We start from the raw sequence: 60,948 nt of genomic DNA, 5'->3' as shown, positions 1-60,948 counted from the left end.
ACCCAAAATTCCTAATCTCTTCATCAAAACGGTGATTCCAACTTCTCGATGCTTGTTTCAATCCATAGATTGATTTCTTTAACTTGCATACTTTGTTAGGATGTTTTGGATTGACAAAACCTTCAGGCTGAACCATATAGACATCTTCATCAAGATATCCATTGAGGAAAGCCGTTTTGACATCCATTTGCCAAATCTCATAGTCATAATATGCAGCTATGGCAAATAATATCCTAATCGACTTTAGCATCGCCACTGGCGAGAAGGTCTCATCATAATCAACCCCTTGAGTTTGAGTGAAACCTTTTGCTACAAGTCTCGCTTTATAAGTATCCAAGTTACCATGCATATCTGTTTTCTTCTTGAAAACCCACTTACTTCCAACTACTTTGGAGTTAAGAGGTGGCACAACCAATTCCCAAACTTGGTTGTCATACATGGATTGCATCTCTACGTTCATGGCTTCAAGCCATTTGTCGCAATCAGATTTTGACATTGCATCATGGTATGTGGTTGGTTCATCTGAATCTACCACATAGCATCCATCCATGAAAAATCCATATCTTTCAGGTGGATTACTAATTCTACCATATCTGCGAACGTTTTGTGTATGTTGATCAACCATTTGATCATTTTCAACAACCTCTTGTTGAGTGCTAGTATCAACCAAACGTGTATCGGGTTGTGGTTCTTGATCCTCATCAAGTTCCACTGTTCTATTAGTTCCTTCCATAAGGAACTTATCCTCCAAGAACTTACCCTTTCGAGCAACAAATACCTTTTGCTCTGTTGGATCGTAGAAATAATATCCTATATCATCTTTAGGATATCCTACGAAGATACACTTAATGGATCGTACTTCTAACTTGTTTGGGGTGTATTGCTTCACATAAGCATCACAACCCCATACCTTCAAATATGATAATGATGGAACCGTTCCATGCCATATTTCAAAAGGTGTCTTATCCACTTTCTTGGTTGGGGCCATATTTAATATACGAGCCGCGGAGAGCAAAGCGTAACCCCAAAATGATAGAGGCAATGTGCTTCTAGCCATCATAGATCGAACCATATCCAATAAAGTTCGATTTCTCCTCTCAGACACACCATTATGTTGTGGTGTTCCAGGTGGAGTAAGTTGTGAGATGATCCCACAACTCCTAAGATGATCTTGAAAGGCATCGCTAAGGTATTCACCTCCTCTATCGGAACGAAGAACTTTGATTGTCTTGGTGAGTTGATTCTCTACTTCGTTTTGGAAGACTTTGAACGTTTCAAACACTTCATCTTTGTGTCTTAGCAAGTACACATAACCATAACGACTAAAGTCGTCGGTAAAAGTTACGAAGTATTTTTCACCATTCCTTGTCATTGGCTTAAAAGGACCACATACATCTGAAAGTATGATGCCTAATAAATCTTTTGCCCTTTGGTTTGTACCATTAAAGGGTTTCTTGGTCATTTTTCCTTGTAAACAAGATTCGCATGTATCAAATGAACCAATTTCATTTGTTTCCAAAAGACCATTCTTTTGAAGTGTTTGCATGCGTTTTCTGTTTATATGACCAAGACGACAATGCCAAAGATAGGTCTCACTCAAATCCATTTTGAGTTTCTTGGTGTTTGCTTGGTACATCGAATTATCAAATGATGTATTATCATGAACCAATTCATAAATACCATTTGAAGGCGTAGCTTTAAAGTAGAACATGTCATTCATCAAAGCATAAATTTCATTGTTCACAAACTTCAAATCAAATCCATATTGTCTTAAAAGGGAAACTGAAATAATGTTCCTAGTCAAACTAGGAGCATACAAAACATTTTTTAAACATATTTCCAAACCACTTGGAAGTTTTAAAACATAGTCTCCTTGGGATTCAACTTGAACCTTCGCTCCATTGCCCATGAAGAGACTAGTGTCTCCCTTCTTGTAATGCTTATTTCTTTTGAACCCCTGCAACGAATTGCAAATATGAGTTCCACATCCGGTATCTAATACCCATGTGTTAGAAGAAATAACATTTAGATCAATATGTATCATAAAGATTGTACCTGAGGTTTGCCCTGCATCCCTCTTGTTTTTCAACTCTTTGAGATAGGTTGGACAATTCCTTTTCCAATGTCCTATCTCTCCACACTCAAAGCATGGATCGCTTGTGGCAACTTTTGCCTTCTTCTCTTTTGGTTTTGGTGGTTCTGCTTTTGCCTTTCTTTTTCCCTTCCCTTTGACGTGTCCCTTTCCCTTGGCAACATTTGCTTTGGTATCGAGGTGATGCCCTTTCTTGCCTCCCTCATTGATCGTTAGAACGGGTAAAGCCTTTTTACCCATTCCCGCTTCGGCCGTTTTGAGCATTGCATGAAGCTCACCAATGCTCTTGTCCCATCCATTCATGTTATAGTTCATAACAAAACTCTCAAATTTCTTTGTTAAAGAGTTGATGATCAAATCCGTAGCCAACTCTTTAGAGACGGGACAATTGAGCCTCTCGAGGCGATCAATGTGGCTTTTCATCTTAAGGACGTAAGATGAGACTGATTGGGTTTCCTCCATTCGACATGCATGAAGCGCTCGAATCGTTTCGAAGCGTTCTACCCTTGCTTGTTGTAGGAACATTTACTTCAATTGGGTAATCATGTCATATGCCCCATGATGTTCAAAGTCCTTTTGAATCTCGGGAATCATAGTTCCCAACATGAGGCAAGAGGCTTGCATGGAGTCCTCGGTATACTTAACCCAATCATTGTAGGCTTCTACATCTTCCTCGTCAGGTTGATCGGGAATGGGATCGTCCAACACATAGGATATCTTCTCTTGCTTGAGAACAATTCTCAAGTTTCGAAACCAATCCATGAAGTTGTTATGGTTGAGACGATCCTTTTCAAGGATGGTTCTTAGTGATAGGTTACGGACGGTTTGGGTAATCGGGTTTGCATTGTTAGCGGCCATCTACAAAATTTGACAAAGTTCAATTTTAGTATTACCGATATTATTGAAATTTTAATCATTAATACCCTTTTAGTGTCTCATAGACAATTAATAATTAAAATCTAGAATCCAACGTTACATTTAAATGTTGGTTAGGTGACCTTTATCCCATTATTTAAATTAACAAGGTAGTCAACGTTTGACGATTGCAACCCTTTGCAACTTCTAGTTATATGGGATCGGTTAAACATCTTTATGTTTAGTTGGCATGTTTAATCCCATCAACACCTTTGTTCCTCATGCTTCGGTGACCCTAAGTTCATGGTTTCCAAATCAAGTCGTCCAACTTACACACACATGTGAGTTTACACACATAAGTGGTTAGGTGACCTTTATCCCACAAACATGGTGAACCCACCTCAAATATACAAGTTTCTTCAAATGTGGTTAGGTGACCTTTATCCCACAAAGAGTTCCCAAGTAATTCGAGTGTTGTATAAAAGGATGGTGTTTGACTTGTTTTATAAAAGGGATTTTTATTTTTCAAAATTCTAGTTTAGAAAAATTTTATGTACCATATATTTGCATGCATTCAAATCAATGGTACTTTTGGTGAAAACCAATTTTTAAAGGTTCTTTTAATGAAACCCATTTTATTATAAAATCATTAATTTTTAATAAAACCTTTTATTAATCGTTTTAATGATTTTGTAAGAACCAATTTTAAGCTTGTTGTTGATTTTTAGTTTGTTAAGCATGCATATCCAAATATCATCCAAACAACATAAATAAACAACCACACAAGCACAACACACATATCAATAGGTGCATAACCATAGCCAACTATTTTGACCACACTTGTTAGCCGAAACAAGTGTGCCAAAAGGTCCTTCCTAAAGGGTGAATATTGACACAAAATGTGTCGTTGAACTCCCACTTGATCCCGCATCCAAATGCTTCAAGTCTTCATCTTGTGTTGTGATTTCTTCATATTCTTTGAGCTTCCAAATGTCTTTAATATTCAGCTCCAAACTCCTTTGGACTTCAAAAATGTGTTTTGGTTATCGGGCTAAAATCCCGTTAAGAACTATGAAGTCCTTTATGCCCGAAAATGGCAAAACCCAAAACCGCATTTTTGTGTGCATCTTCTTTTACATAAAAGTATCCTAATACATTTTCTAGTAAAATAAAATGCATCTAATCTATTTACTTACATACCAAATGAAAATAAATAAATTACATATTTTTACAAATGGAAGACAAAAAAATAATAATTATTACAACCCATTGAATAATTAACTAAAATCACAAACACAAACATATTCATACAAGGTCATGGCTAGGTTATGAACACCAAAATATATATCCGAATATATATAAATTTCAAGAGCAAAATAGTTTCCTTTTACAACCTATATTTTTCGGCCAAGAATGAAAAACCGAAAAATGTGGGTTTTGTCCAAACAAAACAAATCATCCATATGACATAATTTTTTCAAGATTCCTTTATACATGTAGGAAATAAATCTTGAAAAAACAAAAGGAAAACCATGGATAAAATTTCGGCCATAGGGTTTCTACAAACCCGAAAACCCGAAATTTTAAATCCGATGAAGCAAGCACTCACATAAGCGGCTCTGGATGCCATTGTTGGGTTTTTCACATGTTTATCAAAGTAATTTTATCCAAATAAAATTAAAACGCAGCGGAATAAGGATTTAAAACATGTTACTTTGTAAGATTTAAAACTATTTTTAAATGCAAAACCCAAAATCGGATCCATATATGAAATGCATGCTATCAAAATACAACCATAGGGTGTTTTAGAATACTACCTTTCCAAGAGCAAGGTGATATGAAGAAGATGATATTCTTGAATGGAAATCTTCAAAGGAGAAGACCTCAAGCTTGCATACCCCAAGCTTCCAACGAACACCTTATGTTGCTAGGATTTCTACACTTGAAACTCAAAATGAAACACCCTCTTGATCAACCCACCTTGGCCGAAATTTTGAGGAGTTTTTATTTGAGTTCTTACAACTTGAAAATTAGTAGTGACTATGAGAGAAGATGTTGCAAACATTTAAAAGGAAAATCAAGTGCCTTGTTCTTTGAAAAGATTGCATGCAATTTTATTGGTGGAAGATCACCTTGGGAAGACCCAAAGTGGGCGGCCAAAGCCACCTCCCACTTCATCCAATCAAAATTTTTCTTATTTATTTTTATGTCTCTTGTTTAGTTTTATAACTTTTATAAAACATTACATGACATCTTTATAAGATTTTATGCAACAAATTATAGCTTTTGTAATGTTATTTAACCCATTAAATAACAAAATAAATATTCTCTCAAAAATAAATTATCCATATAATTTATTGCTTTCTCAAGTGCAATTATTTAGAAAACCGATTTCTAAATATTGTAAGTGTTAATATTCATTTGTTCGATCATATCATAAACAAATATTATAGGTGTTTGTCTAGCTTGTTATTGGGTATGACCCGACTTGGATCATAACGTACTAGCCACATCAATTTAATATGTGTCTTGGGCATACAGAGTCCAACAATTAAGACACCCAAGTAATTCTGCACTAACCCTAAAATTTTCGAAACAATCGGAATCAGGATCAAGGCCCCTAAAACTCAGGGGGGGTAAAACCTAGTTGACGATTATCTTTATAACTCGTTGTCTGAATTAAAATTTCCTGCGAAACCAACTCAGCTAAGCTACTTAGACACGAAGCAACCTAGGCTAGAAAATAGACCCGTCGCGCCACGCGACGGGTACACATGTCTCTTTCGCGTGGCGCGAAGGAGTACATTTTCCAGCTATAAATAGTCGGGTCTGGGACTTGATTTCTGGCACAAAATCGACGTTAAGAGTCGAATTACCTACGAAGTTATACTCTATATACTATTAAAACACACACCGATCTCGAATTGCTGCCGCAATCAGGGTAATAACTCGATCGCTATTACGATTCAACGTCCGATCGATTATAACTATCCAACGATTGTCTGAGTGCTGCTCAAATTGAGCTTGTACTTTGATTATTCGTCGTGATTTCAACTTGAATATTTGAGTGCTGTTCGAATTCGGACTATGCTCTGTTATTCGTTGTGAATCCGATTAAATTATTAAGTATTGCACTTGGTAATAGTTGTGAGGGTTTGATCTCGTGAATTGACGTAAATGCTGTATTAAGTTACTAATCTAGTTTGTGTGCATGTTATTTAAATTAGGTTAAAAGATTAATCAGTAGTCTAAACTCTGCCCGTATAAATCTAAAATATTAGCACAAGGTAGCTTCACTTTGGAATTATTAAGGTACGGATCCTTACCCCACTCTTTATTGCTTCATATTCAAATTGTTATAAACCACTAAGTTACTATATCTTTTAAAAACTCCTCACGTCTTTGATTATCGATTCATTTGACAGTCCGTTCGATTCCTATCATTTGATTTAACTTTCATGTCATGCGATAGTATTATGTTGTTATACTCATTATCGCATGTTCCAATATATGTTCCGTTTTGTTATGAAAATAAGTTTTATAAGTTATGTGAATAAGACCATTTGTACTCTGATACCCTGAGTATCGCTTCTCGTGGAGTGTCCCACGAGCATGTTGTTGTGGCATCGACATCATGTGCTCCATCCGTGACGGAGAGATCAGTTCACGGCGTCTCTTAAGTACAAGTGTGGTACATAAGGCTATTAGGAGGCGTATGGATCGATCCTAGGATTTAAGTATAAGGAGGTGGATAACGGGTATGCCAATTCGCCATCTCATATGATAATTATGCAGGAGTAGCTACCTGTGTATTGTCACGTTTTAAGTTTGCTCATGGGTACATCCGTAAGATATGATTATGAAATTATGTTCTTGCATCGTATCATTTTCGCATAAGGTTCCATCCGGATAAGATTTCATATAAAGCATTATTTGTTATTTGAGCCTAAAATTCCGTACTGAGCATTCGGCTCATTCCGTAAACTTTTTGTATATACAGGTCCACAGGTTACTTTGGGAGGGGAAAAAAAGAGAAGAATAAAGCCTAGGAATAAATCTGAAGATGTTAGTTAATTAAGATGAATGTCTCCGCTTGTATATTAATCTTAGAGTTAATTACTGTTTTCGTCCCTGTGGTTTGTCAAAAATCACTATTTCAGTCCATTAGTTTAAAAATTGCGATTTCAGTCCCTGTGGTTTCACTTCCATAACCATTTCAGTCCACCTTGTAACCATTTCAGTCCCTGTACTAACAGAATAAATGGATTGAAATGGTTACGAAAGTGAAACCACCAGGACTGAAATGGTTACGAAAGTGAAACCAGAGGGACTGAAATCGCAATTTTTAAACTAATGGACTAAAATAGTGATTTTTGACAAACCACAGGGACGAAAACAGTAATTAACTCTTAATCTTAATTTTAATAGTCGTGTGGTTGTATCCTTATCAAATAAATAAATGGAATTATGAATTTTGTTTATGTTACCGTTATTGTGACACGTCAGCCCTTCCGGGTTGGGGTGTTACAGATTACATAGAAGCCCATTAAGGATTTAAGGTAGTACCTTTGGATATCCTTCTATAAATCCCTCATATGAAGATATGGAAGATTCTATGAGGATTTGGATAACGAGCATTTAGATCACACATAAACACATAATCACATAATTGTTCAACTTGGTCATCAATTTTTTTTGGGTAATGGGTTACCCCGGTGATTTTATATATTCACAAATAAATACAAGTAGTGAAGAAAGGACTCCACTAGTTCAAACATGAGACATGCCCCATGAACGTACACCAAAATCCAAGCACAAAACAAAAAACACCACTAGACTAACATCCAGACAAAATAATAAACTTATACTTCAATTAACTCCCATCGTCAATATCTCCAGTTCCACCAATATCCCAATCACCAAGCATCCTCCTAACCTTCGCACAATCTTTGAATTTAACTCCCATAAGCTTGTACCGAATAGTCTTGACAATTAGCTCACAAATGGTGTCCGGAGGTCTCGTTTGGTTCTTGAACAATCTAGCATTCCGCTCCTGCCATATGAAATAAGCGACCGTAGCAACGAGTAATCTGCTAACATAACTCGTCGCAGATTTTGACCGAGCACGATCCAACAGCCAATTCATAATAGCGCTCCACTTGGACTCAACACTATTCATACAAACCTTGTGTCTAACCTTATTCCAAATCTGCGTAGAAAACTTGCATTCAAAGAAAAGATGATCATGGGAATCAACATTCGCATAGCACAATACACAACACATCATGTTCATGTTCTTCCGTCTTGAGATATCCCACTGCAGAATTTTATCCTGAGTCAGCAGTTTGCGACACAAAATCAACCACATAAGAAACACATGTTTAGGGATGCACTGGGGAAACCATACAATCTTAACTCAATTAACTTCCTGCTCTCTCGTGCGAACCGAATGCCAAACATTTGATGAAGAAAAATCAAGAAGCTTATTCCCTTCCTTCCAGCAAATCTGGTCTCTCATACCCGGATTCAACGAGATTTGATCCAGTTGAATAAGAACTGGATACAAATCTCTCCAGGCCATCGACCAAGACCAAGAACCGGTTTCGTGGACATCCTTAACCTTAGCACCCAGCTCAAACCCCGCATTAGAGATGGCTCTGGGAGTCAAAATATTAGATAATGGACCCAAATTACTCCATGTATCATACCATGCTGATGTACGGCTCCCATCACCCAACCTCGTCCATATATGATTCCTGACTATAGGCCGAAGTTGAAGTAATTTCTTCCAGCTCCAACAACAGTTGGCGACCTCTTTGCAAACCCAAAAGCTTCGACCTTTTAACCTATACGAATAAATCCAGGTAACCCACAAAGAATCCCGTTTATTAAGAATACTCCAAATATGGGACACCATAAGCGCTTTGTTGAAGTCCCCGAGCTGACGTAAACCCAAACCACCCACATACTTAGGGACACAAATCGAATTCCAAGAAACTTTATCCTTACCCTTATGGAAAGAGCTCTCCTGCGACCAAAGGAAGTTTCACATTTTGGCTTCTAACTCCTTAATGATTCGAGCCGGCAATATAAAAACAGAAGACCAATAAATGTGCATAGCCGAGAGCACCGAAGAAATAAGCTGCAACCTGCCAGCAAAAGAGAGAAACCTGTTCTGCCAATTCATAATTCGATTGTCAAGCTTCTCCACCAGCACACTACAATATTTAAACAGAAGCCGAGACAATATTAAAGGCACCCCCAAATATCTGACCGGAAGCACACCCTCTTCAAAAGGCAAAATATCCAAAATAGCATTTTTAACCTGTGTGGCCACGTTACAAAAAACGCCGTACTCTTCTGGATGCTTGGAACCAAACCGGACATGTTAGTGAATGTTGTTAAAGACCTCATAATACATGAAGCTGAACTAACATCACCACGAGCAAACAGAAAGAGGTCATATGCGAAACATAGATTGATAATCTGTTGCTTTCCACATCTATTGTGAAACCTGAAAGACAAATCAAGCGTAGCATTCTGCTTCAAAATACACGTCAGAACCTCCATGACAAGTGTGAATAAATACGGAGATAACGGATCGCCTTGCCTTAAACCACGACTACCTCTAAAATACCCATGCACATCGCCGTTAACACAAATAGAATAGGAAGTAGTCGTCACACAACTCATAATCCAATCCACCATCTTGTTATCGAAGCCGAACCCTATAAGCACATCCTTGAGAAATCTCCAATCTACAGTGTCATACGCTTTTTGAATATCCACTTTAAACGCACATCTCGGGGGCCCATGGTCTCTGTGATAGTTATGCATAAGCTCTTGTGTCAACAAAATATTATCTGAGATTTTCCTGCCTGGGACAAACGCTGATTGATTGATGCTAACAATCCTGCTTAGAGCACCTTTAATACGATCCGCCACAATTTTACTAATGCATTTGTAAATCACATTACAACAAGCTATAGGACGATAATCCGTGACTAGCATTGGAGTAGACTTCTTCGGGATAAGCACAATTAAAGTATTGTTGATTTCACGAAGCAACTTTCCAGTATCAAAAAATCCCTAATGGCCCGCGTTACATCATGCCCAATAATATGCCACACACTTTTAAAAAAGGCTGCCGAAAACCCATCAGGCCCAGGGGCCGTATCATTACCAATCGAGAACATGGCCTTTCGAACCTCCTCATCCGTGACCGGCCGCACCATATGAGAATCATCATTCGGGTTAAGTTTGTTAATAAACAGGTCAGTCGTAGGGGATAAAGGAACATCAAACATCCAAGAAATTGCTCATAGTGATGCACAAGAGTTTTATGGACATCCTCACCCTCCATTAACACCCCATTCGAGTTCATGATAACATCAATCCTACTCAAATGATTCCTACTCTTCAAGGTAGCATGGAAAAACTTAGTGATTGTATCCCCAGCCTTCAACCAGTCAACTTTAGATTTTTGTCTCAAGAAGCGTTCCTCATCCAAGCATGCTTCAAGAAACTCAGCATTTATCTTGGTTTCTTGCGATCGCAGCTCAGCATTCATAGGATCACTATCTATTTCCCATTGTATAAAATCCAATTTTCCACGCAGGTTGTCAACTTTTTTATGCAAATTCCCTTGTTGAAACATAAAGTTTCTCAAAGGGCCCTTTAACAACTTTAGTTTCTTAAAAACCCGAAACTGGTCAACCCCATCAATGTTCGTATCCCATATGTTCTTCACAATATCAGAAAAACCTGATTTGTGAATCAGGAAATTCGCAAACTCAAAAGCTTTACGTTTAGACTTACATGCAGACGGGATTTTTAGCAAAGATGGACAATGATCCGACATTCTATAAGGATGGAAAAACGCAATCGAGTTTGGAAATTCAGCAACAAACGGGGTATTACCCATGACACGCTCAATCTTCTTGAGTAGACCAACGCCCTTTTTTGGCTTTTGGTTCCAAGTAAACTGAAATCCCGATCGATTAATATCAAACATCTCTATGTTAGCTACACACTCTTGAAACTCCCTCATACCAATAGAAACATGTGAAACTCCCATGGACTTGTCTTCCAGATTGAGCGCTGAATTAAAGTCCCCTAGGATGACCCACGACCTATCTCCGACAAACACTTTATGTATGTTAAGTTGATGCCATAACTCCCTCCTAGTAAAATAATAATTGGCTGCATATACAACTGAACAGAAGAGGATCTTTTTATCATTCTTAAACATAATTTGAAGGTGCATTATTTGATCCGTTTGAGCAATTACCATAACATCAATGACACTAGAATCCCAACCAGTAATTATCCTGGTACCCTTATTGCATCTACTCCCATTCGACGTCCACTCCCAACCCCGAAACACAGTACTACACACTTTTCCTAAATTATCCATATTGACATGAGACTCCAGAATTGCACAAAGACTCAACTTATTACTTCGAACTACCTGGCGAACCTCCTTTTGCTTAAGAGGGCGGTTCAGCCCCCTAATATTCCATGCTGCGAGACTAACCATTGGAAACTTGCGTTGAAGGAGTGCTTGCCCCTTTATTGCGTTCAGAATTATCCGTTCCCTCCATGAGAAAACCATCCGTTTCATTAAATATTTCTATTACCTCCTCTTCATCAGAGTCTTCCAGGTCCCCACTAGCACTTTTACTACTTTGCCCTCTATCCGTATTAATATCATTCAGAACCTCAAAAGGATTTCGAGACGTAAAAATATCCCCCAACGGCTTGGACTTTGTCTCTTCAGTTCGTTTAACACTAATTGGTCCATACTCATACTTTGTCTTTGGTTTATTAATCTGAATATCACCTTTCCTTGCTACTTTCCTAGAATGGACCCCCGTAAAACCATCGGCATCAACTCTAGGCACCTCCTTACCTTTCCGATTCCCTGGCATAACAAGTTTCCTATCCTGGTTTTGACTAACAATGTTCGTTGGTTTTTGCAGCTGCTTGGGACATGACTCATCAGAGTGGCCAAATGCACAACATCCCGAGCATCTGATCGGACACCATTCATACTCAATATACATAGTTTCTTTGATAAATCCCTCCCCCTCCAATTCCGGTATAGCCAAGGTCAACTCCTCTTTCAATTCTTTATCTGCTGAAAGTTCAGTTAGAGCTCTAGCGTAACTACTTCTTCCCCAATTATCGATACACATCGACGCTGTGTAAGAATCCAGATGCTTCGGTTCACCAATGGCAGTTGTAATCATACTTAGCCCATCCTCCGTATAAGCTGCTATTGGAACCTCATGTATCTTAACCCACACTTGAACCCTGGTTACCTCCTTCTTTTCCAGTTTCATAGATGGCAACCATTCACTTAGAAAAATCGGTTGAGACCGAATAATCCATGGACCCTCTTTTAAAACACCCATCATTCCTTTCTAGTCCGCAAACTTAAAAAAGAAAAAGCCATTAGCATTCATCATTGACTTCTGTAAACCAAACTTTTTCCAGTTGTTAAACACAAAATACTCAACTACCGGGTAAGCTATTCGATCTCCTAAGAAATATCCAAACAACGTATTTGCAAGCTTATCCTGAACCACTCGAACCGACTCTTTAGGTAGAACAATATCACAATCATCATGTTTCACAGAGCTACGAAGAGACCAGAAGTTAACCTTTCTAGCATTCTGATTCATAACTGAAGTTGCATACGACATCGGCGCCCCTTGACCAGACTTAGTGTTTCCCTCAGCCACAACCTCACTAGCGTTCAACGGATCCTCGACCACCGGCTCAGTAATCTTATATAGTTCATCAATGACATTTATCTTCCTAGGTTCAGCTTGTGAATTCTGAACAGTACCTCTACGAGGAAGAAACGTATTACCATCTATATTCACCACTTTATTAGCAATACCCTTGATCGATATAGGAGGCTTTCCACGATCATGCAAGACGCTATCAGCAGGCTTGGAACAATCAATCGGACAAGAATCAACACCCCTCTCCATTAAACAAAACGACAGCCACCCATGCACGAGATAACCCTAGAAACAAAACCCAGAACCCAACGAACAAGAAAACGAAAACCCTAATCCTTTTAAACCCTAGAATCAATCCTCAACCCTTAATCGATTAAACCAGTGTATCAATCTAGCTAAATTAATCTCAGTTAACCGCGATCAATGACATCCAATTTAATAAATCAGGGTTTCGAAACAGATCACTAAGGCAGCGATTACAAGAAAACAAAGAAAAAACCCTAGTTTTGGATTGATCCCTAATGCTAACTAGTTCGTTATAGAATTTTGAAAGATCAAAATTCTAATCACAGACTGTTATGCAAAAGATCACAAAGAAAAACAAAGGGATTCATGAAGAACAGAAAATCGCCAAAAGGAGAGAGAGCATAGGGCTTTCATCTGTATCACTTGGTCATCAATTTGTTATCAACTTGTTACTAATTTGTTCGTCAATTTGTTATCGATTTGTACACGTGTATTTAAAGTACACCAGGAATCCAATCCATGGACTTAAATTAGTAATTTAAACATCCTCAAGAATCTAACTATGAAGATAGGAAGATCTTATAGGAATTCGGTTTTGTCCTTATTGAATCGTAATATACGTATCAAAACACACAAAGAATCTAATTAAGGACACTGATTTTTGCACTTTAAACATCCACAAGGATCAAATTATTAAGATAGGAAGATCCTATAAGGATTTTGGAATTCGTGTAGCGAGAGATGTTTCGAAACCTTGTACTAGATGTGCTTAAGTCAATACATGAGGTAAAGTGTTCATGAAGTCAAGGTTCTAGATATGCTAAGTCAACATATGAAGCAGGATTTGGAGATCGTGTACTACGTATGTTAAGTCAACATACAAGCAGAGTGTTCTTGAAAACTATGCATGGGGTTCTTTGGAAATGTGTTTAATGTTTTTGAAACCTTACATAATGCTTTTGAAATCATGTTGTAGGTGTATTGAAATCACAGATTATCAAAATCCTAAGTCCATCGGTTGCATCACACATGTAGATCGATGTGTATGGACACCACACCTAGTTTCATCATCCCACAGATTAACATCATTATCAACACGTATTCAGATTCAGGAGCACAATTCCATCAATAATTCTACTAGCATGAAACCCTAAGTCATCACATAAAATCATAGCAATCACAACATCAAGTATCATAACAAACTAACAATGATGGAACACTAACTGTTATGTCGAATGAGTTGGTTTGATCGATGCAAGGGCTTCGAATGAAGGGGCTGCCGTCGAGTGAGAGAGTGGGAAAGAGGTTAGGGCTTTGTGTGTTTTTGTGTTTTGCTAAGTTATGGGGATTACACATACAAATCCTTGTGTTTTATGCACACAAGGGGAACGGGCTGGACTCAGCTTTGGGCTACCCTCGGGCCATGAATTCGAAACATGTGTGGTTGGGCCGAGAGTAAAAGCACAAGGGAAAGGAAGTGTGCGGTTGTGGGTGAGTGTGCGACCCGAGGGGTGTTGTGGGATCGGATTAATTTTGTGCACTCATACTTATAACATTCACTTAACACATATACATAAACAAACTCATAAGCATTCAATTAAAATCAACACATCAACTATTCAAGTAGCGTACATATAAGTTACATCAAAGCACAACGAAAGGCTCTTGAAATACGAGTTGTAACATCATCCCCAAGTTGAAAGAAATTTCGTCCCGAAATTTAGCACGTAGTCACTAAGGAAGCTAGTTGTATTATGTGTTTTCTTGGGGTATCACAAATTACATTAAAGAAAAATAAACACATTAAAACATAAGGGTGGACGGTGTGGGGGTTGGGGAAGGGCTGGTGAAGCCCGACCCCGTCCGACAACCCCGCCCCCCGGACCCGGTGAGAAAAAAAACCTCGGAACATGGGGACCTAGCACCGATCGACGGAGAAGTGGGTTTTTTTCCTGTTTTGTGTGTGTATTTTGGAGTGTGTGTATTCTTGACCTTTTTTATCATCTTCTTGTTTAAATTTGTTTTAAAAAGTTGTTAAATTTGTGAAGACAAAAAAAATCTAAATTAATTTGGGGAAAATATTAACTGTAGCATAGAAACAAAAAGCCCTAACAAATTGAACCATTTTAGCAACAAATTGTGAAGTAGTTTCACCTTCAAGTGGGGGAAACGATGGTCCTCTATTCAACATGGAGACAAATTGAACCTCTTCAAAAAAAAATAGAAGCTTTATGAAACCCTAATTTCCGCAAAATTAGCCTCCAAAATTAAGAAATTCTTCGCATTTATGACGAAATTGAAGTTGGTTGATGAAACCCTAACGGATCCGAAAACCGGAAGAGATGAAATTGAGTTGAAATTAAGCTGAAATTGTTGTTTCTCTCATTAGAATGTGGAAACGACATTACAGAGAGCTTAAAACAAGTTTATATACATGCAGATATACATACATATGCCTTGATATGTTCTCTCTCTTAAAAGTTTCTCTCTCTAGACCTGTGTTTGTCTCCTTTCTTGGTGGTGGTGGATGTTGCTGGGTTTGAATTGATGGATGATGGTGGTGATGCTCTAGGCTGCCGGAGGTTGGGTGGTGGTGGTGGTTGTTGGATGCTAGTGAAAACGTAGAGAGAGAAAGAGAAGGGAGCTGAGATGATTAGTTGTTTTGAGTTTTTATTATATATATATATATATATATATATATATATATATATATATATATATATATATATATATATTCATGCTTAAAATGACCATTTTGCCCGTTAGAAAAAAGGACAAATAGCAGGATTTTATAAGACAAATATGACCTGATTTCATTTTTAGACAAAAATGGCAATAAAACTGAAACCACAAGGACCTAGATGTAAAAGGTTTAAGTTTTGGACTAAAGTGGCAAAAGTGACTAAACCAGCAAAAGTGACTAAACCTTAGGGACCAAAATGGCAGTTTACTCTAATATTAAATAGCAGACCTCAAAATTTGGTTTTAATTTTTAAATAACCTTAGTTTGATTTATTTAATTTTAAAAAGGACCTAAAACTAAAAAAATATTTTTTAATTATGTAACTTTTATTTTAGTTAAAATCTTGTATTTTAAAAATTAAATTAAATTAAAATAGTTTATATGGGGAAATCTGGGGAAAACTAAAAAAAGACGACAGGGAAAATGGGGAAATCTGGACGACACACTCTGCCTTAAAGAATCAAACTCATAAATTATATTTCTTAAGTTTTAGTTATAATCTTTAAATCCCCTATGAACTTTTTTCACCCCGAAAAGAGTAGATCCAAAATATTATAAAATAAGTGAACATATGTATATTTCTTGAGTTTTAGTTATAATCTTTAAATCCTCTATGAACTTTTTCACTCGAAAAGAGTAGATCCAGAATATCTATAATACTATAAAAAGGAGAAGTGATGTACAAAAATGTAATTTGACTAGGGGTACACATTTTTAAGAAGCATGTACAAGCGACTGCAAGCTGGTAGAAGAGGAAGTTTAGCAGACTTTTAAGACGCTCGAGGGGCAGGCTAGGGATTTCACCCATGAACCCTAATATCCCATTAGAGTTAATTACTGTTTTCGTCCCTATAGTTTGTCAAAAATCACTATTTCAGTCCATTAGTTTAAAAATTGCGATTTATGTCCCTGTGGTTTCACTTTTATAACCATTTCAGTCCACCTCGTAACCATTTCAGTCCCTGTACTTACAGAATAAATGGATTGAAATGGTTACGAAAGTGAAACCACAGGGACTGGAATGGTTACGAAAGTGAAACCACAGAGACCAAAATCGTAATTTTTAAAGTCATGGACTGAAATAGTGATTTTTGACAAACCACGTGAACGAAAACAGTAATTAACTCATCCCATTATATAGCATGTAAATGAATCTTGCAATTAAGACGTGAAGATAGAAAGGCAGATTGAATGTGAATAATGGTGGGAGTGACTCCAGGTTGCAGATGAAGCATCGGTGTGTTTCAATTTCATCTCAAGTTCATCATGGTTGAAACACACAAGACACATCTCACCAATTTTGAATGCCGGAGCAACACAAAGTTTCGACAACAACACTGATTTAGACTGTTATTTGTTTGATTTCTTCAATTTCATCTCATCAATCCGACCACCTGCTTAGGTTTTCCTCAACTCTTCTGCCGCACAGAGTCATCACCGGCAGGTCGCCGCCCTGAACCATTTAGGGTTTATCTCATTAGTGCTTACTTCGTCTTTTTTATTTTGATTGTTCAGGTTTTGGCTGTTGATTTTGCTCTCTAAGCAAGGGTTTGTTGTTGAGGTATATTGCGTTTTATTTAAAAAAAATCTTATTTGTATGCTGAGTGTTATTTACTACTAATACATGACTGTTTATTGATCACATGTGTTATCTTTGTTGTGTATTTTGTGCTAAGTTAATTAATTCTGAACGATTTGGTTGTACCAAAGTACTTATTTACTGTTATTTCATATATATGGGTCAGAGGCGTCTCTGAGAATTCACGTACCCTGTTCGAGATTGAAAAAATGTGCCCTTCTGTTATGTTTTGTTATTATTTAAAAAAGATCAAATCAGTATCGGGCTTAATAAACCTAATTCCAAGTGAGCTAAATTCTAAGCCATAAAAATGATTTGTAAATGAGCCTATATTGAAAGTGGTATGTGTTTACTATTTTAAAAAAAAATAACATATACGTATCGGATTTTTTTTTTAAATCGCATGCCCCTCGAAATCGTGGGCCTTGTGCGGAGGTCCTCCCCGCACACCATCAAAGCCTCCCATGATATGGGTATTTGCTGATTAGAACTACACTCATGTTTATGTTATTTATTTTATTTTATACAAGTACCATTCAGTTAATAGTTTATTTGATTGCCACTTATTGATTTTTGATGTGTTTCTATGGGTTTTTGGCTTCAGTCTCTGTTTGTTTATCTAAGACTTTACTGGTTTCGTTCCATCATCAAGTTTTATTTCTTGACTATGTAAGGGTGTTCAGAGTTCTGCTTTAGATCATTTATTATCTACATTGCTGCTATTTGTTACTTTTCTAATTTTTCTTTGTATGATATAGCAATTTTATGACCAAGATAATATTTGTTTTGAATACTGTTTATGGGTTGTTGACTTCTTTTGTTCTTTATAGTAATCCGATATGGATTCAGATTTCAGAAACAGGTAATGGTGGGGCTACGGATGTTTTACCACAACCACCACCTGTTCCAGAAGACCTCGTTCCAATCAAAGCTGAGCCAGAAGCCAAGAAGAAGGTCATGCGTGTACCCATGGCTAGGAGGGGCCATGCCAGCAAGGTCAAAAAGCCCAACTTTTGACCAATCACTTCAAAGTCAACGTGTCGAACGTTGATGGACACTTTTTCCACTACAGTGTATGTCTTTCATTCTCTTAGTATCAATGCATCTGTGTGGCCTTATTATTACTTGAAGTTAGTGATCTTGGTTTTGGTAGTCATCATCATTTTAGTCACTTTGGCTAGGTGGCCAGTTTCATTTTCTACTGATATAATTAAAATCTGAAATGTATTGGAAAAACACAGTTGACTAACGTTGACCGATGATAAAAGTACCAATCTCTAATATTTTTTTGAATTTGCGCAATTGGTTGAATACAACTTAAATAATTTATATGTTATGCAAACAATATTTTACTGGTCTAAGGGCTGATTTTATTTAATTTTTTTAACCTTACCAAGCAGGTGGCCCTTTTCTATGAAGATGGCCGCCCTGTAGATGCTAAAGGCGTGGGCCGAAAGGTGATTGATAAAGTTCATGAAACGTACAAATCTGAACTGGATGGAAAAGAGTTTGCTTACGACGGAGAGAAGACTTTGTTTACTGTCGGTGCGCTTCCCAGAAACAAACTCGAGTTCACTGTTGTACTTGATAGTATGAATTCACCAGGTACATTTTGATAGTATGTTTCAAAAGGGAGAATTAGGGGTTAGGGTTTGTTGAATTCCACCATGTGCTACTGTACTCTAAAGTGTGTAATACTTTAGATCTTCATGCTAATAATTAAAGGTTATTTTGAGTTCGAATTTATTCCATTTGATAATCTGAATGTATGAGTTTTGATGGTCTTTTGTAGCTCAAAATACTTTTTTAGCTTAATTAATGGCAAATCATTTTGATAGGCATTATTGTGGTAAGTGTGGAAGCTTTTTGATATGGAAGTTTTTTTTTTTTTTTTTTTTTTTTTTTTTTTTTTTTTTTTTTCTAATTTTGGTTTACATTTTACAATCTTTGAATAATACATATCTGTCTTTGAATTGTTATTGAATTATGATTATAGTAGTTATTAGTTGAAGATATGAGTTGAATAAAGATCAGATGCAGGAACCCTCTGATTATGGAGATTGTTTATAAATTGAAGTTTTATATTGCTTTGATTTAGTTTTACATCTTAAATTAAGAATATATGTGTCTGACGATAATTAAAGCTATCAGTATTAGATGCAGTTGATTAGGAATTGAATTTTGTTCAGTTTACTAGTCATAGTTTAGTATCTTGAATTTTGGGTTTCTACTTGCTACTGTTGTTGGTGTTTTGCAAGTTGCAAAAGGTTAATTAGTTAATGGTAGGAGAGTATACTGATTTGTTAGTAACAGCAAATCGATTGGCAACAAAAAGTGAGCAAAATAGCGTATGTGGGATGGCCCCTGAAACATCAAATCATATATTGGTTTCTTGTGATGTAGCGAGAACCATTTGGTTTGTCGTAGCATCTTTGATAGCCATCTTCCCAGCCAACGGTCACTAGCGGTAAGATTTTTAACGGTCGAGGACAAATTAAAAAGAAATCTGTGGGGTAAAAACTGAACTGAATTAGAATTCGGTTGTCAAGTTAGTTTTGCCAACTTCGTCGACTAGATTTATTTTCGACCAAAAAGTATTCAATCTTTAAACTTTTATTGTCGTGTGAACCTTTGCAGATTGAGAAGCCTTTGCATTGACATGGTGGTAGGCTTGAGCATAATTAAACAAACCAATATGTTTGTGTTTATAGTAGTAGACATTGGTCAACGATGACAATCATATGCTATTACCTGATCATTTGTCAAATTTAGTAAATATAAATATCATCAGCAGATTGATATTTCAACGTTTGAGCATGTGGCATGTGTAAAATTTGATGAACTTTTGTTGTACTGATTTTACTTTTTGGTTCACTTTGCCAGATGGCTAGGAGAACCAGTGGGTTAAATCTGACTGGAAGCAAGATGAGAACATGGCTGGGAAGTGGAATTATTAATTATACATCTGGCAAATGGAATACGAATGCGAAAATATATTACAAAAATGATCTTTTAAGGTGTTTGTTTATATATGGCCAGTTTTGATTATTTTTTTAATCTATTTGTTTATTTTTGCAGTCATTTTTAGTGATGCTAAGGCACAAGAAGCGTGTTGGATACACAGGAAATGACACTGAAACTCAAAGGTAAGCCGCTAGAAGTTTTGTTGGTCTCTTAGTGTCGAAAATTTCAACCAATTTATTTGAAATTTGGCTACCTTAGGCTAGGTTCAACTCAATGGGCCCATGGGGTCAAACGATAACATTTGAATTAAATGGGCAAAGCCTAGCCCGAACTGTTATTCAAATGTTTTCTACACCTATAATTGATTTGTTAAGAAAAAATGGATATTCATTTTAACACCATACTTGTATATTTATATTTGATAAATTAATCTAATACTCAAAATGACACAAAAATGTTGAGATGGGTCAATCCGGCCCGAATTGTTTTAAACCACATTTAAAACTGACCTTTATCACCCAAGCTCCACTGATAATTTGCAAGCTGGGGAAAGTTTATGTTGGGTGCAAATGAGCCGAGCCCGAGCTCATTTAACTTATGAGAGCTTAACGAGCTTTATTTTAGGCTCAAGCTCGGCTCGGCTCGTTTCGAACTTTTTCTCGAGCCGATAGCTCGCGAGCCGCTCGGCTCGTTTGCACCCCTAATAAGTGCACATTATTTAAGTCGATGATATTATATAAGCACAAATCATTACAAATATGATTACCACATCAGCATAATTTTAAGTTTTATAAATTACTATATTTACTTGTTTATCAATCTTTGATGAATACAATAATCATGTTCTGTTCTTGGAAGCTCTGGAAATATTGGTCAAGATCAACTGCCCAAATGCTACTCAGAGTTCTTATTAATGATTGCAGCCCATCTATATCAATAGATAACATCAGGCTTAATAAATGAGGTATGGTTTATCTATGCATTTATAAACAAACGCTACTTTTGTATTGATTTTATTAAGGATTTGCTTGTTTTTATTTTGTTAGTGATCTTGTTGAAGTTGTTGTTTGGTGGGAAAACCAAAAAGGACCAAACTCAGGCTTCTCTTTCTATTTATAGTTAAAGGTCGTGGTTACGGCTGGTGGGCCGGGTAACATGTAAAAATGGCCACTTTGGTTAATTTGATTAAAAAAATAGTAGTATGGATAATGGTAAGCAACCCATTGATAAAACAACTTTCCGGATCTGAGGAAAACATTTTTTGAAGGTTGAAAAAACTTATTAGATTAGTCTTTGGGCTCAAAATTGTGTGACCTTAGCTTTTCTTTTAAGTATTTTTTGATTTCACATGTTTGATATAAAAGAGAAAAGACTGATTAACAAGCAAATGGGTCAAAATTATTATGACCAATTGACAAGCCAACAGTTGGGTGATGATCCATTAACAAGCAAATGGGTTGAAGTTGTGACCCATTAACAAGCAAATGGTCCAGGTTCAACTCGTGTCCATGTTGGTTGATTTATGAACCTGGTAATTTTGATTTTATAGGCACCGAAGGTGAATGCGGTGCCAGAAAAAAAGGAAGAAGGGGAGGCGTCAAACGCAGCCCACGACGAAGGTGAAGAAGAAGAGAAAATTGAGGGAGTAGTGGCGGCGGCTCCTCGTAGAATGACAAGACACTGTTGAAGAATCTATAGTTAGTAGCTTTCTTTGAGTGGTTTAATTGTTCGGTTCGGTTAAGGTTGGTTTAATTCGGTTATATACTCACTCCTAGAACATACATATACTTGTAATACTAAAGCAGTCAGCTAGACTTTCTCTGCATGTGTGTGACCTTATAGGTTCAATGACTATTTTTTGTTGAATGACATAAAATGTTAGAAACCCGGAATAGGTTGTGGTTCGTAATAGACATAATATTTAAATTTGATATAAGTCGGAACACCCGCCGCAACGCGCGGGCATTCCCACTAGTTATAAAATAAGTGAAAATATGTATACACTTCAAGAACCAATAGTAAATACAGAGTACATATTAGTGTTTGAAGTTAAAATTTAGAATAAAAATTGTCTTTTGTTATCATTTTTAAGAGAGAAAATATAAAGAGGAAATTTGAGTTGTCCGCCATGCTCAATCCGAGTAGTTTTCGGCTTCTGTTACAAAGTGTCTCCCTTTTAGTGGGATAAGATAAAAACATGAACTCCCTAACAATTTTTTTTCCAAGCCACATGCTAACTAGACCCACACACGATATCACATTACATCATGCCAAGACATTTCTAGTCATAACCTAATTAACAGGCGGACAACAAACCTACACCATTATTATTAGTCCGCGGATCTTAGGATTCCGATATGGAGGAGAGATTGCTGAGAAGGAAGAGGGAGGCATGCGGGCGACATGTGGCTGAAGAGAGAATCATAGCACAATTTTGTTAGACGGGTAGGAGAAAGAAATCACATAAACCAAGCTAAAAAGTGGATTGTGAACCCATTGTAGATGCTCTAACCATTTTATGGTATCTAGGGATGCATGGTAATTGTCTTTGTCTACATATATTGAATGAAATGTGTACCTTTTTAATCTGTTTCTATATAAAACAGCTTGAGTTTTTTACCAGATGCACAAACTTGTCAGATTCTTTTATTTTCTTTTTAAGGTTTCTTGACTTGAGTTTCGTTAAACAGCCCATTTGGCAGTGGAAACTCCAAAAAGAATAACAGCTTTTTTACTTTAACATTCAGATGCTAAGCAGAAAATTCACACAAAGCCAAGATGACATAATTCTGAGTTATACCTTCATATTCATTAAACAAGAAACTTAAAAGTCAACCAAATTTCCTCAAACGCTTTCACTATGATACCATGATACTCATTTGAATTCAAGGAGAGGTAAAAAGCAAGAAGCTTTTCCAAATCCTGGGACTCCCGTATGTTATAGTCCACAATCATCTCCATCATTGATTCCTTCAAGTCCTTACATGGGTCAAAAGTTGACTTCACAATGCAACAACTACTTGAAAACTTCTTTTCATCATCTCCTACAACCTTCTTGCATACTTTGGAAGAATTCGATCCCGAAATTAATTTCTTCTTCTTCTTCGTCTTCATATTATTGTTATCGTGGATGTTCTCTTCTATAGTTTTGATGGACACTGCACTTTCTTGATCATTCTCCTTGGGCTTAGTTGATGTATCCATCTTTGATTTTGTTCTGATTTGAGGAGGCTTTTGAATCAACTCATGCCCATTTGAATCTTGAACACTTTTGGTGTATGAGATCTCATTAAACTCGAGTTCAAGATCCGCGATTGAAGAACTGATCACTCTACAACCACAACTGGTTGAGAATGGTCTATCTAAGAGCGGAATTGAGTCGAACAAAGGAGAATCAAAGCAACTGCTACTAGGGGAAAGAAACAAATCTTGATTAGTATAAGCTGACTCAGTGGGTCGAATATATATGGAACCGAGTACATGTTTTGGAACAGGCGGCCTGTTGATAGTAGTTCTGTTTGAGGGTGATGAGTAAAGTTTAGGGGTGTAGCACAAAGAGTTTCTTGGGTGGTTATTTGAAGTTGAAAGGGGGTTCTTGTTATGGGGAGCGCTGGCTGTGGTGGTGGCGGTCATGGCAGTGTTCATGTCTCTAAGCCTGTAAAACCAAGCATTTGGTATCATATGTGATAATCTAAACTTCTGCTTTCCCATAAAGACGTCTCTTGTATTCGTGCTTACAAGGTTTGCTATATAAAGTAGGAATGTTGTTACAAACTTTAATATGCTATTCGTGTGTATATAATGCATAAACACATATGAGTTGTATAGAAAGTTTAGTTGCTGTCCTTTGCAACTTTAATAAAAAAAAAAAAAATAACCCGTAGGAATGAAGTTTAGAGAGGAGGGGTCCGTAGGGATAATATTGAAAAAGTTGGGCATGTTCGTTCATGATCAACACCCCCACTCCACATGCATTATTGCTTTGTTTTCATCCTTTCTGCTTTTTCTTTTTGCTGTAAATCATATTATTGACACGTGAAGAAGTATAAATTTTTAGACGATAAATTACCAATATTCCGTAACTTCTTTTAATATTCAAACTTCTTAAGCCCATCCAAATTGTCTTTTCTAATTTTAATGTTCAAGTCACTATTTTGAAAAGGTGGCAAGTATTGAAAGGATAATTGTAATGTCAAAAAGGGTAAAAACCTTTTGGACCTGATGCACAAGTCATTATTACTTTAATTTTTATGGAAAAAAATGTTTAATTAATATAACTTAATACAAAATATTTTTTTATGATGTTTAGATTTTATATCTCCAAGAAAATTAGAATAGTACCTTTCGTTAACCTTTTCTTACAAAGAGTTTAAATTTACAAGTTAAAAGAAATTTTTTTGGGTAAAGGGTTACTCCAGTAAATTTTATAAATAATCAAAGAATAATACATGTGCATCAGATAGGATACACAATGCTAGACTTGGCATACCAAGACTAGGACAACCAGCAAAAACAACCAACAAACCAGACACACACTAACTCAACCAAGAAACAGACTCAACCAAGACTAAACATAAAATCCGAAACCTATCAGGACCTAGCCCGGGCCATTGTCGTCTTCAAGCATAGGAATCTTCTACTTTTTCAACATCCTTGTGTTATTCGCATCCCCACTAGACTTGAACCCCATCACACGTAATCTGATTACATTTACAATTCTTTCGGTCACCATAGAAACACTGCTTTGATTTAGCGAAAAAAGGCGAGTGTTTCTTTCCTGCCAAATGAAGTATGTTGAAGCAGCAACTACCATTTTGCAAACAATGTGATCGATCTTCCTTGTGTTAGCATGATGAATCATCCAGTCCATAATGGACTCCCATGAGTCATTTACATTACTCATATCAACCATAGACTTGACATTGTTCCACACCTGAGCAGCAAAAGCACATTGGAAAAAAAGTTGGTCCCTTGAATCACGATCATACTTGCATAACGGACAACACATCAGCCTTAGATTTGTTTCACTTCCCGCTTCCCATACCCCTAAACGGTCTTGGGTTCTTAACTTATTCTTAATTACCAACCACATGTGAAACGAATGCCGAGGAATGCACTGAGAGAACTAAATCAGATTTGCCCAATCAACTGTGGAGTTACGATTCCGGATATTATTCCACACCTCTTTCGGACCGAACTGCTGAGGAGTACCCTCCAAATCTTTCCAGATTAGACTGTCTTCCATTTGTTGGACTAAGTTCGGAGTATCAATATTGATTAAAACCGAGAATAAGTCAAACCAAGCTTGAGGCCACCTCCATTGGCCGTGATCATCAACAAGACTATCAACCGAGGATTGAAGAGTAAAACCTGCATTAGCAATAACCCGAGGCGAGATAAACGAACTCAACGGGCTGTATTGACACCAGTTGTCGCTCCAAGCGTTAGTTTGAGCTCCACTTTGAATAGATTTCCATATAAAAGGCCAAACAAGACTACAAATGGACATGATTTTCCGCCATCCCCAACTTATACTTCCCCGACAAGGAATATCCCATAAGCTTCTACCTTTTAACTTGTGAGATTTAATCCATTGAACCCATGAGAACGCCTGTTGCTAACGATACTCCTTATGTGATTTGTCATGAGAGCCTTATTAACATCAGAAATACTTTTGATACCCAAACCACCTTCCTCCTTTGGCAAACAAACCTCCTTCCATGCCACTTTAGCATGAACTTTGCCTTGACGACCTGCATTCCATAGGAAACGCCTCATTCTCTTCTCTAGCTCCTTGGTAACACGAGCTGGAATAATAAAGACAACTGCCCAATAGATATGCATAGATGATAGGACATAATTTATTAACTGAAGACGGCCAGCAAAAGAAAGGGATTTAGTCATCAAGTTATCAATTTTCTTATCCATGCGCTCCACCAAAAGCTTGCAATCACTGGACTTCAATCTCGAGGAAATTAGGGGCACCCCCAAGTATCGAACAGGCAAACTCCCTTCTTGAAATGGCATAACTTGAAGGATCTCCTGTCTAATCTGGAGTGGGACATTCCTAAAGAAAACAATGCGCTTAGACGGGCTTGGAACCAGACTGGATATAGCAGTAAATCTTTGTAAGACTTCCTTGATTTTCCGAACAGAAACAATATCACCATGGACAAAGATGAAGAGGTCATCAGCAAACGAGAGGTTGATGATCTTCTGTTTAGCACAATGAGCATGATATTTGAAAGAATTAGATTGAGCGGTTCTTTGGAGCATAGAAGAGAAGACCTCCATGATGAGAGTAAAAAGATATGGAGACATCGGGTCTCCCTGTCAAAGACCACGTTTACCTCTGAAATAACCATGCAGATCACCATTAATGTTTAAAGAATAAGATGCCGACGTAACACACGTCATTATCCACGTCACCATTTTATGATGAAATCCAAAGTGTTTGAGAACATCCTCCAAAAAAGACCAACTAAGAGTGTCATAGGCCTTCTGAATATCTATTTTAAACGCACATCTAGGTGGGCCTCTGTTAAGATGATAGTTGTGCATTAGTTCTTGGGTCAGAAGAATATTTTCTGATATCCTTCTCCCTGGCACAAAGGCAGGTTGGTTGATACTAATAAGCGACATCAGACTACCATTAATTCTGTCCGTTATGCTTTTGCTAATGCACTTATACAAGACATTGCAACAGGAGATAGGCCGGTAATCCAGAACCGAATCAGGAGTCTCCTTCTTTGGAACTAGAGTCAGGATCGTATGATTGATTTGCTTCAGAAGTTTACCGTTTTGAAAAAAAACCAAAATGGCATTAGTAACATCGTTACCTACTATATCCCAAGCATGCTTGAAAAACGCTGACATAAACCCATCGCGGCCTGGCGCCTTGTTTTCACCAATACTAAACATCGCATTCTTGATTTCCTCCCGAGTAACCTGGCGAACCATGTGATCTCTAGCACTTGTTTCAAGAGTGTTGAGAGGAAGGTTATCCCAATCCAACGTGTCTACCCAATCTTCAAAGCCCAAGAAATTAGTATAATGGTCGACTAATGCAGCCATAATACCTTCTCCTTCGTGTCTAGTACCACTAATATCCGTTGCTATGAATTTTATCTCTTGCATTTCGACTTTTCACAACATTATGAAAGAAAGTAGTGTTAGAATCCCCCGCACAAAGCCATTCAACCTTAGACTTCTGCTTAAGAAAACATTCCTCGTCATATGCAGCCGTTTGGAACTCATTGAGACAAAGGGCCTCCTGTTGGCGAAGAGAGGCATTCATCAGGTCCTGATCTATCAGCTTGTGTATGTCATCCAGTTTAATATGAAGCTCCGACACCTTTTTGTGCAAGTTCCCTTGCAGAAACAACAATTTTCTTAAATGCGGCTTCAAGTTTCTAAGTCTTTTCATAACCATGAACATCATTACACCATCAACATTCTTGGTCCACTCCTGCTCCACATACATCCGAAATTTAGGTTTAGAGGTTATAAAGTTCGGGTACTTGAATGGCTTATGTTTCTTGTCAACTTGACTGGATAGCTTCAGGATGCACGGTGTGTGGTCCGAAAGACGGAAAGGGTGATACAAAACAAAAGCATCCGGAAATAAATCCAAAAATTTGATATTCCCTATAACACGATCAATCTTCTTTAACAATCCCACCCCGTTCTTAGGTTTCTCGTTCCAAGTAAAGTGAATACATGTAACTTTTAATAAAGCCAAGATGTTTTGAGATATACTTTTTAAAACTTTGAAATCGTAACATATTTATTTATATCTTTTTTAAAATGAAAGGTTGGTAGCTAATGACTGTCGTAAGGGTCAATCAAAAACATAATTAAACTACGTAGATAGCGTAAGTAGGGTATCGTATTCACGGGAAATTTGTGGTCAGGGTAGAAGATGTTAACTAAAATTAAAATTACCTAGATTGGGGGTGATGTATTGCGAAATACATCTCTTATTCATGTAAAGTTTGTATATTTTTCGTATTCGTTAGATTAGATTTTACTTAGAATTTCATTACTTTGATCAGATCTCGTTTTATAGGTCATGGGTGCTGAAAATATCACAAAAAGATGAAAAATCGGCTGAGTTTCAGAGTTGATAAAAAACGAGACATTCTGTGAAAAACGAGACATTCTGTGAAAAATACGTTGTCGCGTCGTGCCACGGCTAGCCATCATCATCGTAGCAGCCCGCCACCATTAAAATATTAATTTCTGGAATTTTATAGTGTCGCGTCATGCGACCTCGAAGACACATGCCCGTCGCGCGATGCGACGGGTTGGTTTGACGGCAAATCTTTGTTCGTTGACCAGGGGTTAGGTATAAAAGGTCATTAATCACTTAAGAAACCCTAGTTACGAATTAAGAAACCCTAGTGACGAATTAAGGAACCCTGGGCGATTCCAAGAGCATAAATCAAGCTATTTGGAGCGTTTTTGATCATGGGAATCATTGGTTCGAGTTCGGGTTGAAGATTGAAGATTTGCACTGGTTCTTTAGTTCCTTGTTTGTTGATTTCTCTTTCGAAAACTTGTAACCATGAATTCTTGTTTGAACAATTTTGCTTTGTTTTCATTGTTTAATATGCTTGGGTAAACATTTAAACCGTCTAGACTATGATGAATGGATTGAAATAAAGTTTGAACCTTTTTCGTTAATTGCATGTCTTTTATGGATTAATTGTGTATTGTAAGAAGTTTGGTTCATTAATTTGGTGTGTATGCGTACTTTAATTTGGTTAATTATTATCAATTGCTTCGTGTGAATCTAGGTGGTTGTCTGCTATAGAATAGGTTCATGCTAGATCTTTGACCTCGTGTCTTTGACCTTTAGGGTGAATTGGCCAATAAACCTTAGAAGTGATAGTTAATAATTTGCTAGATTTTAGTATTCTACTAGTCCTAATAGCTGGAAGGTGCAAGGCTATTGGTAGGTCTTACCCGGCGAATTGCTTTAGACAGTTTTTGGAAAAAGTCGTGCCTTAGTTGCCCTGTCAGTTTATTAGTCTATCAAGTCAAGTTAAGAAACTCAAACTACCCTAGATCTATAATTGGAAAAGAGTAGGTCAACATTAGGGTACTTACACAATAATTAGATAACCAGAAGGAAGTCTAATAACCGGTAGGATTAACGGCCTAGGTAGTACCATAAGTTTCACCTCGAGAAGGGTTGAGGGGCTTAGTTGGTGTCTTAACAGGTTTAGTATCACAAGATCCCGGTTCCATAAAATATACGGTTAACTTAATTGGTAAATTTTTAAAATCAATCCAGGATTCTAGTCTAGGTGGTATTCTTCATCATCTAAGAAAAGTCTCCACCTTAGTTTGTATTAGCCTAGTTATAGTTAAATAATTAGTTTAATAGATTTCCTTGATTTTCAGTTGTTACACCCTGGCTTTTGCGGAAGCGTGGATTATTTTGGTGTGACTTTTTAATACCATTGCATACGATCATAACAACACTATATGATAAAACCAGTAGATGTACATCCATTAATTTAGATTAAAAGTAATACAACATAATTTCTCTGAAATGTCGATACCAAATTTAAGTTACAAACCATAACGTGTTTTTAAGGAGTTCAAAAGACTCAACAAAAGATTTTAAAACAAACCCGAGTTTAGGACCACGTATCTCGTCCAGGATTAAGATACGTCTCCTAAGCCCTAATGAGTTAGATGACATATTTATTCACAACGCAGCTTAAAACTCCAACGCCCGCCAGATCCATTTATTAATTTCCTGAAATACATGTAGTTTGAAAAATCAACATAAAGTTGAGCAAGTTCATGTAAAAGTGAGATGTATAAACCCTTGAAAATGTTGTAAGTATGTATAAAAGTCCCTGGTATGTAGCAATTAGGAAAAAGGAGATCACCATTGGGTTGCAAAGCCAATGATATGTGTGAAGTGATGCAGGAAGACTCAAACCTAGCGGATTTGTGCGTTGGGCACTTAGTCACCACCTGGTTCACTCAGCGGACTCAGGAGTGGGGCTCGCTACACCCAAATAGATCTATCACTAATGTCCCTCGGTCCTACGACGAGGATTAATGGCCTCTAGTTTCCGCCTACCCACTCACATGATCTAAGTAGTAACCCTCCTTAAGCTAACCATACCATGTGTAAAAGTATCCGTAATCATTGTAACATGTATTTCACCCCCGAAGTATGAAAACTGAAAACAGTTAAGAGAAAAGGGGGACATGAACTCACTGTATTGCGTCTTCGTACTTGTAACCCAAATCTCCGCGGCAGACACGACTACCTACCTACAATGGTCTAACGTCTATTAGACGAACGGGTCGTGTCTTGTCTTAGTATGTATGTTTTTGAGTTACGATTCTGGTATTATTCCAAGTTATAATAATTGTATTTAGTTTTGGGATAATTGTTTATACAATATTTCTGTATTAGTACTTCTCGAGTATTCGTATTCGTGTTCCCTTCCCAAGGATAGGGGTTTTTAATACATGTATGCTTTATAATTCCGAAAATATATTTTAAGTCCCACTTAGAAAATATGCTTAACCTTTTTGTCCCAAAATAACTTATTTCCAAAATATATGTATTTTTCCCAAAAATAATATATTTTCACTTCCTTGATTTCCAAAATAATATTCCACAAAAAACATATGTGTAAAGGGGCTTTCTGAAAAATTTCGTAAGTTACGTTCCAATGTTTCGTAATATAACATTACTTGTGTAACTTAAATAATCATTTTTGTGAGAGCGTTGGTATTATTTTTGGAATCGTACTTTCATGGTATTTTAAAGTTATATTATTTTTACCCTAAAAATAATATATCTAGTACACAAAATAACAAACAATCACACAAGTGTCTCAGCATAAAATATATATTCTAAATATATGTTTACCCATTTTTATTTGCGAAAACCAACCTCCGATACTTTGTATTTCGTAACAAAATTTATGGCGAAGTTTGTATTTGAAACATAAGTTATAAGATATACTAGTAACACTTGTTTAGAAAAATATTTTCTAAGTATTGGAGTTTTAGAAAAATTCGCCAGAGTTTCCTTTGTAAATGGAGGCGTCCACGCTTACTACCGTATCATTTTCTTTAACGTATAACACGTTGGATTGCTTTCAAATAACCAACCCGACATTTAGGCATGCAAAATACTACTTATATCCTTTTAGTTTTAATACACAAAACTGGGCTGTTTTTGGGTATTTTAATAAAATAGTTATCTTATTCCAAAAATTTCTAAATTTTTACAGAATGTCTTATACGATCCAAATATTATTGTGTAAAAGTATCGGGGTCTAGTTCATTACCAATATTTTATAAAAATTCATTTTCCGGACTGAAGTCAGATTCATCTTTTTCTGACCGCAGTCCACGGAATAATTCATCTAAAATTTATCGTAAGTCCGTTTGACGTAATTCTAGTTAGAGGATCACGGTGACAACAGTGACCATCTACAGTATAAATTTTATGATCTAATCCTACACAGAATTCAAGTTATGATTGAAAATAGGAGGCATATTTTCAGTAGCAAAAATGCAGCTCTAGCCGCTGTTACAAAATGGCACTTTAAAAATAGTAAATGAAGTCCAAAAATTATGATTCCAGTGCCATTAGAACCGTATTTCATAATACATAAATCCAGACTTCAGACAATACATTTTTCGTTAGGTTACGGTTTGGTTACAGCCAACTGAAGTTGGCTGTAATCACTAAACAGCTTTCCGTTTCAGTCTTTTAACATCATAAAGTGTGTTCGATTGATTCCGTTAACATGTTTAGCGATCACAACAATACTTACAGAAGATTATCACTTATATATTTCAGATTTATCATGCATCATCATATTTCATCATCATTTTAACACTACTTTATCATATGTTAGATGATGTTCAAGACTTGTTTAAGTTCTTTAGACTTTCTATCTTTTTGATCTTTAAACGTCATTAACCACTTAAATAACAAGCAAAATACAAGGATCTAAGTGCTTACTACTAGCACAAAGCTAGGAGAGTTCAAGTGAAGAAATGTGGTGGTTAAAAGAAAACGAGAGAGGTCCTTGAGCTTCCGAGTGCACCAAACTTGCTTGTTGAACCTCTAGCACCTTTGTGTGTATGGAAAATGCTTAGATGGAAGCTTGATGGTGGGTGTATGGTGGTGATGGGTGGCTGCCGAAAGCAAGGAAGAAGGAAGGAGAGATAGGTTGTTGAAAGTGTGTTAGTGAAATGAAAGATCAAGACTCTTGTGTTTATTTATAAACCAAATTTCCCCTTTATCCCATGTATAATATGCTTCTAATCCTCCAACATGTATAAATAAAATAATCAAAAGTAAGGTGAGGGTGTCCCACCCTCATGTAATCGTGAGTGGGGGGGGGGGTATGGGGTTGGGATGCAATGTTCTAGTTACAAGTCTTAGTTAGGGTCTAGTTAGGCTTTAAGGTGTTTAGTTAGTATATTAGTGTGTTATGTAATATAAGGTGTGTTAGGGTGTTCGGGGACCCTAACTAGCTCAGAAAAATAAAAACAATGTGTTTGACAATATTTTTATGTTCCGGGTAAAGTCCGGTTGTTCGGTTGGTTATCGTTCCGTTAAGGTGCTTAATTGTTCCGTAAAGTGTCCTTTATAATGCTTTTTGTGTCACAATTAATCCCCGACACTTTAGAAGGTATACATGATCATTTTGTTAAGTTTTTGCACATTACTAGCATATTTAAATGCTGAATTTTATTTAAAAGTGTAGAATTTTGCAGTGAAAGTATGTTTTAGGCACTTCTGGTCACTATAACTATCACCTAGCGACATAGTTTTATGATCCTCACCTCCCTACACTCCCTACTAATGTAGTAATCTATTCCCGGCTCATACTGGCCTCAGTAACAATGTCTGTATAGGTGCTGGCAATGTCAGCATGTTTTCTGGGTTATCCGCTCAGTGTGCTAACTGTGCTTTGTGCATCAAGTTTGTCACTAAAGTTTGTATGAAATAAATGGAGTGGCAATATAGAATGTGATGCATATGTACGTATGTAACAGAATTCAGTAAGCAGTTTAATCACCGTTTTAATCAAGCACAGTCATTAAGCACAAATTAAGAAGTAATTAATTGTACGGATACCTGTAAATGTGAGGGTTGTCACATTCTCCCCCCGTTAAGAAAATTTCGTCCTCGAAATTTGTACTACCTTACTTCTTATGGTTACGTCACACATGTATATATATATATGAATAATATCGAGGCGGATAATCGCTAACTGAATCAAACCTTACCTACATGAGGTGAGTCCAAGAACATGTAATAACTTGAACCCTATGGTTAAAAGGTATGTGTTTTTAGCATTAGTTGTCAAGGTACAAGACGTACTTTACGTATAGTCTAGTGTAATCCAGCTAGCAGGGGGGGTCCCACAAAAGAGGAGTTTTGACTAATAAGATTCTCAACGATCGATTGCAATATGCAGACGAGTTTTCATAACCATAACGTTCGCTATGTGAATTCAAAATCAGCAACTCAAATGTAATAGTAAGTTAATCTGTCAATTCCCGAGTAAATGATTGGTAAGGTTTAGTGTGTTGACATTTTTAAATTTCGAAGGTCCATCGAATGAAATACAAGCGACTTTGGTGTATTATTGTCTTAATTCGTAGTTGCATCAGAAACGTTTAAATGACAAGTTGAACGAAAGTATATGCGGTTTTGTGTGAAACGGTTGACCACGATTAGCACGAGCTACAAGTTTGTAATGAAATAAGTATAGTGGTGACTGAACTAGTTCACCGTATTGGAAATCAAATGAACATGTACCGAAACAAGCCTGGAGTTTTGGTTCCCACAATGTCATAGGGTTTTCAATTGAATATGGAGCATCAAAGAGTCACTGTTTTTGATCGAAGGTGAGAAAGCAATAAGTACTGCAAGGTATTCAATTTATAACGAAGGAATCGTTAGGAGGTACATCGTGGTATGAAATGAATCTATGTACCCTTGTCTTAACACATAACTGTGTTGAGGCTGCTTTAATTGTGATAAACAAAAAGGATTTAGAGCAAGTCAATAAATAAACAATTAAATCCGTGTATGAGGTGCGTAACCAACTTAGCGCAAGCTTAAATTTTGTGAAAGTATCCCACAAGGTATCGAAATCAATCAAACGATTTAGTGGAGTCGTAGACCAACTAAGTCTACTATGACTCGAAATGAAAAATTCTTTACAAAATATTTTAATATGATGCTCTCAATACATCACATGACGTCTTAAACTGAATGTGCGAAATGAATAAGTTCAAGCAATTGAACTTGGTTTCAGTGTAACCAGGCAATTAATCAAAGGAATCTCGGCATGGTTACAAAGATAAACCATGACTGTAACTTGAAGTAAATGAAGTTTCAAGAAAGTGTGTTGACTTGATAGCAAAGGAGTCAATAGTCACAATAATGTAGGTTATTCGAATCATAAACAAGTAATTAGATTTAGCGTCATAACAAAGGAAGCGTTTATTCGAAATGAAGTCACACGCATAGCAAATGGTGCATGTGTGGCAAATAAGTTTCCAAGAAAATGAAGCAATGTGTATTTGATAAAATGAAGAAATGACCAAGTATTCGAAACAAAAAGGTGTTCGCTCTCAGCGAAGAAAACTAGTGTGATGCAACTACCACTAGGGGGAGTGGAGATGCAAACGTCTACTCGCTAGAAGTAAAAGAAATTCAAGTGCTTCCGGTTTGGTCAACAGAACTGGCATATATGCCAGGTTAATGGTGTCTGCTTGAGTCAACGGATGTGGTTCCTAAGTAACAACCTGTGTGGGTTTTGGACCTGGTTCCCAGTGGTCCTAAGTACATGTTTCCTAGATTCGTAGAGTTTCGTATTCGGTGTAGGATCGTTCTGTGCATCGTGTAGGAAACACCATTCATGTGCCCGTTTAAAACAAGTCAATGTCCCACAATTTCCCGGTACACTTTCTTCTGGAATTTACAGCTACTTGATCATCGATCAGTCGGAAACTACTGGTTGGAACCCAGCAGTTAGTTGAGTAAGAAATTCGTTAATTTGTAGCAAGAGTTGCTGGCTCTTGTTGGCTAGCTCGTTCGGCTCCTGGTACTCTGATGTTCATTTGAAAATCATCGTCCCTTCTCTTGATGAGCAAAACTGGGGTTACCCCACATGGAAATTTTGGTCTGTTATCTTCCTTCTCTATCCATTACTGAAATTACACTGACAATCCTTGCGTTTCCGAAGGTGAAATCCGTTAGGGTGCGTTGGTTGCAGGCGCGATTCCTGGAATCAAACCGATGCAAAAATTCGACTTGTCGTTGAGGAGATTACTCTGTCAAGTCTTCAAGGAAGACTCCTGGATATTCTCTGATCACGGGGGTATCTTCGAGTTTTAGTTCTTCGGCTCCCTTGTCCCCGACATGAGCCAGAAAACAACACATCCTTTCCGCAACAACTTTCGTGCCCTCAAGCAATTCGTGATCTGTAGAGGCGTATCCTGCTTTGTGAGTCGAGATCATTCCTTCATTCGTCATTGGGATGCGAACATCAATCTTTGCTCGATTGCTTGGCCACTAATCCATTGTCACACCCCCAAAATCCACCTGCGGAGTATCACCGCTTGGGAGCGTGACTGACCAGGATCAAGCCACCAATCATATCGAACCTGTAATTAATATCAAACATAATAAATGTAAACCAATGATTCAATACGATAGGTGTTCAAAACATAATCATAGTTTATAAGTATAGCGGAAGCATAAGTACGAAAACCCAAATGTGTAACATAAGTTCAATAAGTTTCAAAACATAATCCATGCTCCACAACGACCTGCTCCTCCCTGTGCAAGCTCCATAAGTATCTAACGACCTGCAAGGCATGTAACAGAGGATCAACAACTAGTTGAGCGAGTTCACAGTTAACAGTTCAGTAATAGTATAGTGTGAGTAGTAGTATGTTCGTTCATTATGTCATGTATCGTATTAGTTTCCATCGCGGCCTCCCAGGCAGGTATGCGAAGATATTAGGGGATGTTCCTCCCAAGTGTTCTAGACTAGGTTTATCTGTATCGCGGCCTCCCAGGCAGGTGTGCGAAGTCAGTCATAATATCGCGGCCAACCCTTGGCAGGTGTGCGAAGATCAGTTCAATAAGTGTTACTAGTCTAGTCGTATTCTTATCGTTAGGTTCTATCAACTGAGTATGTACAATAAAGTAATCCAATCCCATTCCCACCCTGGGAACCCCATGCCTTGGCTGTGTGAACTTACCTTGGTTTGCTCGGTAAGACCAGTTACTTGTTTAACAGTCTGTCACAACGTCCTAACATGGTTACCAGTAACAGTCAGTTTCGAGTGCATAAACTCTAGATGTTTCACGCATGATTAATTCACATATTCCCTATTCACATACCACATATAATCACTATCATATCAAACAATACCAATCATTAGCATATAAGTCGGTCATCCACATATTCATCATAATAACAATCCTTCAATCTCCGGTAATATCATTCCATTACATAATCATCATCATGCAGTTCGAAGTCACAATAAATTAACTACAACAATCATGCAATATCATATTAGAAACGGTCCAATCACGAACAACCAAAAAAAACATTTTCATTCATTCATTCAATATTAATAGAATTCGGTCACATGGCTCTGACATTGCATGATCTTTGATTTAAAATTTTATTAGTGAAAAACATAATAATGGATCATCATCTTCACATGAACTGCCCCTTTTTTGAGCTGACATATGCACATAAAGTGACGGCCGAATTAGTGGAGGTGACTTTGGGTTTTGTTAATATATCAAATCATCATCACACCACTTATGAGAATATATAACCATGTATACGGCACCCTATTGGGCCGTTAAGATCAGCGAATGGCCACACTGGGCCGCCCAATCCCACCAATCACGAAAGCTCATGGAAATTTTCTTAACCTCACACAAATGCTGCCACTCACTTTGCTCGAAAAAGAAAAACATGTGCACCACTAGACTGAATTCACTAGCCGCCATTTTCTTTTAGTTGTTGGAGTTTACAAAAGTCATCATACTTTAATATTGATTTGTAACCAAACACATGCCATAGCCGACATCTGTCTACCACCGCCAATCCCCATTGGACCGGTCATATCACTAAACCGATTAAAAGCCCCCCCCATGGCCGACAATTATTAATTTGTATATACTGACTTTTGATATGATTGTGCATGAAATGTGCCACTATTATTATTATTATTTTTTTTTGATTGGACCAACAATAGATCCGGCCGACACTTCAACCAATGGCAGCCAACAATTCAATCCAACAAACATCATAATGTTTATCATTCATTTATCAGAAGTTCTAATCTATGCATACATCAACTGACAATTACGATCACTTTATTTCAAGAATTAACGTGCACCATTAACAACATTCGCAAAGATCTAAACATTTATTCATCCATCAGATCATATAATCATAACACCACGTAATAGCAGTCCATATATAATACCACAAACAATTCATGCTGATTTCGAACAAACATTTATCAATAGTAGATTACTAACCTAATCAAAGAAGATACTAAGTCAATCGATGAGTGAAACTCGAATACTCACGTCCGCCGTTCGGTTCCAAGGAGAGCGAGAGAGAGAAGTGAGAGGTGGTTAGGGTTTTCTAATTGCCGATCATGCGTACAGTTAAGCAAATCCTATATACAAACTACTGGGCCAAAGCCCATTTGGTTTTCGTTGGTGAGTAATGGACGAAAACACTTAGGTGTTTTCGAACATGGTGTGTTTTCGGGTGGGGGCATTTGGGTTGGGTGATCTCGTAAGTTCCTTGCTTGCTTTTAAGATTCCCAAGCACAAAAGAAATAAACACATTAATATAACTATGCACATCAAAATATTAAACACACTTGTAAGGCACATCATGTATATAGAAACGACATCTAGAGAACAAGTACTAAGTCAAGTAGAAACCTTGGAAAACTCGGGTTGTCACATTATCCCCAACTTGAAAGAAATTTCGTCCCGAAATTTAGCATGCGGTTACTGAGGAAGCTAGGTAAGTTATGTCGTTCACTGGTTTTTCCTGGGGTGTCACATCATCCCCCCGTTGATTTGAAATTTCGTCCCGAAATTCCGCAGTAGTAGCTTCAGTCTCAGTAGTGGTTGCATTTGTTCCGAATAACTGGGGGTACTTTTCTTTCATTTGGTCTTCGCGTTCCCAGGTGTACTCTGGGCCACGTCGGGAGTTCTAACGAACTCGAACAAGAGGGATTCTCTTGTGTTTGAGGACCTTAACATACCGGTCCGTGATTTCAACTGGCTCCTCGACGAACTGCAACCGCTCGTCGATAGTGAGTTCCTTAAAAGGAACTATGAGGGTCTCATCTGACAGGCACTTCTTCAGATTCGACACGTGAAATACATTGTGAACTGCACCGAGTTCAGCTGGTAGGTTCAGTCTGTAGGCTACTGGGCCTATTCTTTCAGTGATTTCGAACGGTCCAACATACCGTGGATTGAGTTTGCCTCGTTTACCAAAAACGAACCACACCCTTCCAGGGTGAGACTTTTAATAAAACCCGGTCCCCGACCTGAAATTCCAATGGCCTCTTACGCTTATCCGCGTAGGCTTTCTGACGGTCGCGTGCTGCCGCCATGCGTTGTCGTATCTGTGCAATCTTTTCTGTGGCGTCCACTACAATCTCTGGACCCGTAATCTGACTATCCCCCACCTCTGCCCAACAAAGAGGTGACCGGCATTTACGTCCGTACAATGCCTTGAATGGAGCGGCTTGAATGCTGGTGTGGTAACTGTTATTGTATGAAAACTCCACTAAAGGGAGGTGCTTTTCCCGGCTGCTGCCGAAATTGCTAACACACGCCCGAAACATGTCTTCTAGAGTTTGAATCGTGCGCTCAGACTGCCCATCCGTCTGAGGATGATACGCTGTGCTCATGTCTATTCGTGAGCCGAAAGATTTGTGCATCGCTTGCCATAGCTCTGACGTGAATCGTGCATCCCGATCCGAAATAATGGAGGTGGGCACCCCGTGCCTTGAAACAACTTCTTTAAGATAGATGTCTGCGAGAGTGGAGAACTTATCCGTTCCCTTTATAGCCAGGAAATGTGCAGACTTGGTGAGTCGATCCACGATCACCCATATAGTATCATTCCCACGCTGGGATCTGGGTAAGCCTGTAACAAAATCCATGGAAATTTCTTCCCATTTCCACTGTGGTATCCTGGGTTGCTGAAGTAGGCCTGAGGGTTTCTGGTACTCTGTCTTGACTCTCGCACAAGTCAAACATTTGCCGACGTAAATTGCAATGTGGGTCTTCATGCTAGGCCACCAATATGTAGTTCTGATATCGGGGTACATTTTATCCAAACCTGGATGTACCGAGTAGCGAGACTTATGAGCTTCATCCATCACAAGTTCTCGTAAGCCGCCATATAGTGGGACCCAAATACGTCATGTCACATAGTAGGCGTCGTCTTCCTTTTGTTCTAATCGTTGCCTTGATCCGCGTAAGGCTTCAGCCCTGACGTTTTCTGGTTTCAATGCTTCAACCTGAGCATTTCGTATCTGTGCAGGAAGATCAGACTGAATAGTGAGCTACAAAGCTCGTACACGCCTAGGTAAAGTGTCTTTTCGACTGAGTGTGTCAGCCACAACATTGCTTTACCTGGATGGTACTTGATGGCGCATTCGTAGTCGTTCAGTAGTTCAACCCATCTCCGTTGACGCATGTTCAAATCCTTTTGCTTAAGAATATGCTCGAGACTCATGTGATCGGTGTAAATCGTGCACCTGGTACCGTACAGGTAGTGTCGCCATATCTTAAGCGCGAAAACAACAGCTCCCAGCTCTAAATCGTGCGTCGTGTAACTCCGTTCATGAACCTTGAGTTGCTGCGAAGCGTAGGCGATAACATTATCCCGTTGCATCAATACACACCCAAGACCCTGTATCGATGCGTCACAATAAACCACGAAGTCATCTGTGCCCTCCGGCAGTGAGAGGATAGGTGCGCTGCAAAGCCTATCCTTTAGGTACTGAAAAGCGGTCTCTTGGGAATCTCCCCAACGGTAGGTGACACCTTTCTGTGTCAGCATAGTAAGCGGCTGCGCGATCTTCGAAAAGTCTTTAATGAATCATCTGCAATACCCCGCCAAACCCAAGAATTGGCGTATTTCCGTCGGTGTACGCGGTGCAGGCCAGTTCTTGATCAAATCCACCTTGGATGGATCGACGTGAATCCCATCCATGTTCACCACATGGCCTAAGAAGTGGGCTTCACGTAGCCTGAAGTCGCATTTTGAAAACTTTGCGTACAGTTGCTCCTTTCGAAGAAGTTCCAAGATAAGACGTAAGTGCTGCTCGTGCTCCTCTTGACTCTTGGAGTAGGTCAGAATAACGTCGATGATGACAATGACGAACTTGTCAAGATAGGGTTTGCACACCCTGTTCGTAAGGTCCATGAATACGGCAGGTGCGCTCAATAATATCAAACCATCCATCATATCAAACATAAAGTATAGTAGTTAAAATAATTCATAAAACCCAATACAATTGATGTTCAAACCAAACTTTATTTGAGTAGCGGAGACATAATATTGAAAACCCAAAATAAGTTATAAGTTCAAATATCGTTCATTGCGTCTCCTCGTCCTGACACGAAAACTCGACCTCTTGCCTCGTTGCCATTGTTGTTGTTGTTGTTTCCCCCGTTGTTGTTGTTGTTCCCGTTGCCCTGGTTATTGTCGTGGTTCTGATTCTGGTTCAACTGAGGACAATCGCGTTTGTAATGACCTTCTGCCCCACACTGGAAACATCCCCGGTTTCCACGCTGTGGTTGCTGCTGCTGGTTCTGTGGAGCTGGCGGTGGGAGTTGCTGGTTCTGATTTGCTGGCCGAGAGCTTCTACAATCCTTTGCCTCATGACCCATCTTGAGGCATCTTTGACAATGTTCCCTGCGACATCTTCCGCTGTGGTGTCTGTTGCACTTATTACACAGTGGGTTAATTCCCCGATATCCACCCTGCCCCTGACTGCCAGATGATTGCTGACTCGAATTCTGGTAGTCATTTGTCTTGCGCTGCTGAGACTGAACAGAAACTGATCCCTTGCTGGAATCCCCCTCCCATTTCCTCTTGTTGTCACTGGGAGTAGCAGAAGTAGTGACAGCAGTAGTGGTAGCCTTGACACGTTTTGGCAGTCTGTTCTGATCCACTGCCTGATCTGTAATACGATGAGCAAGGCGCTGAATAGCCTGGATATTGTCAAGATTAGCCGATGTCACATGGCTCTGGATCTCTGGCGCCAAACCCTTGAGATACAACTCAATACGTTTCACTGGAGGGTCCACCATAGTTGGGCATAGCACGGCCAGTTCATTCGACCGTTTGGTATAGGCTTCGATCTCTGACCCAACCATTTTCAAGTTATACAGCTCGTCTTCCAACTTGTGAATATCTTCACGCGTGCAATATTCCCTTTTGATAAGTTCCTTAAAATCGTTCCAGGGTGTGGCGTTAGCAGCTGCCAACCCTAAGATCTGTACTTGCTCGTTCCACCAAGTCAACGCGATCCCTTCCAAAGTGCCCGTGGCGTACTTGACCCTGCGAGCCTCAGGGCATTCACACATTTCGAACACAGATTCTAGCTTCTCAAACCAATGGAGGAGTCCCACTGCCCCCTCGGTGCCACTGAATGAACTTGGACGACAGTCCATGAAGTTCTTGAAAGTGCAGACAGGCTGCTGCGCGTGTTGACCTATTGTGTACGAATAGGACAAAGTTAAATACGAGAGTTAATGTAGGATCTAAAGATCCTAGTGTGTGTCTATACTGCAGGGTATACTACCTGCTTGAGCAGCTGCAAGTGCCGCAGCAACTTGAGCTTGAACGAGAGCCTCTAGCTGGGCTTGAGTTATGTTAATTCGTCCGGCCATTGATCTTCACATCAAAGGCAACATAAGTGAGAAAGGTTCGCGAATAGTGCGATGACAGAAGAGTGTAAGCACATAGGTGTTCTCAAGCAATAACAAGTAGTGAGCAAAGTAATGTAAGCATACTACGAGCAAAGTTCTATGCAGTTCTAGCAAGCAGGTAATAAACATAAACCTTATTACCTAGGATGTCGAGTCTTGCACGTGGAGCGAAGCGTCGTTGTGGATCGTTGAGAGCACTGTTCTGGTTATAGTCTGGTTTTAATAAAAACGTTTTCCCATATTAAAACCAAGTTCTCTATAACCAGTTGCTCTGATACCAATCTGTCACACCCCCAAAATCCACCTGCGGAGTATCACCGCTTGGGAGCGTGACTGACCAGGATCAAGCCACCAATCATATCGAACCTGTAATTAATATCAAACATAATAAATGTAAACCAATGATTCAATACGATAGGTGTTCAAAACATAATCATAGTTTATAAGTATAGCGGAAGCATAAGTACGAAAACCCAAATGTGTAACATAAGTTCAATAAGTTTCAAAACATAATCCATGCTCCACAACGACCTGCTCCTCCCTGTGCAAGCTCCATAAGTATCTAACGACCTGCAAGGCATGTAACAGAGGATCAACAACTAGTTGAGCGAGTTCACAGTTAACAGTTCAGTAATAGTATAGTGTGAGTAGTAGTATGTTCGTTCATTATGTCATGTATCGTATTAGTTTCCATCGCGGCCTCCCAGGCAGGTATGCGAAGATATTAGGGGATGTTCCTCCCAAGTGTTCTAGACTAGGTTTATCTGTATCGCGGCCTCCCAGGCAGGTGTGCGAAGATTAGTAAATTTCAGTTCGCGGCCTTCCAAAGGCAGGTGTGCGAAGTCAGTCATAATATCGCGGCCAACCCTTGGCAGGTGTGCGAAGATCAGTTCAATAAGTGTTACTAGTCTAGTCGTATTCTTATCGTTAGGTTCTATCAACTGAGTATGTACAATAAAGTAATCCAATCCCATTCCCACCCTGGGAACCCCATGCCTTGGCTGTGTGAACTCACCTTGGTTTGCTCGGTAAGACCAGTTACTTGTTTAACAGTCTGTCACAACGTCCTAACAAGGTTACCAGTAACAGTCAGTTTCGAGTGCATAAACTCTAGATGTTTCACGCATGATTAATTCACATATTCCCTATTCACATACCACATATAATCACTATCATATCAAACAATACCAATCATTAGCATATAAGTCGGTCATCCACATATTCATCATAATAACAATCCTTCAATCTCCGGTAATATCATTCCATTACATAATCATCATCATGCAGTTCGAAGTCACAATAAATTAACTACAACAATCATGCAATATCATATTAGAAACGGTCCAATCACGAACAACCAAAAAAAACATTTTCATTCATTCATTCAATATTAATAGAATTCGGTCACATGGCTCTGACATTGCATGATCTTTGATTTAAAATTTTATTAGTGAAAAACATAATAATGGATCATCATCTTCACATGAACTGCCCCTTTTTTGAGCTGACATATGCACATAAAGTGACGGCCGAATTAGTGGAGGTGACTTTGGGTTTTGTTAATATATCAAATCATCATCACACCACTTATGAGAATATATAACCATGTATACGGCACCCTATTGGGCCGTTAAGATCAGCGAATGGCCACACTGGGCCGCCCAATCCCACCAATCACGAAAGCTCATGGAAATTTTCTTAACCTCACACAAATGCTGCCACTCACTTTCCTCGAAAAAGAAAAACATGTGCACCACTAGACTGAATTCACTAGCCGCCATTTTCTTTTAGTTGTTGGAGTTTACAAAAGTCATCATACTTTAATATTGATTTGTAACCAAACACATGCCATAGCCGACATCTGTCTACCACCGCCAATCCCCATTGGACCGGTCATATCACTAAACCGATTAAAAGCCCCCCCCCCCCCCCATGGCCGACAATTATTAATTTGTATATACTGACTTTTGATATGATTGTGCATGAAATGTGCCACTATTATTATTATTATTTTTTTTTTGATTGGACCAACAATAGATCCGGCCGACACTTCAACCAATGGCAGCCAACAATTCAATCCAACAAACATCATAATGTTATCATTCATTTATCAGAAGTTCTAATCTATGCATACATCAACTGACAATTACGATTACTTTATTTCAAGAATTAACGTGCACCATTAACAACATTCGCAAAGATCTAAACATTTATTCATCCATCAGATCATATAATCATAACACCACGTAACAGCAGTCCATATATAATACCACAAACAATTCATGCTGATTTCGAACAAACATTTATCAATAGTAGATTACTAACCTACTCAAAGAAGATACTAAGTCAATCGATGAGTGAAACTCGAATACTCACGTCCGCCGTTCGGTTCCAAGGAGAGCGAGAGAGAGAATGTGAGAGGTGGTTAGGGTTTTCTAATTGCCGATCATGCGTACAGTTAAGCAAATCCTATATACAAACTACTGGGCCAAAGCCCATTTGGTTTTCGTTGGTGAGTAATGGACGAAAACACTTAGGTGTTTTCGAACATGGTGTGTTTTCGGGTGGGGGCATTTGGGTTGGGTGATCTCGTAAGTTCCTTGCTTGCTTTTAAGATTCCCAAGCACAAAAGAAATAAACACATTAATATAACTATGCACATCAAAATATTAAACACACTTGTAAGGCACATCATGTATATAGAAACGACATCTAGAGAACAAGTACTAAGTCAAGTAGAAACCTTGGAAAACTCGGGTTGTCACATCCATCCCAATTATCACGTTGAAGCTTCCCAAATTCAACTGGCAATAGATCTAGCGTAAACTTATGCTCTCCGGGTTCTATCTTGCCGATTCCACTTACTTCGTTGGCTTCCACTAGATTCCTGTTAGCTAGTACTATCGTGTGCGGATTATCTAACTTACTTGCTACTAAACCAAGTATACTCTCACTCTAGAGGTGCGAAGCTAAAATTTGCAACAGTATCAAGTAGCACAGACGTACAACATTGAGTAATATGGGACGTACCGATATCTACGCTTGGATTCCCGGCGTGCTCTCCCTAGCTCTGCTACTGAGCTTTTATCCTTGTGCCTGATTCTTCTTAGGACAATATTTTCTGAAATGCTTCTTGCTCCCATAGTTAAAACAACCTCGAGCACGTTTCTGTTTATCACTCATTCTGCCTCGACAATTGTCATTGTCGTTGTCCCCTTCGTAATTCTCACTACCGTCTTGGCCCCCATTACCACATTCAGTATCTTGCCAACAAGTTTCTTTAGGATGCCCCCTCTTTCCATAGTTAGCACATTTTCCATATCTACATCGCCCGACATGATAACGTAAACAATTGTCGCACTTAGGTAGGATACCCATGTAGTCTTTTACCTTTTTGGCCTTCTTCTTGCTACTCCCCTGAGTAACCATCTTGAAATTTGCGAGCTTTCTCTTGTTATCCCTAGATGCCTCTATAGTAGTCTCCTTTTTCTCCTCCGCAGTGGAAAATTCTCCTCGTCTAACTGCTTCTTCCATGAGCGCCACACTTATGTCGATAGCCTCGGTGATCGTTGAAGGTTTAGATGTTGTTACCAGGCTTAGAATCTGGGGTGCCAATCCCCTTATGAACTGTTCAATTCTCTTAAAATCTGGTCCCCCCAGGAGTAAAGCAACTTGTGATAATCCGTTAAATCTCTGCACGTACTCCGCTATGTTTGGTCTTTCCATTTTCAAGTTCCACAATTCTGTTTCCAACTTCTGGACTTCTGCCCTCGAACAATATCTCTTACGCATTAGATCTTTCAGTTCGTCCCACGTCATAGCATACGCAGCGGTCTCGCCCATTGTCCGAACTTGATGGTTCCACCATGACAGATTCTCATCCACCAATAGTCCAGCTATATACGTGACCTGATGTTCGGGGTCACATGTTCTCAATCATAAAACAGAATCCGTCTTTTCAACCCAGCGCACGAAGGCTAAGGCACCCTCAGTGCCGTCGAACTCTCGAGGTTTGTGGTCCAAGAACTGCTTGTAGGTGCAGCTTGCGATGTAAGCAACATTATTCGCGTATGGCCTTAGCAAGGCTCTTGTGGAAATGTCCAAACGTTTTGTAATGTGTCTTAAAGGACTAGACATTACCGTTGGGGGGGTTATTTCCTGAGGTACCTCCGCTGCAATCGGAGTGACGGGCCTCGTACCGTGCGATGGCCTGTAAGAGGCGCTCTTGCATTTCCGCCTCTGTTGTAGGTAGAGGGTGGTTGATATCGGTGTTCCCTTGAGTCGACATCCTCCTAGAAGAAAGTCGGTTAGGTCAGGTCTTGTGAAGGACGCGAGCACACAAGTCTCTATTCAACGAATAAGACCCCAGGGGTGTACTACATATATTCAATCACATATTATTACATGTATTGCACAACTTGTAAATAGGAATGTAGTAAGTAAGCATGTAGCATTATAGTTATAGCACAAATATGTAGATCAACAGCGTGCTTAGTGGGGACATAGCGACGGAGTTTTTCGTTAGTCATTAGTCATAAGCATTGTCGCGTGTTTAAAGATGATCGGGCTTTCATTATCCTCCGGCCACAATCACCGTGTCTTACAAAATGCATCACATCAGAAGGGACACAGGGATACCCTACCCCTGTCCAACAAGTATATTAGTGCATCAAAATTACGTAGTCAGAAGTGGTCCTCAAAAGTCTCCGCAATCCCGGCTTATCATTAGTGTCTTTACCCAAGCGTAATGCAATCCGCATAATCCAGAAACCAACTATACTGGTGACTGAGGTGGAGGAGGAAAGAAAAGTAAACTGTCGACATGCTTGAATTCCTCTGCGAGCTTGTATATACCTAGAAGTAGTCATCTGATTTGCCGCTCGATGGTAAAAGGAACGAGCATCAAAAGAAAACCTGGGAAAGGTGTTATAGCAGCAGGTGAGAGCGTCAAAAGGAATCTTGGTGAATGCGGGGGATCAAAGTATACATACTATAGACAGCGTGGAGAACGTGGTGTCAGCTCAAGCTCCAAAACTCTGCGACTTGTATCCTTAAACTGTAGCTGATTTTACAGGAGCAACTCATCTCGCGTGTGGCCTTCATAATGTAAGGGTCTAACTTCAACATAGTGTACAATACGAATCATCGAAATAGCTCGTCCGGCTGTATTGAGGTGAAGATAGCAAAAAGGATCGTTATGCTGGTGCCGACCTGGAGTACTCTTCCAGGGTGCGGGTATGTCCTGAAAGAAAGTGATAGGCACGATGGCGCAATGGAAGTCAGTCTTCATAGGGAAAAGGAGCAATGTCAGCGGTTGCGGGTGTGAAAACAAACATCTCAACAAATGAGGAGATTGCCCGATGCAGGTAGATATAAGGGGTGCAATGTCTGGCAAACCAAAAAGAAACAGGATCGTGATCACGTAAAGGTGTAGGTTCAGCAGGCGCAACATCAAGCTGACCCAAAGGTGTAGAAGCTAGCTTAAGAGCAGGCTCTGAGTCGTGTAACGGTGTGGTGTCTCGAGCAGGTGATAGTGCAGCAGCCATGTCATCGTCGTCTTGTGTCAGTAGTAGAATGCTGTAATTCAGCTGTTTGTAAGGTTGCAGGTATCACAGACTCAAAGGAGTCTGACTGCATGCTAGAATCAGATGATGGCTTGTTAACAGGGGCCTTAAGAAGTGAAGTTAGTAACAGTGTTCTCGTCTAATTTTCTATCGTTATGGGCGTCGGCTGGAGGACCATCGATAAGCATGCCAACGTAGTCATATATTGTTTGTCGAGTAGCCAACCTTCAGTAGAAATGTCGGTAAGAGGCGCATCATCGAGGATTGGAGCCATGGTGTGTCCATCATCGGGATGACCAGTGATGGTGTGGTCATGGATTGAAACAAGAGTGACAGAAAGCTTCTTGTCAGAGAAACCATTAGCAGAGATGAAGTATCACCAAAGTCTGGTAGCACGGACTGTTAGAAGTCGTCCTCCTCATTAGCATATCAGGGTCACTCTCAGTATCTGACGTAATTGTCTCTGGCGCAGATGTAGTCTCATTATCTGTGGTGGTGGTCGTAGGGTTATCAATGTCTGATAACTCGTTCTCTAATTAGAGTGACATGTGTGCCGGTGCGTAGCATGTATAATCATAGTAACTACTAACAATTAGTGTATGCGAACAACTACCACATATGCACGTACATCAACCTTAAATCAAATAAGCATGTAAGTCTCAATTAATGTAAGCAAGTAATCATCCTAGTCTTCCCCAGACTATCCTCCCAGCCTCTCAGACTGAACTTCCTAGTCTCTCAGACTATCCTCCCAGCCTCTCAGACTGATCCTCCTAGTCTCTCAGACTATCCTCCCAGCCTCTCAAACTGATCCTCCTAGTCTCTCAGACTATCCTCCCAGCCTCCCAGACTGATCCTCCTAGTCTCTCAGACTATCCTCCCAGCCTCCCAGACTGAATCTCCTAGTCTCTCAGACTAACTCCCTGGCCTCTCAATCCAAAACCTCCCCAATCTTAAAGATTGGCCCCTCAGTCTATATGACTGAACCTCCCAGCCTTTAGGGCTGAACTCCCTCAGTCTCTAAGACTGAACTTCCCCAGTCGTGGCGACTGAATCATAAATATAAATTTGGAAGTGTGTATTTATGCCTTTTTGTTTGTAAAAATGTTTGTTCCCTGGATCTGGACGTTTTGTGTATGCAATGAAAACATGTTGTGAGAACATTTTTGTGAGAGCCCTAATGATCGTAGTCTAGACTCAAGAAAGAATCTTAGTTCGCTACGACCGAAGCTCTGATACCAAGCTGTCACACCCTGGCTTTTGCGGAAGCGTGGATTATTTTGGTGTGACTTCTTAATACCATTGCGTACGATCATAACAACACTATATGATAAAACCAGTAGATGTACATCCATTAATTTAGATTAAAAGTAATACAACATAATTTCTCTAAAATGTCGATACCAAATTTAAGTTACAAACCATAACGTGTTTTTAAGGAGTTCAAAAGACTCAAAAAAAGATTTTAAAACAAACCCGAGTTTAGGACCACGTATCTCGTCCAGGATTAAGATACGTCTCCTAAGCCCTAATGAGTTAGATGACATCTTTATTCAAAACGCAGCTTAAAACTCCAACGCCCGCCAGATCCATTTATTAATTTCCAGAAATACATGTAGTTTGAAAAATCAACATAAAGTTGAGCGAGTTCATGTAAAAGTGAGTATGTATAAACCCTTGAAAATGTTGTAAGTATGTATAAAAGTCCCTGGTATGTAGCAATTAAGGAAAAAGGAGATCACCATTGGGTTGCAAAGCCAATGATATGTGTGAAGTGATGCAGGAAGACTCAAACCTAGCGGATTTGTGCGTTGGGCACTTAGTCACACCACCTGGTTGTCACACCCCCAAAATCCACCCGCGGAGTATCACTGCTTGGAGGCGTGACTGACCAGGATCAAGCCACCAATCTTATAGAACACGTAAATAGTAAAAGTAAATGTAATTTAACCAAACCAATCCATATGAAAGGTGTTCACGACATAAGTATAAATTCAACGTTTAGCGAAGCATATGAGTAAAAGCTCAACATAAGTAAAGTATGAATTGTCAAATGTTTAATCAAAGCATTCACGATCCTTGTCCACAACGACCGCGCCTCCCAGTGCATGCTCCATGTATACCTAACGACCTGCAAGGCATGTAACAGAGAGTCAACAACTAGTTGAGCGAGTTCACAGTAAGAAGGTTCGTAATAGTAAGTTTGTTTAATAACATGTGGCTCTACTAGGCCGATAGTATGTTCTATTAGTGGGGGCTTCCCATAGTTGTATATACACTAGACTATTTGTAACCATGAGTGTTCTTCTTAACCCGAGAACAGTAGTACGTACAAGGTTTACGTAGGTTTTACGTAAGTGTCATTCTCAACCCGAGGACAGTGGTACGAGGGGTTTACGTAGGTTTTACGTAAGTGCCTGTCACAACCCGAGGCAGTAGTGAGTATAAGTTTACGTAGGTTTTACGTAAGTGTCCTTCGCAACCTGAGGACAGTGATGAGTACAAGTATACGTAGGTTTTACGTATGCATCCTGCGCATCCGAGGACGATGGTAGATAGTCTAGTAACAGTGTAAGTACAAATCCCATTCCTTCAATCCCATTCCCAACCCCGGGAATCCCATGCCTTGGTAAGGGTGTGAACTCACCTTGGTTTGCTCGGTATGTTATTGCTTCTAGTGTTAATTAATGGTTAGGTCCGTTACACACGACCTAAGGTACATTGCACATAAACTCAATGTAAGTGTTTACGTTCAATTAGGGTTTACAATTTCCTTGATGTCTAAACAACTGTGTTCCGTGTGATAATCGTGTACAGAATGACATGACATAGATTGTTCATACATACAGTATCATCCAGTAACATACAGTAGCATACAGTAGCATGTTGTTCCTCATACAGGGTTTTGAACTTGGCACTATAAGCAAGCTCGGATCATGTATTATTCATAAAACTCAGATCATGTATCACATACAACCTCAGACTATATAGCATCCACAAACTCAGACACTTATTCTTCACTAAAAGTTCGGATCATGCAAACTTGTCTAAAGTTCGGACCATACTTTATATCACAAAAGTCGGACCACCATCAAAGCATAAACTCGGACTAGGCATCTCCCAAAAATTCGGACCATACTCTCATGTATAAAGTTCGGACCCTAGGTGCTTTACACAAAATTCGGACCTTGGTTTCCTTAATCAAAAATTCGGACCCCATACCTTATTCACAAAAACTCGGACCTTGTGTGTGCCTTAGAAAGTTCGGACCTATCATCATCACAAAAGTCGGACTATGCATCATACAAAAGTCGGACTTCACACATCAACACAAAAGTCGGACCATTCATGTATTACAAATAATTTGGACTAAGCATTCCTCTAATACTCAGACTTTGTGACTTCACAAAACCCTGACACAATCTCCGGACTAAAATCATGCGAATATTCAAGACTAATTCACAGTTTTCAATGGAACAGTTACATTTGCAGACTACGATCAAAACCCTAATCCCAGAACATTGCCAGTGTTGTAATCAAATAAACAATCAAACAATTCTAACATATCATGCATCTCATTGTCAAGCATTTGATTAAATAACTATTCACAAACCATTTCGCAATAATCAGGAAGATCAATAAACACAGAGCCATTATATGTAGAACTAGGGTTTTGCATGAATCACATAATCAAGGATTAACAACAAATAATCATTAAACGTTTACCTTAGATTGATTCTAGATGAAGAGAGATCAAAAGTGATGAAGAGCTTGTGCCACCAAGAATGATGAAGAAGATGATTGTAGGAGAGGATTGTAGAGGAATATTGAAGGTACGTATGATGATTGTAAGATGATTTGTGAGGGAGGTTAGGGTTAAGAGTTATTAAGATTTCACTAACTACTCTACTCACCCCTAAGTATCATCTTTTACATAAAACACACCCATCACAATATAATTTACAGTTTCATCACCAAGTTCATGCATTTGTCAAATCATTCGTAAAATAACACATAACCATGCAACAATCACAATACACTTTATCAAATCACAACGTATACAGTTACAAAGCAAACCAATTGTGTAAGTAAGCAACTAAACAAACAGTGAACGTGCAATAAATGCGAAATTGGAATCTGGGAAACTCGAGTTGTCACATTATCCCTAACTTGAAAGAAATTTCGTCCCGATAGCATGCAGTTACTGAGGAAGCTAGTTAAGTTGTATCGCTTACTGTTTTCCCCGGGGTGTCACATCATCCCCCTGTTGATTTGGAATTTCGTCCCGAAATTCTGTAGTAGCTTCAGCCTCAGTAGTGGTTGCATGGTTTTCGAATAACTGGGGATGCTTGAGTTTCATTTGGTCTTCTCGTTCCCAGGTGAACTCTGGGCCACGATGGGAGTTCCAACGAACTCGTACAAGAGGTATTCTAGTGTGCTTGAGGACCTTAACATCCCGGTCCGTGATTTCTACTGGTTCCTCGATGAATCGCAACTGCTCATCGATAGTGAGCTCCTTCAAAGGATATGAGGGTCTCATCCGACAGACACTTCATCAGATTCGACACGTGGAAAACGTTGTGAACTGCACCGAGTTCAGCTGGTAGGTTCAGTTTGTAGGCCACTTTGCCTATTCTTTCTATGATTTCGAACGGTCCAACATACCGCGGATTGAGCTTGCCCCGTTTACCAAAACGAACCACACCCTTCTAGGGTGAGACTTTGAGTAGCACTCGATCCCCAACTTGGAACTCGAGTGGTTTCCTGCGCTTATCAGCGTAGCTTTCCTGACGGTCACGAGCTGCCGCCATGCGTTGTCGTATCTGTGCTATTCGTTCAGTAGCATCAACTACTATTTCTGGACCTGTGATTTGACTATCCCCCACCTCTGCCCAACAGAGAGGTGACCGACATTTACGTCCATACAATGCCTCGAATGGAGCGGCCTGAATGCTGGTGTGGTAACTGTTATTGTACGAAAACTCCACTAACGGGAGATGTTTTTCCCAGCTGTTGCCGAAATCGATAACACATGCCCGAAGCATGTCTTCAAGAGTTTGAATAGTGCGCTCAGACTGCCCATCCGTCTGAGGGTCATAAGCTGTGCTCATGTCTAGCCATGAGCTGAAAGCTTTGTACATTGCTTGCCATAGTTCTGAAGTGAATCGTGCATCACGATCAGAGATAATAGAAGTTGGCACTCCATGCCTCGAAACAACTTCTTTCAAGTATACGTCTGCTAATGTAGAGAACTTGTCAGTTTCCTTGATAGCCAAGAAGTGAGCAGACTTTGTGAGTCGATCCACGATCACCCAAATAGTATCATTCCCACGCTGGGATCTAGGCAGGCCAGTAACAAAATCCATGGAAATTTCTTCCCATTTCCACTGTGGTATCTTTGGTTGCTGAAGTAGGCCTGATGGTTTCTGATATTCCGCCTTGACCCTCGCACAAGTCAAACATTTGCCGATGTAAGTTGCAATGTGGGCCTTCATACTAGGCCACCAATACGTAGTTCTGATGTCGTGGTACATTTTATCCGAACCTGGATGTACCGAGTAGCGAGACTTGTGTGCTTTATCCATCACAAGCTCTCATAAACCGCCATATAGTGGGACCCAAATACGCCCCGTTACGTAGTAGGCGCCGTCTTCCTTCTGTTCTAATCGTTGCCTTGAGCCGCGTAGGGCTTTAGCCCTGACGTTTTCTGGTTTCAATGCTTCTACTTGTGCATCTCGTATCTGGGCAGGAAGACCAGACTGAATAGTGAGCTGTAGTGCTCGCACGCGTCTAGGTAGAGTGTCCTTTCGACTGAGAGCGTCAGCCACAACGTTGGCTTTGCCTGGATGGTACTTGATGGTACTTGATGGCACATTCGTAATCGTTAAGTAGCTCCACCCATCGACGTTGACGCATGTTCTATTCCTTCTGCTTGAAGATATGCTCGAGACTCCTGTGATCGGTGTAGATGGTACACTTGGTACCGTACAGGTAGTGTCGCCATATCTTGAGCGCGAAAACAACAGCTCCCAGCTCTAAATCGTGCGTCGTGTAGTTCCGTTCATGAACTTTAAGTTGCTGTGAAGCGTAGGCAATGACTTTATCCCTTTGCATCAGTACGCAACCAAGACCCTGAATCGACGCGTCGCAATAGACCACAAAATCATCCGTGCCCTCTGACAATGAGAGAATAAGTGCGCTGCAGAGCCTATCCTTTAGGTATTGAAAAGCCGTTCTTGTGTATTACCCCAACGATAGGTAACACCTTTCTGTGTCAGTAATGTAAGCGGCTGCACGATCTTTGAGAAATCCTTGATAAACCGTCTGTAATAACCCGCCAAACCCAAGAATTGGCGTATTTCCGTTGGTGTACGCGGTGCAGGCCAGTTCCTGATCGAATCTACCTTGGATGGATCAACATGAATCCCATCCTTGTTTACCACATGGCCTAGAAAGTGGACTTCACGAAGCCAGAAGTCGCATTTTGAAAACTTGGCGTACAGTTGTTCCTCTCGAAGAAGTTCCAAGATAAGCCGTAGATGCTGCTCGTGTTCCTCCTGACTCTTGGAGTAGATCAGGATGTCGTCGATGAAAACAATCACAAATTTGTCTAAGTAAGGCTTGCACACTCTGTTCATTAGATCCATGAAAACTGCTGGTGCGTTCGTTAGCCCGAACGGCATGACTAAAAACTCGTAGTGGCCGTAGCGAGTTCTGAATGCTGTCTTAGAGACGTCCTCATCCCGGACTCTCAGCTGATGGTAACCTGACCTCAGGTCTATCTTGGAATAGTAGCTCGACCCTTGCAACTGGTCGAATAAGTCATCAATTCGTGGAAGAGGATAGCGGTTCTTCACTGTCACCTTGTTCAGTTCGTGGTAATCTATGCACATCCTGAATGTACCCTCTTTCTTCTTCACAAACAATACTGGAGCTCCCCAAGGCGAAGAACTAGGTCGGATAAACCCCTTATCCAAGAGTTCTTGTAGCTGCGTCGATAGTTCTTCCAATTCTGATGGAGCTAAGCGATACGGTGCGCGAGCTATAGGTGCTGCTCCAGGAGCTAGTTCAATCTGGAATTCGACCTGGCGGTGAGGCGGTAGCCTAGGTAAATCTTCAGGAAACACTTGGCCGACGATAAAACTTGTGTGTATAAGAAGGCTAGTGGGAGCATCATCACTTTCTTAGTATTGTATGTCGATGACATTCTACTATTTGGAAATGACGTTCCAACCATGGAAGGTGTAAAAACCTAGCTTGGAAGTTGTTCTTCCATTAAGGATCTTGGTGAAATCGCCTATATTTTGGGAATAAAGATCTATAGGGATAGATCAAGGCGCTTGATAGGTTTAAACCAAAGTGCATACATTGATAAAGTCTTGAAAAGGTTCAAGATAGAGAACTCTATGAAAGGTTTGGTACCTATTCAAAGAGAGGACAATATTGAATGCGTTTCAATGTCCAAGCTCAAAGGATGAGCAAGAAAGAATGAAAGGAATCCCATATACGTCTGCTATAGGATTCATTATGTATGTAATGATATGCACTAGACCGAACAAGTTATGCGCTTTAAGCATGACGAGAAGATACCAGCGAGTAACGGTCATTGGGTGACTGTTAAAATATATATATATATATATATTGAAATACCTTAGAAGGACTAAGGATATATTTCTAATATATGGATCTGGTGAAAAGAACTCGTTGTAAAGGGTTACAGGGATGCGAGTTTCGGAATTCGTTGTAAAGGGTTACTTGGATACGAGTTTCCAAACTGATCGAGATGATTCTCGATCACAATTAGGGTAGCATTGTCCACAACAGAATCAGAATATATCGCCGCTTCATTGATTGAAATAATTTATATGGACCTGCCACTTGAATTATTGCCGATCTAGGGGTAGTCCCTTCCATTCAGGACCCTAGAGATCTTTGTGATAACGACGGTGCGATTGCCCAAATCAAGGAACCTCGTGCACATCAAAAGACTAGGCACATTTGAGCGGAGTTTCAACTACATAAGGGATGAAGTTGAAAAAGGGAAAGATATGTATTCGCAAAGTTCACACTGATCAAAATATTGCGGATCCACTCACGAAGCTCCTTGAACGGGCAAAGCATGAAGGGTCATACTTGTGCCTTAGGACTTCGATATTCTAGTGATTGGATTTGATCTATTTTATATTTGGATATTGGAACAACTGTTATTATAACTCTTTATGGTATTTTGAGTTATGTTCCATTTTAGCATGTTTAAATCCATGAATAAGTTGCTTATTCTAAATGTCCGTAGTCGATGATACTTGTGGGAACAAATATGAATGTAAAGACTATTATGAACTTGGATTGGTGGATATTCATTAGGTATGAATATAGAGCAAGGTGTTGCTGCCAAAGCTCATAGATATTTGTTGGATACAAATATTGGACTGACTCGCTCTCAAATCTTACTGCATGGAATCATTTGTGATTGATCATAAGTAAATTTGAGTAAGGGAGAATATCATAGTATCCTCAGACCTGAGATACATATTGGGTCTTGATATTCACCAAATATTGTACCTTGACTTATTTCTTCGCTGCCAGTAATATGACAGTACACAAGGCTAAGCTCAGGTGTGGTACAAGGTGATTGCGAGAGACGTATGTAGTCAAGAAGGGATTTGTTTCTCTTATTCGTTGAGAGTAAGATGTCTAAGGCCTGCTAAAGTTAAATCAACAGAGAATGATCACACTATGTCTCTGGATTTGACATGACATCTGTAACGAAAGGATAAATGATAGATTCACCTAAATCATTTCAAGTAAGGGACTTGAAGGGGATGATGTTATTGAATGGCACATATAGTCATACGTATTAGGGGTAGTAAACCGTAGTTAGGCATTATTTACTGCTTGCATCAATCTTCTAAGTATCTTGTGCAAGTGGGAGATTGTTGGACTCTGTATGCCCAAGACACATATTAAATTGATGTGGCTAGTACGTTATGATCCAAGTCGAGTCATACCCAATAACAAGTTAGACAAACACTTAGAATATTTATTTATGATATGATCAAACAAATAAATATTAACACGTAGAAATTGGTTTTCTAAATAATTACACTTGATAAACTAATAAATTATATGGATAATTTATTTTGAGAGAATATTTTATTTTGTTATTTAATGGGTTAAATAACTTAATAAAAGTTGTATAAAGTCTTGTGAACATATGATGTTACATTTTATAAATGTTATAAAATATATACAAGACTTATATTTTATAAAAGAATTTGTATTTTTTTTATAAAATAAAAGCTAGGCCGCCCCCCCCCCCATGGTGTTCTTCCCAAACCTTTTTGTCCAATGGGATGACATGCAATTGTCATAAGTTAGAGACCATTTGATTGGGTGGTCTTCCCTAAACCTTTTGGTCCAATGACAATGCATGCAAATGCATGTGTTAGAGGCTCTCTCATTGGGTCTTTTTGGGGGCAAGATTCTCTCATGTTAATATAACTAATTTGTTGCAAAAATTGAAAGATGGACTTGAAGAAGCTCTCATATTTTCGGTCATATGTGGCTGATTTAGAGGGAACTTTAAAGATCAAATATCAAGTGCAAAACTCCAAGTAACACTCTCATAATTTCGGCCAAGGGTAGGGCTTCAAGAGTTTTGATTTTACAAGTAATTACAAGTGCAAAATTACTCTTGTTCTCTATCTAAAATCGGCCATAAGAAGGTTTCCAAGAGTTGGATTCAAGATAGAATTTTAGTGAGTTATAAGTGTATAAATCCTAGCTAAAGATAAAGTGTTTGTTGGAAGGCTTGGGGTATACAAGCTTGAGGTTTTCTACACTTGAAGGCAACCATTCAAGAAGCATCATCTTCTTCATATCCATTACTCCTTGGAAGGTAGTATTCCAAACATCGTATGGTTGTGTTTAAATTTTTGATAGCATGCATGTTCGTATATGGATCCGGGATTGGGTTTTACATATAAAATGGTTTTATATCTTGTAATTAACATGTTTTAAATAATAAATTTCCGCTGCGTTTGTCACACCCCCAAAATCCACATGCGGAACACCACCGCTTGGAGGCGTGACTGACCAGGATCCAGCCACCAATTATACTGAGCATTGATTAATAGTAGAAGTATTTGCTATCCAAGGTAGTTAGCAACATCGTAGTTTAAGTTCGATAATTAGTTTAAACAAAACAGCGGAAGCATAAACCAAATAGTTTTAAAGATAGTTCTTAGTTCAAGATAATTAAACCCAACACACGGGTTTTGACGAACACTACACATCCCCAAGCAGCAGCTCCTCAGTCACTGGTTACCTGCAAAGCATGCAGTTAGGGGGTCAACAATAATGCTGAGTGAGTTCACTAGTTGTCCAATTTTAGTTTACCAAAAACTTAAGTTGTTTAGATAAAGCATTTATAATCACGTTGTGGGGAGCTACCCCATCTGTAAGCTCACTAAACTGTAGATACCGAAACTGTTGACGGAAAGTTGTTGTGCCCCGAGTCAATGTCTATCGTCATTGACCATGTTGCAAGGTCTACTAGTTCACGCCCGATCTCCCCCGGTCACGGTGTGAGGTTGTCAAACCTAATAGCGCTATCAACTAATAACCCGTTCGCCCCCGGCGATTAATCGGTACTGTAAGCAGGGACTTAAAGTGATAGAGTTTCGTTTAGCATGGCTAGTTGTGATTTATAAATAATATCCAAACGTATCTCCCCCGGAGATAGTAATTACCCATTCTGTTTTCCCCCGGAGTAATGGGTCAAAATGTGTTTTTCCCAAAGTTGGTAGTTGGTCCGTGTCCCTCCGCGGGACGCATGCTTTTAGTGTGTGAACTCACCTTGGGTTGCTCGGCAGATTAGGTTACTTTGTCAAACACGCTGGTCACCACGTCCTAGCATGGTCACCAGTAGGTCAGGTTTGGTATACAGGCATTCACGTATAATCTACACATAACTAACACGTTGCATGCATACAAACAGTCATAGGGTTATTGGGCCGGCCCTAATATTTACACAATCAAACAGCAACACATAGTCCAGTCAACAGGTAGCCCATAATACACACATTATGGCCCAATAACCAAAGTGGACAGCCCAGTCGCAACCAGGTGGTCTCGAGTCGCAACCAGGAGGTCTCGGCTTGTCATGCTGTGGTTGCGAGTCGCAACCGTGTGGTCTCGAGTTGTCACGCTGTGGTTGCGAGTCGCAACCGTGTGGTCTCGAGTCGCAATGCTGTCCTTTTCTTGTTCACGTGTTGATTCAGACTTAGTCAGTCTAATGGTACTAAGCATCAGGCCCCAAATCAGGAAACAACCAATAGGGTTTAACTAACAACTTTTCCTAATCTGTCTATTAGTAAAAATGGATCAAATCATAAGGGTTTTCACATCTTCAACTATCATTCAATCATGTTCATAACAAGTTCCTCATTTTAGGGTTTTCACTTTAACATGATCATACATTTTTATGAACCAAAATCACATATTTTAACAAGATCATTTTGCAAGAAACAATGAAGCATAGTTTGGTTGGCCATAATCATTCTTAAACTACCATTTGTTAGTCATTTTTAAACATGTTATCAAGCATTCAAACATAATGTTTTACACATAATGTCAAACTCACAAATTATCCTAAAAATCATGCATAACACTTCTAACCAAACACTTCCTAGTTCATTCAATACACATAAATCCTATACACATAAAAATAACACTAACCGGTTATGAAGAAGGTGCCGAAATGAAGGAAGAAAATGAGAGAATGAAATGTCCGACTTGTGGTGATGATCTTGACCGAGTTTCTTGACCGAGATCCTTTGTTGTTACCGATTGCTCCAAGCTTGAACCGAGAATTTAGAGAAGGAAAGTGGTGTTGTTGAGGGTTTTCTAGTGAGAGGGAAAGGAGTGTTTGTATTTGTGTAACAAATGAAGGAGTGGGGAAAGGTTTGGGATTTTATATGAGGTTTCAAAATAGGCTAAGGGGTTTCGGCCCAAACCGGTTACGGCCCAAGAGGCCCACTCGAGACCGAGTGGTCTCGAGTCGTGGTCTCGACTCTCATTCACATATATATATAATACATACATACAACACATATCATACAAAAGTTACGTTTCCATTTAATAATATATATATATACACAAAGATATTACAAAATGTTTGTTCGGAAAAACCTAGAGTGTCACATTATCCCCAAGTTTTAAGAACTTTCGTCCCGAAAGTTAAGGCAGCCACTGTCAAGCTAGCGTGTTTCAACGGGGTGTCACATCATCCCCCCCGTTAGTTTGGAATTTCGTCCCGAAATTCGGTTGTAGCTTCAGTGCTGGGGGTTTCGTTTGGGAACAACTGGGGATACTTGGACTTCATCTGGTCTTCCCGCTCCCAGGTAAACTCTGGGCCACGTCGTGAGTTCCAACGAACTCGCACGAGAGGTATTTGGCTACGTTTGAGGGTTTTGATCTCTCGATCCGTGATCTCAATCGGTTCCTCAGTAAAGTGTAGCTGTTCATCAATAGTGAGTTCCTTGAAAGGAATTATGAGTGTTTCATCTGACAGACACTTCTTCAGATTAGACACGTGAAAGACATTGTGCACTGCACTCAGCTCTGCAGGCAGGTTCAATCTGTAAGCAACCTTACCGATTTTCTCGGTAATTTCGAATGGTCCAACATATCGCGGATTCAGCTTGCCCCGTTTACCGAAACGAACCACACCCTTCCAGGGTGAGACTTTAAGTAGAACCCGGTCCCCGACCTGGAATTCTAGCGGTTTCCTACGCTTATCAGCGTAGCTTTTCTGACGGTCACGAGCTGCCGCCATGCGTTGTCTGATCTGGGTAATCTTTTCCGTCGTATCTACCACCAGTTCTGGGCCTGTGATTTGACTGTCACCGACTTCCGCCCAGCAAAGAGGTGATCGGCATTTACGACCGTACAATGCCTCAAAAGGTGCCGCCTGAATGCTAGTGTGGTAGCTGTTATTGTAGGAGAATTCCACCAGCGGTAGATGCTTCTCCCATTTCTTGCCAAAATCGATCACACATGCTCTAAGCATGTCTTCCAGGGTTTGGATGGTGCGTTCAGACTGCCCATCCGTTTGTGGGTGATA

At 39.3% G+C, this 60,948-nt stretch overlaps 4 protein-coding genes and 1 long non-coding RNA gene across 6 annotated transcripts; 1 reads left to right on the top strand and 4 right to left on the bottom strand.

The window, feature by feature from the left end:
- Positions 1 to 7,820: 7,820 nt before the first annotated feature.
- On the bottom strand, positions 7,821 to 11,363 carry LOC110942475. Its single transcript, XM_022184251.1, has 5 exons — positions 10,281 to 11,363; positions 9,273 to 10,036; positions 8,998 to 9,165; positions 8,394 to 8,793; positions 7,821 to 8,156 (listed from the first exon to the last, which is right to left on the bottom strand). Exons 1-5 carry the CDS (start codon positions 11,361 to 11,363, stop codon positions 7,821 to 7,823), a joined length of 2,751 nt encoding a protein of 916 aa, XP_022039943.1.
- Positions 11,364 to 11,478: 115 nt separating this feature from the next.
- LOC110942476 lies at positions 11,479 to 12,363 on the bottom strand. The gene has a single exon (XM_022184252.1). It carries the CDS (start codon positions 12,361 to 12,363, stop codon positions 11,479 to 11,481), a length of 885 nt encoding a protein of 294 aa, XP_022039944.1.
- Positions 12,364 to 16,845: 4,482 nt separating this feature from the next.
- On the top strand, positions 16,846 to 22,118 carry LOC110939709. 2 transcript variants are annotated; one of them, XR_002592411.2, is made up of 7 exons: positions 16,846 to 17,090; positions 17,204 to 17,249; positions 18,098 to 18,340; positions 18,668 to 18,872; positions 20,151 to 20,413; positions 21,090 to 21,195; positions 21,781 to 22,118. It is a non-coding gene; the product is annotated as an uncharacterized LOC110939709 (long non-coding RNA). The 2 variants fall into 2 exon arrangements; XR_002592412.2 differs by having other exon boundaries at positions 16,846 to 17,132.
- Positions 22,119 to 22,363: 245 nt separating this feature from the next.
- LOC110939710 (transcription repressor OFP2) lies at positions 22,364 to 24,034 on the bottom strand. The gene is made up of 2 exons (XM_022181284.2): positions 23,032 to 24,034; positions 22,364 to 22,640 (listed from the first exon to the last, which is right to left on the bottom strand). Exon 1 carries the CDS (start codon positions 23,940 to 23,942, stop codon positions 23,043 to 23,045), a length of 900 nt encoding a protein of 299 aa, XP_022036976.1. The 5' UTR covers positions 23,943 to 24,034; the 3' UTR covers positions 22,364 to 22,640; positions 23,032 to 23,042.
- A 1,768-nt stretch (positions 24,035 to 25,802) lies between these two features.
- On the bottom strand, positions 25,803 to 26,552 carry LOC110942477. The gene has a single exon (XM_022184253.1). It carries the CDS (start codon positions 26,550 to 26,552, stop codon positions 25,803 to 25,805), a length of 750 nt encoding a protein of 249 aa, XP_022039945.1.
- Positions 26,553 to 60,948: the final 34,396 nt, after the last annotated feature.

This window comes from Helianthus annuus, chromosome 7 (genome assembly GCF_002127325.2).
Source record: "Helianthus annuus cultivar XRQ/B chromosome 7, HanXRQr2.0-SUNRISE, whole genome shotgun sequence".
Classification (NCBI taxonomy): domain Eukaryota; kingdom Viridiplantae; phylum Streptophyta; class Magnoliopsida; order Asterales; family Asteraceae; genus Helianthus; species Helianthus annuus.
Note: the sequence above shows the minus strand (reverse complement) of the source record. Positions and strands in the feature narration are given on the sequence as shown.

Bases quoted from the DNA above. Each gene is read 5' to 3' on its own strand.
- LOC110942477 (XM_022184253.1), bottom strand. From the start codon at position 26,552: ATGTCTCCATATCTTTTTACTCTCATCATGGAGGTCTTCTCTTCTATG.
- LOC110942475 (XM_022184251.1), bottom strand. From the start codon at position 11,363: ATGGATAATTTAGGAAAAGTGTGTAGTACTGTGTTTCGGGGTTGGGAG. The intron at 10,037-10,280 runs GTGCATCACTAT...GCGGGCCATTAG, and splicing joins AGGATGTCCATAAAACTCTT to GGATTTTTTGATACTGGAAA. The intron at 8,157-8,393 runs GTTCGCACGAGA...TTTTCTACGCAG, and splicing joins CATCAAATGTTTGGCATTCG to ATTTGGAATAAGGTTAGACA.
- LOC110942476 (XM_022184252.1), bottom strand. From the start codon at position 12,363: ATGGGTGTTTTAAAAGAGGGTCCATGGATTATTCGGTCTCAACCGATT.
- LOC110939710 (XM_022181284.2), bottom strand. From the start codon at position 23,942: ATGGGAAAGCAGAAGTTTAGATTATCACATATGATACCAAATGCTTGG.